The sequence below is a fragment of the Macaca nemestrina genome, chromosome X (assembly GCF_043159975.1).
Source record: "Macaca nemestrina isolate mMacNem1 chromosome X, mMacNem.hap1, whole genome shotgun sequence".
Taxonomy (NCBI): Eukaryota; Metazoa; Chordata; class Mammalia; order Primates; family Cercopithecidae; genus Macaca; species Macaca nemestrina.
The window spans coordinates 30,320,071-30,384,833 of NC_092145.1; the positions used below are offsets into that span (position 1 = coordinate 30,320,071).

General features: G+C 38.7%; 1 protein-coding gene and 1 pseudogene across 1 annotated transcript; one reads left to right on the forward strand and one right to left on the reverse strand.

The window, feature by feature from the left end:
* Window positions 1–28,413: 28,413 nt before the first annotated feature.
* Window positions 28,414–51,985, forward strand: LOC105468562 (filamin-binding LIM protein 1-like; annotated as a pseudogene).
* A 1,703-nt stretch (window positions 51,986–53,688) lies between these two features.
* LOC105468441 (TEX13 family member C) lies at window positions 53,689–58,823 on the reverse strand. The gene is made up of 2 exons (XM_011718610.3): window positions 55,805–58,823; window positions 53,689–55,169 (listed from the first exon to the last, which is right to left on the reverse strand). Exon 1 carries the CDS (start codon window positions 58,560–58,562, stop codon window positions 55,824–55,826), a length of 2,739 nt encoding a protein of 912 aa, XP_011716912.3. The 5' UTR covers window positions 58,563–58,823; the 3' UTR covers window positions 53,689–55,169; window positions 55,805–55,823.
* Between the last annotated feature and the right edge of the window lie 5,940 nt (window positions 58,824–64,763).

Genomic DNA, 64,763 nt, shown 5'->3' on the forward strand with positions numbered 1-64,763 from the left:
ATATTATAGCAAAGGGGCAGTCTATTACATAAATTTATTGCTTTTTATTCCTGATAATTACTGGAAGTTATCGAACAAGGCAGGGAGTTATAGCCAGTATGTTCCTGCTCTCGCTGAGGAAGCAAATCTACAAATATTTAGTGGATCTAAACAGTTGTAAACAACGCATCCTGTTTATCGTGTACTAGAAATTTATAATTTACAGTGCATTTGAGATGATTTTAAGAATCATACTCTCCATTCCACAAACTTACACTTGAAATATGAACTGTAGCAAAATGTCATACTAAGTATATAATCTGTTTTTTAAAACCTATTTGACAATACATATAATATGAAAAGTCAAATTGTATAAATTTGCTATTTTACTTTATTAAGAGAGATGGGTTTTATTCATTTTGACTTAAATCTTTCATTAATAGCAGACATATCACTTTTGGTCATATGCATTTTCGCACTTAAAATTACAGTTATTTATGAATCTAAATTTATCCTTGTGTTAGTAGGAAAATTCTCTAATAAAAAAAAACAAGCAAATTTTAAAATGCCAAAGTCACCAAAAGAAAATGAGGCAAGTTAAAATACCATACTTAATTGCTCTTTCTGCAAAATTCACAACAAAAAAAGGAACAAATACAAGAAATTAGAAGTTGTTAACGTTACGTGTGTGTATATATATGTAATTTGCATATATATGTAATTTGCACTATACTGTCTGATACAAGGTTATATTTGTACAACAGCCAACAAAATATGTACCATTCATGATCTTATCTAATTTATATATCATAAAATCACATAGTTTAAATGTCCCCTGCCTGAAAATGAAGCATTAACTCTTAGCAGACTAGCAACCCCACAGATAACAACTCTGGGGAAAACGTATGAAGGCATGAGAGGGCAAGCAGAAGCAGGAAGATACTTCAGAGTAACTGTACTTGGAAGAAGCAAAAGAGTAAAGGGCACTTGTTGGGTTTCCATATGTTAGTGCTTTTGCCTAAAAGTAGGCCCTAATCAGTGCTACCTGAAGTAGATAAAATTGAATAGAAAACCCAAAACTATAACGATTTGAAGAAATGGATAACGGACTGAGGGGCAAAGGCAGCAGCTAGAAAGTAAAGGCAGTATCCCATTTTAAAAAAAAGAGAACTATGGAGGGGCCCCCTAAGATCAGTGGGTAATATCTTCCTATATATGTACCTGACCCCTGAATTACACATGTGTGAGACAGGCTGTAAGTATCCGAGTTAAAGCTAAAAGAACTAAACAAATTTCAACTCCTCACCACTACAGGGGAGACACAGGAGCATGAGTCCAGCCCAGTTAACTAACTGCCATAATAAAAATAACAACAAAAATCAGTACACAGAATTCAGAATTTTTGTATTATATTTTTTATAATGTCCAGGATTTACTTCAAAACACGTCGATACATAAAAAAACAGGGTAATGCAATGAATATTCAAATTAAAAAGCAATATATTGATACTATATCAAGATCACTGAGATGTGGCAATTAACAGAAGAGAACTTTAAGACAGCTATTATAACTATGCTCAAAAACATAAATAAAAATATGCTTGTAAAATTGCATAATAGAAAATATCAGCAAAGAAACAGAAACTATAAAAAAGAGCCAAATGGATTTTGTTTGTTTGTTTGTTTGTTTGTTTGTCTGTCTGTTTGGAGACAGGGTCTCACTCTGTTGCTCAGGCTAGAGTACAGTACTGTGATCATAGCTCATTGCAGACTCAACCTCCTGGGCCCAAGTGATCCTCTCACCTCAGCCTCCCAAGTAGCTGGGACTTTAGGTGCATGCCACCATGCCTGTAAGTTTTGTATTTTTTGCAGAGACAGAGTCTCACTGCATTGCGCAGGCTAGGCAATTGAATTCCTGGGCTCAAGTTATCCTCATGTTTCAGCCTTCCAAAATGCTGGGATTACAGATTCGAGCCACTGTTCCTGGCCCCAGATGAAAATTTGAGAAAAGTAAATACACTTCTGAGAAAGAAATTTGCTGAATAAACTTAATATTAGATGGGAGATGACACAGGAAAACGTCAGTGATCATAAAGGTAGATAAATAGTGTTAAAAGACAAACTTCAGCTGAATTAAGGTTAAAGGAGCTTAATTGAGCAATGAACAATTTGCAAATCAGGCACCCTCTAGAATCACAGCAGATTCAGAGAGACTCTAGTGCAGCCACATAGTGGAATATATTTTACAGACAAAAAAAAAAAAAAAAAAAAAAGGAAAAGACGTACAGAAATCAGAAGTGAGGTACAGAAACAGCTGAATTGGTTACAGGTTGGCATTTGCCTTATTTGAAGATGGTTCAAACAGTTGGCTACATGTGATTGGCCAAAACTCAGTGATTGGCACAAGTGTAGGCTATGGTCAGTTTACACTTCCACTTGTTATAGTTCAAGATGTGCAGAAACACTTTTAGGCTGAATTTAAATATGTAAGGAGGCATCTTTAGGCTAAACTTGGTTAACAATAGAAATTATCCAATCTGAAGAAGAGAGAAAAACATTATGAGAAATAAATGTCCAGTCTTAGCAACCTGAAGAATAATATCAAAATGTTAAAATACATACTAATAATACTGGAAGAATCAATATTGTAAAAATGGCCATACTGCACAAAGTGATTTATAAATTCAATGCTACTCCTATTAAACTACCATTGACATTCTTCACAGAACTAGAAGAAACTGTTTTAAAACTCATATGGAACCAAAAGGAGCCTGAATAGTCATGGCAATCCTAAGCAAAAACAACAAAGCCAGAGGCATCATGCTACCTGACTTCAAACCCTACCACAGGGCTACTGTAACCAAAACAGCATGGTACTGGTGCAAAAACAGACACATAAACCAATGGAATTAGAGAACCTGGAAATAAGACCACACACTTACAACTAGCTGATCTTTGACAAAGCTGACACAAACAAGAAATGGGTAAAGGATTCCCTATTCAAAAAACGGTGCTGGGATAACTGGCTAGCTATATGCAGAAAATTGAAGCTGGACTCCTTCTTTACACAATATACAAAATTTAACTCAAGGTGGATTAAAGACTTAAATGTAAAACCCAAAATTATAAAAACCCTGGAAGACAACCTAGGCAATACCATTCAGGACATAGGCACAGACAAATATTTCATGACAAAGACATCAAAAGTAATTGCAATCAAAGCAAAAATTGACACAAGGCATCTAATTAAACTAAAGAGTTTCTGCACAACAAAATAAACTATCAACAGAGTAAACAGACAACCTATGGAATGAGAGAAAATTTTTGCAATCTATCCATCTGACAAAGGCTTAATATCCAGCATCTATAAGGAAGTTAAACAAATTTGCAAGAGGAAAAGAAACAACCCCATTAGTAAGTGGGTAAAGGACATGAAGAGACACTTCCCAAGAGAAAACATATATGCAGCCAACAAGCATATGAAAAAAGTCCAACATCACTGATTATTAAATAAATGCAAATCAAAATCACAATGAGCTACCATCTCACACTAGTCAAAATGGCTACTATTAAGAGGTCAAAAAATAACAGATGCTGGCAAGGTTGTGGAGAAAAAGAATGCTTGTACACTGTTGGTGGGAGTGTAAATTAGTTCAACCACTGTGGAAGACAGTGTGGATATTCCTCCAAACCTAAAGATGGAAATACCATTTGATCCAGCAATCCCATTACTCTGTATACACCCAAAGGAATATAAATCTTTCTATTATAAAGATACATGCACATATGTATGCTCATTGCAGCACTATTCACAATAGCAAATACATGGAATCAACCTAAATGCCCATTAATGATAGATTGGATATAGAAAATGTGGTATATATACACCATGGAATACTACACAGCCATAAAAAAGGACAATATATTATCCTTTGCAGGGACATGAATGGATCTGGAGGCGATTATCCTTAGCAAACTATCACAGGAAAAGAAAACCAAATACTGCATGTTCTCACTTAAGTGTGGGAGCTAAATGATGGGAACACATAGAGGGTAACAACACACACTGGGGCCTACTGTAGGATGGAGATTGGGAGGAGGGAGAGGATCGGGAAAAATAACTAATGGACACTAGGCATAATACCTAGGTGATAAAATAATCTGTATAACAAACCCCCATGACACAAGTGTTCCTATGTAACAAACCTGCACATGTATCCCTGAACTTAAAAGTTAAAATAAAATAAAATGCATGTTAATGAAATTCCAGAAAAAGAAGAGAAGAGAAAATGGGTCAGAAAAAGCAAAATATTCTAAGAGAAAAATTAGTGAAATGTTCTCATATTTGGTGTAAAACAAAAATGTGGAGACTAAAAATTCAGCAAACCCCAAGCAAATTAATATAAGGAAAACCACACATATGCACAACATGTCCTCTTACTAAAAACTAGATATAAAGAGAAAACCTTGAAAGCAACCAAAGAAAACTAGTAAGCAAAATCTCTGTGCAGCATACTACTGAGCATTGCTTAGAGAAATTAAAGGTTTCCTATATAGAAAGATATACCATATTCATGGATTTTAAAGACAACGTATGCTTAAGATGCTAATACCACCAAAGATAGATAGACAGATAACACCCAGGTCTATTTGTGAACATTAGTAAATTGATTCTAAAATGTATGTGAAATTGCAAATGACCTGGAATCTCTAAAACAACCTTGCAAAAGAAGAACAAAATTGAAAGATTTATATTACCTGATTTTAAGGCTTACTGTAAAGCTGTAGGAATCAAGACAACATGGTACTGGCTTAAAAATAGACAAATAGGTCAAGGGAACAAAATAGGGATCCTAGGATAGACCTCTATTAGGTCAATAGATCAATAGACCATGAACTATTGATGTTTGACAAGGGAACCAAAGCAAACTAATGGGGAAAAGAGAATTTTCTCAATAAATGAGGCTATAAAAATGAAATATTTTTACGGGGAAATTTTTTTTTTAACCTTTACTTCTCATCACACATAAAAATGTATTTTTACTTTGGGCCATAGCCCCAGAGTAAAAATTAAAACCATAAAACTTCTAGTAGTTTTTTTCCCAGGCAAGATGGCCAAGTAGGAATAGCTCTGGTCTGCAAATCCCAGCTAGACCAACACAGAAGGCAGGTGATTTCTGCCTTTCCAACTGACATACCCGGTTCATTTCATTGGGACTGGTTAGACTGTGGGTGCCACCCACTGCAGGCAAACAGAAGCAGGGTGGGGTGTCACCTCACCCAGGAAGCATGAGGGGTTGGAGAACTCCCTCCCCTAGCCAAGGGAGGCCATGAGGGACTGTGCCATCCCACCCAGATACTATACTTCTCCCATGGTCTTCACAACCCACAGAGCAGGAGATTCTCTCTCGTGCCTATACCACAAGGGCCCTGGGTTTCAAGTACAAAACTTGGTGACTGTTTAGGCAGATACCGAACTAGCTGCAGGGGATTTGTTTTTCATACCCCAGTGGCTCCTGGAACGCCAGTGAGGCAGAACCATTCACTGCCCTGGAAAGAGGCCTGAAGCCAGGGAGCCAAGTGGTCTAGATCAGCAGATCCCACTCCCTTGGAGCCCAGCAAGCTCAGATCCACTGGCTTAAAATTCTCACTGCCAGCACAGCAGTCTGAAGTTGACCTGGGATGCTTGAGCTTGGTGAGGGGAGGGGCGTCTGTCATTACTGAGGCTTGAGTAGGCAGTTTTTCCCCTCACAGTGTAAAAACAAAGCCACCAGAAATTCGAACTGGGCAGAGCCAACCATAGTGCCACAAAGCTGCTGTGGCCAGACTGCCTCTCTAGATTCCTCCTCTCTGGGCAGGGCATCTCTGAAAGAAAGGCAGCCACCCCAGTCAGGGCCTTATAGATAAAACTCTCATCTCTCTGGGACAGAGGACCTGGGAGAAGGGGCAGCTGTGGGTGCAGCTTCAGCAGACTTCAACATTCCTGCCTGCTGGCTCTGAAGAGAGCAGTGGATCTCCCAGCACAACACTCAAGCTCTGCTAAGGGAAAGACTGCTTTCTCAAGTGGGTCCCTCACCCCCACCCCCTACTTCCTGATGGGAAGGCACCTCCCAGCAGGGGTTGACAGATGCCTCATACAGGAGAGCTCCAGCTGGCATCTGGTGGGTGCCCCTCTGGGACAAAACTTCGATAGGAAGGAGCAGACAGCAATCTTTGCTGTTCTGCAGACCCTGCTCATGATACCTAGGCAAACAGGGTCTGGAGTGGGCCCCCAGCAAACTCCAGAAGACCTGCAGAAGAGGGGCCTGTTTGAAGGAAAACTAACAGAAAGCAATAGCATCAACATCAACAAAAGGCATGACTACACAAAAACTTCATTGAAGGTCACCCGCAGCAAAGACCAAAGGTAGATAAATCCACAAAGATAAGGGAAAAAAAGCATAAAAAGGCTGAAAATTCAAAATACCAGAATGCCTTTTCTCCTTCAAAAGATCATAACTCCTTGCCAGCAAGGGAACAAAATTGGATGGAGAATGAGTTTGACAAATTGACAGAAGTAGGCTTCAGAAGGTGGGTAATAACAAATGCCAAGCTAAAGGAGCATATTCTAACCCAATGCAAGCAAGCTAAGTACATTGATAAAAGTTAGAGGAATTGCTACCTAGAATAACCAGTTTAGAGAAGAAGATAAATGACCTGATGGAGCTGAAAAACACAGCATGAGAACTTCATGAAGCATACACAAGTATCAATAGCTGAATCAATGAAGCAGAAGAGAAGATATCAGACACTGAAGATCAACTTAATGAAATAAAGTGTGAAGACAAGAGTAGAGAAAAAAGAATGAAAAGGAATGAACAAAGCCTCCAAGAAATATGGGACTATGTGAAAAGAGAAAACCTATGTTTGATTGGTGTACCTGAAAGTGATGGGGAGAATGGAATCAAGTTGGGAAACACACTTGAAGATATTATCCAGGAGAACTTCCACAACCTAGCAAGACAGGCCAACATTCAAATTCAGGAAATAGAGAGAATACCACAAAGATACTCCTCAAGAAGAGAAACCCCAAGACACATAATCATCAGATTCATCAAGGTTGAAATTAAGGAAAAAATGTTAAGGGCAGCCAGAGAGAAATGTTGGGTTACCCACAAAGGGAGCCCATCAGACTAACAGCAGATCTCTCCACAGAAACCCTACAAGCCAGAAGAGAGTGAAGGTCAATATTCAACATTCTTGAAGAAAAGAATTTTTAACCCAGAATTTCATATCAACCAAACTAAGCTTCACAAGTGAAGAAGAAATAAAATCTTCTACAGTGAAGTGAATGCTGAGGGATTTTGTCACCACCAGGCCTGCCTTACAGGAGCTGCTGAAGGAAGCACTAAACAAGGAAAGGAAAAGCCAGTCCAGCCACTGCAAAAACATACCAAAATATAAAGACCAATGATACTATGAAGAAACTGCATCAACTAATGTGCAAAATAAACAGCTAGTATCATGATGACAGGCTCAAATTCACACATAACAATATTAACCTGAAATGTAAATAGGCTAAGTGTCCCAATTAAAAGACACAGACTGGCAAATTGGAGTCAAGACCCATCGGTGTGCTCTATTCAGGAGACCCATCTCACATGCAAAGACGTACATAGGCTCAAAATAAAGGGATGGAGGAATATTTACCAAGCAAATGGAAAGCAAAAAAGAGCATGGGTTGCAATCCTTGTCTCTGATAAAACAGACTTTAAACCAACAAAGATCAAAAAAGACAAAGAAGAGTATTACATAATGGTAAAGGGATCAATGCAACAAGAAGAACTAACTATCCTAAATATATATGCACCCAATACAGGAGCACCCAGATTCATAAAGCAAGTTCTTAGAGACTTACAAAGAGACTTAGACTCCCACACAATAATAGTGGGAGACTTTAACACTCCACTGTCAATATTAGACAGATGAAGGAGACAGAAAATTCACAGGGATATTCAGGAATTGAACTCAGCTCTGGGCCAAGCAGACCTAATAGACATCTACAGAAGTTTCCACCCCAAATCAACAGAATATACGTTCTCACCACCACATAGGACTTATTCTAAAATCGACTACATAATTGGAAGTAAAACACTTCTCAGCAACTGCAAAAGAACGAAAATCATAACAGTCTCTCAGACCACAGTGCAATCAAATTAGAATTCAGAATTAAGAAACTCACTCAAAACTGCACAACTACATGGAAACTGAACAACCTGCTCCTGAATGACTACTGGGTAAATAACAAAACTAAGGCAGAAAGAAAGAAGTTCTTTGAAACCAATGAGAACAAAGATACAATGCACCAGAATCTCTGGGACAAAGCTAAAGTAGTGTTTAGAGGGGACTTTATAGCCCTAAATGTCCACATCAGAAAGTGGGAAAGATCTGAAACTGACACCCTACCCTCACAATTAAAAGAACTAGAGAAGCAAGAGTAAACAAATTCAAAAGCTACCAGAAGACAAGGAATAATTAACATCAGACCGGAACTGAAACAGATAGAGATACGAAAAACCCTTCAAAAAATCAATGAATCCAGGAGCTGGCTTTTGAAAAGATTAACAAAATAGATAAACCACTAGCCAAACTAACAAAATAAATAAAAATATCAGTTGACTGTAAAAGCAGTAATGGAAATTTGCCATATAGATAAATAACAAGATGGCATTTCATAATGAGGGGGAAAGCATGCTACGTGGAAATTTTTGCCTGCTGCCTCATCCATTACCTAGATGATAGTCCCCACTTCCTTCTCTGTGCCCCACTATATCTGCACATATTCCTAACATAGCACTTAGATCATCCATTGTATCTCCTCATTAGAGAAGAAAACCTTTAATAGTAGATAAAATTACTTATTTGGTCTATATGTTTGATGAATGAATAAATGATCTTAATAAATTTTTATGAAAATAATAGTATAATATTTTAGCAGTTCTGAGTTGAATTTGGTAGTTCCACTTATTTGAATATTTTAGCCTCCTGCTTCACAAAGTTGTCAAGGCATGTGATTTTAGGCAAAGGGCTTGATATGGTTTGGCTGTGTCCCTTGACAAATATCATCTTGATTTGCGGTTCCCATAATCCCCACGTGCCATGGGAGAGACCCAGTGGGAAGTAATTGGATCATGGGGGCGGTTATCCCCATGCTGCTCTTCTTGTGATAGCGAGTGAGTTCTCATGACAGCTGATGATTTTATAAGGGCCTTTCTCCCCATTTTGTTTGCACTTCTCCTTGTTGCTGCCATGTGAAGAAAAATGGGTTTGCTTTCCTTTCTGCCATGATTATGTTTCCTGAAGCCTCCCCAGTCACGCTGAACTGTGAGTCAATTAAACCTCTTTCTTTTATAAATTACCCAGTCTAGAGTATGTCTTGATTAGCAGCATGAGAATGGAAATTAATACAGTAAATTGGTACTAGGTAGTGGGGTGCTGCTGTAAAGATACCCTAAAATGTGAAAGTGACTTTGGAACTGGGTAACAGGCAGAGGTTGAAATAGTTTAGAAGGCTCAGAAGAAGACAGAACGATGTAGGAAAGCCTGGAACTTCCTAGAGACTTGGTGAATGGCTTTGACCAAAATGCTGATAGTGATATGGATGATATCCAGGATGAGGTGGTCTCAGAAGGAGATCAGGAACTGGTTGAGAACTGGAGTAAAGAGACTGGTGGCATTTTGCCCCCACCCTAGAGATCTGTGGAGCTTTGAACCTGAGAGAGATGACTTAGGGTGTCTGGCAGGAAAAATTTCTAAGCAGCAAAGCATTCAAGAGGTGACCGAGTATAAAAGTTTGGAGAATGTGATGCCTAATGATATAGTAGAAAAGAAAAACCCATTTTCTGGGGAGAAATTCAAGCTGGCTGCAGAAATTTCCATAAGTAATGAAGAGTCAAAGGCCAATCACCAAGACAAAAGGGAAAATGTCTCCAGGGCATGTCAGAGACCTTTGTGGCAGCCTCTCCCATCACAAGCAGGGAGGCCTTGGAGAGAAAATTAGTTTCCTGGGCTGGGTCCAGGGCCCTCCTGCTGTGTGCAGCCTATGGACTTGGGGTCTAGCCATGGCTAAAAGAGGCCAAGGTACAACTGGGACTGTGGTTTCAGAGGGTGCAAACCCCAAGGCCTTGGCAGCTTCCACGTGGTGTTGAGCCTGCGGGTACACAGAAGTCAAGAATCGAGGTTTGGAAACGTCTGCCTAGATTTCAGAGAATGTATGGAAATGCCTGGATATTCAGGCAGAAGTTTGCCACAGGTGCGGGACCCTCATGCAGAACCTCTGCTAGGACAGGATGGAAGGGAAATGTGGGGTTGGAGCCCCCACACAGAGTCCCCACTAGGGTACTGCCTAGTGGAGCTGTGAGCAGAGTGCCACCATCCTCCAGATCCCAGAATGGTAGATCCACCGACAGCTTGCACTTTGTGCCTGGACAAACAACACACTCAGCACCACCCTGTGAAAGCAGGCAGGCAAGGGGCTGTACCCTGCAAAGCCAAAGGGGTAGAGCTGCCCAAGACCTTGGGAGTCCACCTCCTCTTGCATCAATGTGACTTGGATATGAAACATAGAGTCAAAAGATATGATTTTGGAACTTTAAAATTTAATCACTGCCCTATAGAATTTTGGACTTGCATGGGTCCCGTAACCCCTTTGTTTTGGTCAATTTCACCCATTTGGAACAGGTGTAGAGAGAACCATAGGAAAAGAGGCCTCCTTTAGAGCTTTGCCCTTGTGCTAACACTTCCTCTCTGCATTCAAAAAGAAACCATGAGTTAAAAAGCTGGAAAACTTCTATAAATGAAAATATATGTAGCAAATAATACAGTAACTAAATGGTATCATTAATTCCAATATGATAACATTAATTCTGCTATGGTAAGGAAAGATGTGAAGAAATCAGCAAGGCCTTTTGATTTTGTTTTAAAAATTAAAGCAAATAAAACACTAACAAGTGTCCTATCAACTAAGGTGAAAAAATCTCATTTTCACCTCAGTTCTCCTTGCTTGAAGAACAGACAAGATCATTTTGACATAACCAAGAGCAGAGACCCCTTTCCATCAGAACCTTGATCAAATGTTTTCATATTACATTTCCACCTGGTTAAAGACAATCATAGATATTTCCCAGTCTACTCAGCAATATCAAACCTGTAACAAGCAGACCCCTCTCTTCACAAAGATACTGAATCCATTGATTCAGCTATGCTTGATACCAAAGCCCTTGTTTTACATTATTATTAAAGAGAGAGAAAACAGTCACTCCTTAGCTCAGGAAGACTCAAGATCATTCTGATTACTTTAATTTGAGAAAAGCCCAGATGTGGCTTGCAGATGTACCAACCAAATGTGTAATTTTCACATAATTGTAAACTTCAGAAACACTGTCTGTCACTGGCAGCCATTAATGGTTCTAATAAATAAGGATATCTGTGGTGAGCAAGCAAGAATTGTTGTGGACAAAAGGAAAATAAACACAAACATGGTCAACCAATAAGTTAACTGCTCCATCTTTAATGAGAACCCCAAGTTCTTCTTTAGCTATATATCTTCTATTTTCATCTTTCTCTCTGGTGTATATAATTTACCTGCACATTTCTGCTCATTGTGAATATTTTTTCATATTGACACAATTATATTTTCATTTGAATGAGTGTTTATGCATATAGCACACATGCTTAGAATACTGAAAAAAAACCAGAAATTAATTTTGATATCTTTTTCAACTTCTTTGACTAAAATGAAAATTATTTGAACTCCTTTATTATGCATGGCAAGCGTCTTTAAAGGTTACTGGCTAAACAAATATATATGTGATTCTTATTTACATTTATTGACACATCATATTACTTTGGAGAAGATAAAGGGTTTATCTTTAGTACAAAACCATTATTGCCATAATATTTCACAAGTGACTTGCCGATTTCCTCCATTACCATAAAATCCAAATTATCACTGATACTGATGATTATCCAAGTCAGAAGTAAAGACAAAATAAAAGACACCATATGAAAGGAAAATTTAAAACCATTCATCATTGTCCCAGTTTGATTTTTTAATATAACCAACTTTAAATGAAGTATTTAGGATTGTAGTCTTCTTTTAATCTTCTTTTAAATAAAATGAACCTACAATGCCTACCTGAAGACCTCATATCCCTAAAAATCTTTTCTCCCTAAATATTTACATTTATTTTTCCTTAATCCATATTTTGTTATTTACCAGATACAGGAAATTACTGCTGCATAAGAAACTAACGTTACTGAGTCCCTGTAATGGCCAGATGTTGTTTTAAGTGTTTTACATAATAACAATAATATTAATGGTGACAGAAAACATTTATTGAGTGCTTACTATATGTCAAATACAACTTACTTTACATGTATTAATTTAATTCTGACAGTCTGATGAGATATCCCTAATCCACTCTAAATCATCATAATTTTACAGATGAGGAAATTGAGACACATCAAGATTAAGTCACACATGACACCAAAACCATAAGCAACAAGAAAATCAGTTAATTCAACTTCATCAGAATTGGTCTTCAAAGGACACCATAAAAAATTGAAAGGATAACCCAGAAAATGGGAGATATTATTTGTAAATCATGTATCTGACAAGGACCTTTTATCTGAAATATATGAAAACACTTACAATTCAATAATAAAAAGATAACTCAATTAAAAATGGGAAAAGATCTTGAATAGACATTTCTCTCAAGAAGATACACAAATGGCCAATAAGCACATGAAGAAATGCTTGACATCATTAGTCAGCACATAAATACAAATCAAAACCAACAAAAAGTATCACTTCACACACATTAGGGTGGCTAGAATTAATAAAACGTCAGATAATAACAAATATTGGACAAGGATGTGGCAAATTGCAACTTTCTTGCTCTTCAGGTGGGAATGTAAAATGTTGCAGCTGCTTTGAAAAACAGTCTGTTAGTTTCTCAAGTGATTAAACATACAGTTACCCTATAGCCCAGCAATTCCACTTATGGTTATATATCCAAGAGAAATGAAAACCTACGGCCACACAAAAACTTGTACACAGATGTTTATAGCAGCATTATTCATAATAGTCAAAAGATGGACACCCAAATGCTTATTAGCTAACAAATAGATAAATAAAATGTAGTATATCCATGTAATTGAATATTATTTGGCCATATAAATAAAGTTTTATTCATGCTAAAATATGGATGAGTCTTGAAAACATTATGCTAAATGAAAGAAACCAGTCGCAAAAAAATACTTATTGTATAATTCAATTGGTCTAAAATGTCCCGAACAGGGAAATTTACAGTGATAGAAAGTAAATCAGTGGTTGCTTAGGGCTGGGGAAGTAGGGGAGGGTAGATAACTAAATAGCTAGATAGCTGAAGGGTATAGAGCTTACTTTTTGTGGCAATGAAAATGCTCCGTGGTAAGATTTGCATATATATGTGAATATACTAAAAATAATTGAATTGCACACTTTAAATGAGTGACTTGTATGGTGTCAATTATACTTCAATGAAGTCATTTTTTAAAAAAGATAATTTGTTCAAGCTTTCACAGCTAGTAACAGAACTGGGATTAAAATTGAGGCATTTCATTCCCCGAGTTAGAACTTTTAATCACTATATCAGTGTCTCAAGTGTGTTATTTTGTTTAATCATCAGAGTAACCCATGGAAGTTGGTACTGTTATTAACTGCATATTACACAAAAACGACAAATTAAAAATAACATGATCTCTGCTTTCGGGGAACTTAAAATCTAGCATCGGGAAGACATATGCATAAGAAAAAATTAAGTATAATAGACAAGATTCAATAAATATGATAATAGAAGTAAGAAAAGTTGATGTATAGTGCAAAGAAGGGATAAAAGAGATAAAAGAAGCATTTGGTATATAAAAGTGTTGTAGAACTTTCAGAAAACTTAGTCCATAGAAGACCATAACTATTAAATGACCAATAAAAATGTGGAAAAAATATTTTTGGAAACTACTCAAAAGCCTTCACTGTTGTCCTCCTATCTCACCTATGCATCATCACTTTCCCTACAAGATAAAATCCAAACTTTCTATCAATAGTATTTAGGCAAGTTCTGAAATTGAGGCACTAATAAATAGCCTACCAACCAGAAAAAACCCAGATCCAGACGGATTCACAGCTGAATTCTACCAGAGGTAAAAAGAAGAGCTGGTATTATTCCTACTGAAACTATTCCGAAACATTGAAAAGGAGGAACTCCTTCCTAAGTCATTCTATGAGGCCAGCATCATCCTGATACCCAAATCTGGCAGAGACACAACAACAAAAAGAGAATTTGGGGCCAATATGCCTGATGAACATTAACGCAAAAATTCTCAGTAAAATATCTGGCAAACTGAATCCAGCAGCACATCAAAAAGCATATTCACCACAATCAAGTTGGCTTCATCCCTTGGATGCAAACTTGGTTCCACATATGCAAATCAATACAGGGGACTCATCATGTGAACAGAACTAAAGACAAAAACCACATGATTATCTCAATAGATGCAAAAAACAAAACAAAAAAAAAAGGCCTTCAATAAAATTCAACATCCCTTCATATTAAACACTCTCAATAAACTAGGTATTGAAGGAACATACCTCAAGATAATATAAATAATTTATGACAAACCTACAGCCAATATCATACCAAATGTGCAAAAGATGGAATCATTCCCTTTGAAAACTGGCACAAGACAAGGATGCCCTCTCTTACCATTCCTATTCAGCATAATATTGGAAGTTCTGGCCAGGGCAATCAATCAGACAAGAGAAAGAAATAACGCATATTCAAATAGGAAGAGAGGAAGTCAAATTATCTTTGTTTGCAGACATGATCCTATATCTAGAAAACCCCATAGTCTCAGCTCAAAAACCTCTTAAACTGATAAGCAACTTCAGCAATGGCTCGGGATACAAAATCAATGGGTAAAAATCGCTAGCATTTCTATACACCAATAGGCAAGCAGCGAGCCAAATCATGAATGAATTCTCATTCACAATTGCTACAAACAGAATAAAATATATGGGAATACAGCTAACTAGGTAAGTAAAGGACCTCTTCAAGGAGAACCACAAACCATTCCTCAAAGACATGAGAGAGGACACAAACAAACTGAAAAACATTCCATGTTCATAGACAGGAAGAATCAATATTGGGAAAATGGCCACACTGCCCAAAGTAATTTACAGATTCAATGCTATTCCCATTAAACTACAACTGACATTCTTCACATAATTAGAAAAATCTACTGTAAATTTCATGTGGAACCAAAAAAGAGGCTGTATAACCAAGACAATCCTAAGCAAAAAGAGCAAAGCTGGAGGCATCAGGTTACCCGACTTCAAAGTATACTACAAGGTTACAGTAATCAAAACTTATGGTACTGGTACACGAACAGACACATAGATTAATATAACAGAATAGAGAATATATATATACACACACACACACATATAAATATATATATATACACACACACACATATATATATATAGAGAGAGAGAGACGTAAATAAAGGCAATCTTCATGACTCAATGAAATTTCACCTCCCCCAAAAAACTTTTCTCATTCATTTTGTATTAATCATTCCTTCCTCTTTACTCTACATCAGCTTTTTGTACCACTATTAAAAAACTTATTTCAATTTATTTTATTCCATCTTTCATTATACTTAGTTTTTTATGCATGTGTCTCCTTCCTGACCTCCACTACATTAGACTCCCTGAAGACAGCGACTATATCATATATTCACTCATTCTTTCTAGTACTTTAAATATCATTCATGTTTGTTCCATGAATGTCTATCAGTAGTTAGTAACTATCATACAATTGTTCTTCATATTTTACCTGTTCATATTTGGATGTTATTCCCTAGCTTATACATGAAGTATAATGCCTCTAGACTGTGAATGCCTTGAGGGTTGTAACTTCATATTTCACCTCTGTGTGTCTAATACAGGGAGGCCTGGCTCACAGGTTCACAGTAACATGTTATTGAATGAGTGAACAAACATCAAGAGGAGACTATCTCTCTTAGGGACATATAACATGCACACATTTTCATTAAGATCATTTTCAAACAATACAGATAATGGTCATAGCATACACTCTTACAGCTAAAAAGTTGCATAAGTAAAGATCAGTATCTAATGGTGAAAACAGTTGTTTGTCATTCTCACTTACTTTAAGTTTTGCTGTCAGTCCTTAATTTCAGAACATTTCTTATCATAGTTGCTTCTTAACTTAAGAGTCTGATTATAAGAGAACTACTGTAAAAACACATTTAAATATGTGTCATGTCAGAAAATAAAGTGTCACCGTGAATGCTATAATTAAGGCTAAAAAGGCAATTAGACTATAAGCACATAATTTGAAGTATTTTATTTCTCACAGAAAGGTTTCTGAAGGTAAAAGTTTTCGTAGTTCTTAGCCTAACTGCCCATTTTATTTTAGAAAGTTCTGGGAAAACTGTGTCACTCTCTTGTAGTGAATTCGATCTAAAATGCATATTCTAGTCACTCAGAAATTATTTATATGCTTTTCTCACTGCTAAATGATTCAAAACAATTTGATTTTAAAATGCCAAGCTTGTCATGTGTGCAATACTGAATGGTGAAGTGTGACGTTACCATAATCAAGTTTGATTTTCAAAATTCAAAAAATATTTATGAAAATTTAAAATAGCATATTTAAAATAGTATACACTACAAAGATTTCTATTTCTTTCCCGAAGAGACAATTCTGATGAATGTGCTATTCTCTGCAGTGGGGATATTAACGGTTCAGTTAGTCAGAGAGAGAAGAGAGAGGAGAGGGAGAAAGAGAATGAAGAGTAGAATGTTCAGCCTTCTTTGTTTTAAGGAAATGTGTTCCTTTTCAAATCTTGCTTGTTGGTATTCCAAGAACATTCAAATGACAAAACATTATTCTCCTATTTGAAGAGTCAGCAAGAAATAATGCTCCATCTCAGGAATTAATCCATGCAAACCTAATGTTTTTCTACCGTGGCAAAAAAACCCCACATGACATGAGATCTACCCTCTTAACAAAGTTTTAAGTGTACAGTATAGCATTGCCAACTGTATGCACATTGTTGTACAGCAGATCTCTAGAACATTTTTATCTTGCATAACCAAAACTTTATACTAATTGAACTTTTGCCTCTTCCTCCTAAGCCCTAGAAACCACTATTCTACTTTGTGTTCCCATGAATGTGACTACTGTAGATACCGCATACAAATGCATGCAGTATTTGTCTTTCTGTGAATGGCTTATTTCACTTAGTGTAATTTCCTCAATGTTCATACATGTTGTAGCATATAACAATTTCCTTCATTTTTTGGTCATATAATATTTCATTTCATGTGTATGCCACATTTTCTTTATCTGTTCATCCACTGATGAACATTTAGGTTTTTTCTAACTCTTAGCTATTGTAAATAAAACTGCAATAAATATGGAAGTGCAAATATATCTTCACAGTCGTGATTTCAATTATTTTGAATAAATACCAGAAGTATTTAGTGTTATATCCCAGAAATCATTGCTAAAACCAATGTCATGAGGCTTTCTATGCATTTGTTTTCTTCTATGAATTTTACAATTTCAGATATTTCATTAAAATTTTTAATCCATTTTGAGTTTATTTTTGTATGTAAGGGTCAAATTTTGTTTTTCTGTATATGGATATCCAGTTTCCCCAACACCACTTGTGTTCTGATGTTGGGTATATGTATATTTATAATTACTATAGTTTTCTGATGAGTTGACTTGTTAGTCTGTTTTGTGTTGCTATAACAATACCACAGGCTGAGTAATTTATAACAAACAGAAATTTATTGACTCACAGTGCTGGAGGCTGGAAGTCCAAGATCAAGGGACTGACCCCTGGTGAGAACCTTTTTGCTGCATCACTCCATGGCAGTAGGCAGAAGGGCAAGAGAGGGTAAAAGAAAGGGGACTGAAATTGTTATTTTATAGGAAGTCACCCTCACAGTAATAAACTCACTCCCAAGATAATGGCTTTAATCTATTCATCAGGGCAGAGGCCTCATGGCCTGTTCAATTCTTAAAGGCCCCACTTCTTAATATAATCATATTAGGGATCAAGTTTCCAAAACATGAACTTTGGGGGATACATTCAAACTATAGCATAACCCATTTATTGTTATATTTAATATAATGTCCTTCTTTGTCTCTTGTGACAGTTTGGACTTAAAGTCTATTTTGTCTGATGTAAGTATAACCATTCCACTTTGACATATATATTACATGTATTAGTGTATTAGTCCATTTTCACACTGCTGATAAAGACATACCTGAGACTGGGCAATTTACAAAAGAAAGAGGTTTCATGGACTTACAGTTGCATGCAGCTGGGGTAGTCTCACAGTCATGGCAGAAGGCAAGGAGGAGCAAGTCACGTTTTAACATGGATGGCAGCAGGCAAAGAGAGATAACTTGTACCAGGAAACTCCCACTTTTAAAACCACCAGATCTCCTGAGACTATCTTGATAACAGAGCAAGAAGGACCCACCCCCATTATTCAAACACCTCCTACTGGGTTCCTTCCATGACACATAAGAATTGTGAGACTTACAAGAGTTACAATTCAAGATGAGATTTGGGTGGGGACATAGCCAAACTATATCATTCCAACCCTGGCCTCTACCAAATCTCATGTTCTCACACTTCAAAACCAATCATGCCTTTCCAGTGTGCCTTACCTCATTTTAGCATTAACTCAAAAGCCCACAGTCCAAAGTCTCATCTGAGACAAGACATGTCCCTTCCACCTAGGAGCTTGTAAAATCAAAAGCAAGTTAATTACTTCCTAGATACAATGGGGGTATAGGCATTTAATAAATACATTCCAAATGGGAAAAATTGGCCAAAAGAAAGGGGCTACTGACCCCATGCAAGTCCAAAATTCAGCAAGGCAGTCAAATCATGAAGCTCCAACCTGATCTCCTTTGACTGTATGTCTCACGTCCAGGTCATGCTAGTGATGGATGCAAGAGGTGGGTTCCTATGATCTTGGGTGGCTCTGCTCCTGTGGCTTTGTGGATACAGCTTCCCTCCTAGCTGCTTTCACAGGCTGGGATTGAGTGTCTGAAGCTTTTCCAGGTGCATGGTGCAAGCTGTCAGTGAATCTACCATTCTGGGATCTGGAGGACAATGGCCCTCTTCTCACAGCTTTACTAGGCAGTGCCTCAGTAGGGCTTCTGTATGGGGGCTCCGAACTCACATTTCCCTTCAACATTGCCCTAGGAGAGGTTCTCCAGGAGGGCCCTGCCCCTACAGCAAACTACTGCCTGGACATCCAAGCATTTCCATATATCTTCTGAAATCTAGGCGGAGGTTCCCAAACACCAATTCTTGACTTCTGTGCACTGGCAGGCTCAATACCATATGGAAGCTACCAAAGCTTGAGGCTTACATCCTCTGAAGCCATGGCCCAAGCTCTATGTTGGCCCACTTCAGCCATGGCTGGAGCAGCTTGGACACAGGGCAACAAGTCCCTAGGCTGCACACAGCATGGGGACCCTGGACCCAGCCCATGAAACCACTTTTTCCTCCTAAGCTTCTGGGCCTGTGATGGGAGGGGCTGCCATGAAGACCTCTGACATGCCCTGGAGATATTTTTCCCCATTGTCTTGGGGATTAATATTTGGCTTCTTTTCACTTATGCAAATTTCTACAGCCAGTTTGAATTTCTCCTTAGAAAATGGGATTTTTCTTTTCTATTGCATAGTCAGGTTGCAAATTTTCCAAACTTTTATGCTCTTTCCCTTATAAAATGGAATGCTTTTAACAGCACACAAGTCACCTCTTGAATGCTTTGCTGCTTAGAAATTTCTTCCTCCCGATACCCTGAATCATCTCTCTCAAGTCTGAAGTTCCACAAATGTCTAGGGCAGGGGAAAAATTCCCTATCTCTTTGCTAAAACATAACAAGAATCACCTTTGCTCCAGCTCCCACCAAGTTCCTCATATCCATCTGAGACCACCTCAACCTGGACTTCATTGTCCATATTATTATCAGCATTTTGGTCAAGGCCATTCAACAAGTCTCTAGAGAGTTCCAAACTTTCCCACATTTTCCTATCTTCTTCTGAGCCCTCCAAACTGTTCCAACCTCTGCGTGTTACCCAGTTCCAAGGACGCTTTCACATTTTTGGTTGTCTTTTCAGCAGCACCCCACTCTCGGTACCAATTTACTGTATTAGTCCATTTTCATTCTACTGATAAAAAATACCTGAGACTGGGAAATTTACAAAGGAAAGAGATTTAATGGACTTACAGTTCTACATGGCTGTGGAAGCTTCACAATCATGATGGAAGGCAAGGAAGAGCAAGTCATGTCTTACATGGATGGCATCAGGCAGAGAGAGAGAGCTTGTGCAGGGAAATTGCCATTTTTACAACCATCAGATCTCATGAAACTCATTCACTGCCATAAGAACAGTCCAGGAAGGACCCGCCCCCATAGTTGAATCACCTCCCACCAGGTTCCTCACACAATGCATGGGAATTGTGGGAGTTACAATTCAAGATGAGATTTGGGTGGGGACACAGCCAAACAATATCATTACATATTTAGCTGAAGCTATTTTTAAGCAAAGTGTAAACTGTATGGCTTGATTCCCTTTGACTGCTTATAGGAAAATGAGAAAAGAGAGAAATGATTTAAAGACAAAATTGCTCACCAAAAGGGAAGCAGAACTTAAAGATTTGAAAAATTCTCATTCCATCCATGTGATAAAGAATGAGAAAGCATGATTCAGACAGAATTCCAAGTATATGTCCAAATGACCATCTGATAAATTAATATGAATCTGCCATCTCAACAGAAACTAGGAGTTATTCATCAAGACAATGGGAAGATTAGTCAATCTTCTAAACAGAAGCTAGGACCTATTGTCCAAGACAATGGAAGAACGACCCTAAAGAATTTCAGAAATTATCATGTCTACCCTCCAACCATAGGACCAGAGTACAAGACACAAGTTCAAAGAGAGGCCACTGCTGCCCAGCACTGTCACAGGCAGGCTCTGCTCCCTGCACTCTTTCACCATGCTTCTCAGCCTCAGCAGGTGTGTCTACAGAAAACACTACACTCAGCAAAGCTTTGAGAGTGTGACTGCCTACACCTAGATTTCAAAGGATGTCCCAGAGAGCTGTGGGGCCCAGGTAGAAAACTGCTACAGGGGTGAGGCCACTGTAGAAAGTTCCTACTAGGGTAATGCTCAGCAAAGTTGTGGGGCTAATTACAGTAGAATAGTATTCCAGTGTGTATATATACCACATTTGCCTTATTCATTCATCTGTTGATGGACATTTAGGTTGATTTCATATCTTGGCTGTTGTGAATAGTGCTACAGTAAACATGGGGGTGCAAATATCTATTCAATATATTGATTTCCTTTCCTTTGGTTATATACTCAGTAGTGAAATTGCTGGACCATATGGTAGCACTATTTTAGTTTTTAGAGAAGCCTTCATACTGTTTTTCATAATGGCTGTAGTAATTTACATTCCCATTGTTGCAGGACTTTTTCCTTAGTTCATTTAAGAGCTAGGTTCTTGTCATATGGCCATGAGAGATTTGGCTCACAGACACTTTGAAGGGTGAGAAAAAATGGAATTTATTTGGCAAAAAGGGAAAAAATGGGGAACAGAGACCCTCCACAAAAACAGAGTCCTGTGAGTGCACATCCCACCTTGCAGATTGAATCCCAGTTACCACCCAGGAAGAGGAGGGGCCAGGCTCTTCCCCACTGCAAATGGCATGAACTTCCCAAGACTCCACCCCAGCATGCATTCCTCCCAGTGTGCAGGTCGGTCAGAGGATCTGCCAGGGAGCCCTTGCCACATGGCTGCCTCACCATCAACAGTATATAAGAGTACCTTTTTCTCTGCATCCTCATCTTTCTTTTTAATAATAGACTGGGCTGAGATGATATCTCATTGTGGTTTCGAGCATTTTTCATATACCTTTTAGTCATTTTAATGTCTTCAGATACTTTCCCCACTTTTTAATGGGATTATTTGGATGGTTTTGCTGTTGAGTTGTACGAGTTATTTATATATTCGCAGTATTAGTTTGATGAGTAGTTTGCATATTCATTTTTATTTATTTTTTCATTCACTTTTAGATGGTGGAATACTTGGTGTTCATGTAAATCCTAATTATGATTATTTCCTAATTTCTTGCTCTGTTTTTTAAGCTTATATTTTTTATATAACAGGTTGTTCTATAGTAAGTGCCAGTTTTGCTTTTACTTAAAATATGTTTATGCAGAATATAGTGTAGTTTATACATTGTTTTTTATGAATAACTGCAACACCTGAACTCTGTTTCCAATAGTTATATTATTTTGTTATTTTCCTTCAGAATCTTCAGAAATCTTCCTGTAGCTGTATTATGCTTTTATAATTTTCAAAAATGCCATCATTTTAAATAAAGAGCTCTTTATGAGTAATAAAACACATTTCATTTAGTCATGTGTGTATTTTAAATAGGAGAGAGAATTTCAATAACCAAACAAGATGCTGTTCAGCAACTACTTTGTTAGAAATCATTTGACATGTTTCTGTATATATTTTCTGGTTCTGTAGTTGGAAACAGGTCAGGGGGAACTGAATTCAGTATTTCTGAGAAATTACACATCATTACAGGTTTACAAAAAAAAAAAGTTCAACTTTCTGGTAACAAAGCTAATCAGCTTCTCATTTTGATTTTCGAGCAATTAGCTCATAGAGTGTCTTCACCTCCATCACTGAAAAAAATATAATTAGTATTCCAAATCAAAGATAAGTATTCCATCATCTAAAAGTAATAGTCATGATGAACAATCTCAGCTTTTGACATATACTTGTCTGGATGTCTCATTTCCAGAACATAGAACATGTAGTTTTTAATGATAAACTTATAAAATATACTTTTTTTTCCTTGAAGTATAAAACATATACTTTACAACATATTTTATGTTGCAAATTTTGAAACATATACTTTATGTTTTAAGAGTAAAAGCTTCTTTGATGATGTATTACTGACACACCAATCCACCTCTAGATGTGTGCTACTACAAAGGTTCTCTTTTTAAAGTTTTAAAATTCCAGATTATGTGCCATAACATGATCACATATATTTGATACCTTTTGCTTAAATAAGACTGGATTCTTCCAATCTTCACTTTCTTAAGTTTATCAAGCAAACTAACAGAGTAGATTCAATTGACTGTTGGAATCTTATTTTAAAAAGAAGTGTTTCTGTGTTAAAGATTCTGTGTGCTTTAGCAATGATTCTCATGGTGAGAACAAAGGCTGTCAGTAGCAATCCATTAATTTAGTGCCTACTCTGTTTTCATTGTTTCATTAATTCAGATAGAAAGTATAAGAGTTAGTCCCAACTTGAGCCTATTGAAGCTGCTTAAGTAATTGATATGAGTGTAAGGCACAAGTTGACTTATTTTTAAAGTGGTTCTCTCATCTTCTTCATTCTTCTAACAATCAAACCAGACTTAATTTGCCATAATTTAATTTGACCAATTAATAAATATTGAGAAACTACTCTGTCTACTATGTAAAAATATTGCATTGGTCATAGATAAGTAAAAAGCAATCCCTGATATCAGTGAGCTTAACCTTTAGAAAATGATAGAAAGTAAATTTCCAAATAGCTGCAATATAAGGTAAACCATACTACCTATCATTTGAGGGGTACAGGGTGCTAGAGGGATTCAGAGAAGGAAGAGAGGGCATCTGACTGAGGGATTCGGACACATTTTATGAAATAGGTAGCTTTAAGGATGATCCATATTTGATTATAATTATAACCAAATGATTACAGAAACAGACATTTAATGTCTGATTTCTTCAATAGCACTTAGGTTTCATGAGAGCTGTGACTATGTAGGTCTTATATCTGGCACAATGGTTACATAGTAGACATTTTAGTAATTGTTGAATTAATAATAAATGAGTTCAAAAGACAAATAATAAAACTGAAGTAAGTTGATACATTTGAGTAATACTGGAATGCATTAATGGAGTTTACAGAATTACTGTATGTAATTTTCTTTAAAAGAAACTGTAAAATAGAGGGAGCATAAGCTTTAGACCCAGATCACCTGGCTTTGAATCTTGACTCTGTGACTTACAAGCTGGGTTACCTCAAATTACAATTATGTAACTTCTCTGTGCCTCAGTTAATGGCAATATTAATAGTGCATATATATGTGGGTTGTGAGAATCAAATGAATAACACTATAACAGGGTCTGGCATATAGTAAGCACTCCCATACATGGGAATAGGATATTTAGATTGCCTGTTACATTGGGGTATTTTGGGATCTTGAAACACTTGGTCATTGTGTAAGGAAAATAGACAGAGAAAACCCATAATGGAAAAGAGATTTTGGTGCTCAGATATTCTATCTAGCTCTCTAAGTACAGACATTTCCCCCAATTTGGCGTGGAGTTCCCTAACTACATATTTTCAACTTTTTTTTTTACTCTTTATTTTGGAATAATTTTAGCCTTATAGAAATGTTGCAAAATCAATACAGAGTTTTGTTTTAATGCCTTCACCTAGTTTTTAACATCTGACAAAGCCATAGTGTACCTATCAAAACTAAGAAATTGACTTTGGTATGATTCTATTAGCTAAACTACAGACTTTAGATTTTACCATTTTGTCCTATAATATAAATGTTAGTTACTGTTGTTACTGCCGCTGCCATTACTAAGTACTACCACTATTGCCATATAACACAAACTGTTCTTAAGTGCCAAGGATCCAAAGATAGATAGCATTATTCTGAGGTTTTTCTGGGAAACAGATACAGAAGTATGCAATTATGATAAATTTTAGCTGTTGTTTTTTGGAATGACTGAGAATTGAATATTAAAATTAATTATTTCAACCAATATAATGTTACCATATATGCCATACAAGGTGCCCAATCTTCAAAGACTTTGGCTTCAGTCAAGTATGCTTAATGCTAAATATAAGACAATATAGCTACTTTTTCTTTCACAATTCAAAAGAACCCTTTTATTTTGCATTATTTCAGGGTCATAATTCAATGATCAGTTATTAAGTATTTACCTTTTAATACGCATTCTGGTTGGTGAAAACTAGGAGAAACCAAAGCTGAGATTTATGTAAAGATAATGTGTTGCAGACATATTTAAGATTCATCTATTATCTTATTTGAATAACTAAATAGCTAAAATTCTAGCAGTAAAAATGCCTACCCATGTTAAGTATAACCAATTTTAATCTAAAATAAACTGAATCAAAATTGATGTAAGGGATAAATATCACATCATTGTACAAAGTCAATTCTATAGAGACTTTAAAGAGAAGCATCTATAACTATTAAATTACATTTAATGAAATTATTATGAATAATTTGATATTTTATTATTAGAAATATTATAAATAATTAGCATAACTAACTAAATATATATAATTTGTAAAGTATAAATAAAATACAAAGACAATATTATAAATAAACAAGATTATTTTTTAAAGTATTATATATCCACTGCAACTTCTTCTCATTTTAGGAGGAAAGAGAGGGAATTAAACACTATATACACGTGTGTTTGTGTGTATGTGAATATAAATATATATACACACATATATATTACATAATATCAAAATAAACACATATGCTTTTTGATCTTGCTGAAAAATGCCTAATATAATTGTAGTAGATATTATATAAGTTCCTTTAAAGTTCATAAACAGAAAGCTATTCTATTATTTGACAAGAGATTAAGAACCAATTAATAATTTTAGGTAGTTGAAGATATGAATATCTCTGCCTCTTATTATGCCTTTTTTTTTAACAAAAGCTTTTTAGCTTTTCAACTTGGTAACAAAGCGTTAGCAATGTCAAGGAAAACACAGTGTTTTTTTGCATTGAAGGAAGGCTTGAAACATTGACAGGAGGAATTATCCCAGCACACCACATTACAGCGTTAGAAATATTTCCTTAAAAATGACACAAATTTCTGTATTAAATCTATTATGGGAATACAATAGAATATGAAGCCTTGTGTTGACTTTTGAACAAAAATATTGAAATGGCCAAAGGAAATGTGGGCTTTTCTTTACTGGGAGACATTTTATTACGGGTCCAATCTCATTACTTGTTATTAGTCTGTTCAGATTTTGGATTTCTTCTTGATTCAACCTTGGTAGGTTGTATGTAACTAGGAATTTATCCGTTTCTTCTATATTTTCCAATTTGTTGGCATATAGTTGCTCATATTAGCCACTAATAATCCTTTGAATTTCTGCAGAATCAATAGTAATGTCTTCCTTTTTATCTCTGATTTCATTTATATGGATCTTCTCTCTTTTTTTCTTAGCCTGGCTAAAGGTCAGTTCTTTTCATCAATTCTTTTTAACTTCCAAAAAACAAACAAACAAACAAAAAAACACAACCTTTGATTGCATTAATTCCATACTGTTTTTCCCATTTCAATTTCATTTATTTCACTCTGATTTTTATTATTTCTTTTCTTCTACTCATTTCAGGTTTGGTTTCCTCTTGCTTTCCTTTTGCTTTTCTTGTTCTTTAAGATATATTATTAGACTTTTTTCTTTTTCAAGTTTTTCCTCTTTTTTCATGTAGGCACTTATAAACTTCCCTCTGAGTATTTCTTTTGCTATATCCCATAGATTTTGGTATATTGTGTTTCTATTATCATTTGTTTCAAGAGATTTTTCAATCTCTCTGAATTTATTCATTGACCTACTGGTCATTCAGGAGTATATTATTTAATTTCCATTTATTTGTACAGTTTCCAAAATTCCTCCAGAATTATCTGTCTGAAAGGTCACATATTTCTTTTTCTGCAGAATTGGTCCCTGGCGCCTTATTTAGTGCATTTGGTGTTTCCTGTATGGTGCTGATGCTAGTAGATGTTGTACAGTGTCTGGACATTAAAGGCTTAGGTATCTATTGTAGTCTTCGCTATCTTGGTTTATTTGTAGCTGTCCTTCTAGGGAAGAATTTTCAGATCTTTGAAAGAACTTAGATGTTGTGATCTAACCTGTATTTACTTTAAGGACACCACAAGCCCAGTAACACTGTGCTTCTTGCAGACTCATATAAGTACTGCTTTGGTGGTCTGGGAGAATTCTCTGGGTTACCAAGCAGAGACAGTTGTTCTCTTCCCTTGCTTTCTCCCAAACATACAGAGTCTCTCTCTCTCTCTCTCTCTCTCTCTCTCTCTCTCTCTCTGTCTCTGTCTCTCTCTCCTTCTCTCTCTCTCTCTCTCTCTGTTTTAAGTACTCTAAAGCAATGAGTAGAGTAGCAGAAGCACCCTTGTGGCCACCACCACTATGAGTGTGCTGGGTTAGACTTGAAGCCAGCCCAGTGCTGCGTCTCACTCAAGGCATGCTGTAACAGATCCCTGGCTACTGCCTGTGTTCACTCAAGGCTCTGGGGCTCTACAATTAGCAGGTGGCAAAGACAGCCTGGCCTGTATCCTTCCCTTCAGGAAAGCGAGGTCTCTCAAAACCCAGGTGGGTCCAGAAGTGCTGTCTGGTAGTCAGAGACTAAAATAAAAAACCTTAGAAGTATACCTGGTTTTCTATTGTATTGTGGCTGAGCTGGTACTTGAACCACATGATGCAATGCTTTCCATGCTTTCCTCTCCTTTCTAAATGGAGGGGAGCCTCATCCAGTAGCCACCATCACCCCAGGCCATGAGAACTGCCAGACTACCACTAATGCTGCCTGAGGGCACAAGATCTCTTAGGTCAGCTTGTGGTGAATGCTGACTGGTCTGGGACTCACCCTTCAGGGCAGCGGGCTCCCCTCTGGCCCAGGGCAGGTCCAGAAATACCATCCAAGAGTAAAGTCCTGGAATCAGGGACCCCCAAGAGCCTACATTGTGCTCCACTCTACTGTGGCCATGCTGGTACCTGAAGCCAGCAAGTCTCAGCGGTTCACTAAAGGCCCTCGATGTAGTACCTGGGTAGCACTGCTTGTTATTCAGGGCCCAGGGGCTCTTCAGTTAGCAGGTACTATATGCTACCAGGACTGGGTTTTTCCCTTCAGGGCAGCACATTCCCTTCTGGCCCACGGTGTGTATAGAAGTGTCGTCTGGGAGCCAGGGCCTGGAACAGGGGTCTCACAACTCTGATCGGTGCCCCATCTTGCTGCAGCTGGGCTGGTATCCTACAGGCAAAACAAAGCCCTCCCCACTCTTCCCTCTCCTCTCCTCTCCTCAAGTGGAGATAAGGGGTCTCTTTTAGAGTCGTGAGCTGTGCAGCCTGGGGTTAGGGGAGGGGTGAATCCCTTGGCTGCCCCAGCTGCTGTCTCAATATGTCACATGGCCCCCAATCCACTGTCTCTGGGCCTAATTCAGCACAAGGACTCACCTAAGAATTGCAGTTCTTATGGCCTAGACTGCCTTTCAACTTTCTTAGAGACCCAGAGCACTTTAGCCCATGGTGGCAAGGTTTGTGGGAACTCAACTTTGGATGACTGGGATTGGCACTTCTCCTCTAGCTAGGGCTGGATTAAATGCTCCCACCTTGTGCAGGCATTAGCCGAGTTTGGTCTGGTTTTCTTTTCTGCTCGATGCTCTCTGCACCACGGTGCTGCTGATGGGTGTATGGGAGGGATGGCATCAGTGATTCAGACTGTTTTTTATCTCTTCAGTACCTGTTTCAGTGAAATGAAGTTTAAACCAGGTACTGTGAGTGCTCACCTGATTTTTGGTTCTTATAAAGGTGTTTTTTCTGTGTAGATAGTTGTTAACTTGTCATCCTTGTGGGTGGTGCTATCAGTGGAACCTTCTATTCTACTATCTTGCTTCACCCTCCCTGTCCTTTTTAAGGCTGAATGACATTCCATTGTATGTATATATTATATTTCGTTTATTCATTTTTCTGTTGATGGACATTTGGGTTGCTTCTGCCTTTTGGCTATTGTGAAAAATGCTGCTATGAACATAAGTGTACAACAAGTATCTCTTCTAGATTCTGTTTTCAGTTATCTTGGTTATATACCCAGAAGTAGCATTGCTGTATTTTCATTTGTGTGTGTGTGTGAAGTGTAGCATACCTTGAGAAGAGTGCAAAAATAGAAATGAATAACTCAAATGAATTTTACAAATTGAATATTCATGTAACAAGTTATTATCCAGAAGGCTCTCCAACTCCTACTCCTTCCCAACTACCACCCCTTCCCTCTTCTCCATATTCAACCACTATTTACATTTCTAAACGTTATAGTTAAGTTTGCATATTTCGGGACATTTTATAAATTGACTCAATCAAAATGTAGTTTTTTTGTGCCTGGCATATTTCATTCATACATGTATTTGTAAAATTCACCCCTATGATTGATTGCATGTAGCTGTAATTCATTTGCTTTAATTACAATATACTATCTATTGTATAAATATAGTGCACAGTTTCAAATCAATTCTATTCTTGATGGATATTTGAATTGTTTTGAGTTTAGAGATATTTCAAATGATGCTTCTATGAACATTCTTATACATGTCTCAGTGCAAATTTCTATAAGGTATGTATATATTTCTATAAGGTGTGTATATAAAAGTAAAAATCTTAAGTCACATGGGTACGTACAAATTCAGTATCAACTGTATTTTAAAGAGTGTGTACCAATTTACAGTCTAATCAGCAGAGTATTAGTTGCTCCATATTCTTGCCAATATTTGGTATTTTTCATCTTTTTCATCATAGTCATTCTGCAGTAAAATTTTATTATCGTTTTAATTTGCATTTTCCTACTTCCTAAGGCGGAAGAGCAAGTTTACATATGCTTACTGGTCATTTGAATGCCCTCTTATAGTGAAGTGTCCATTTAAATCTCCAGCAGTTTTTATTAGGTTGTCTAACTTTATTGTTTATTTGTGCAAGTTTTTACATTTTCTATATATAAGCCTTTTGTCAGTTATTTGTGTTACAAATAATTTTTGCCATGCCATGCCTTGGGTGTTCACTATATTAACCTATTTATGCCTGGGACTGAATTTTTTTGAATTTTTGCAGTCAGACCTTGGTGATGACCTTGAGCAGTAGGATGTAAATAACTCCCACATGCTTAGAGTTCCAATAATGGAACACTAGGTGTAAGTGGGTTTTAATGGTGTCTATTTTTCAAGCATTTATTTTAAATTCATGCTTTTCATTCCTTTTTAATAAATATTTTTCTATTTGAATTTCCTTAGTTCGTGCAGATAGTTTTCTATGTTATCCTGTAGACACGTTATTGATTTGCCTTTGATTTTTAGATGTGGAATTTGAGTTTGCATATGGTGAGGGGATCTAAGTTTACTTTATTTCCCATATAATGTCTACTGACCCAACAACAGTTATGGAAGAGATTGTCTTTTCCTCACTGCTCTGCAGTGTCTCCTTTGTCCATATATGTGCAAGTCTATTTTTTTCACTCTATTCTGTCCCTTTTGTTTATTCATCTGATCCAGTGTCAATAGAACATTCCCTTTATTGTTGTAGCTTTACAATGGACCTTTATATCCAGTAAATCAAGTCCTCTGAACTATATCTTCAATATTGTTTTATACTATTCTTGGCTTTTTGCGTTTCAACGTAAGTTTTAGAATTAGCTTATCAAGTTCCAACAACACAGTCTATTGATATTTCATTGAAATTGCATTGACTATTTGTTAATTGCATTTTTATTGAGACATAATTCAAATAACATGAAATTCATCATTTTAAAGTATATACTTCAGTGATTTTTTAGTTTATTCACAATGTTGTATGACCATGACCACAAATTCCAGACACTTTCATCATCCTAAACCTTATACCTGTTAGAAGTGACTTCCAATTCTCCTCTTCTTCAATATCATGGCAACAAACATACTTTTTGTATTTATGTATTGCCTATTCTTGAAATATTATATAAATGGAATAGCACACTATATATCTTTTGTATATGTCTTCTTTCACTTTGCATTATGCTTTCAAGCTTTATCCATGTTGTAACATGTATTAATACTCCATTTATTTATGGCTAACTAATATTCCATTACATGACTATACCCAGTTGTGTCTATTCATTCTTCAATTGATGAACATTTGGATTGGCTCCACATTTAACTATTATGAATAATATTGCTAAAATATTTATGTACAACTTTTTGTGTGAACATATGCTTCCATTTCTCTTGGCTTTATACCTGGTAGTGGAATTTATAGATCATAGTGTGTTAGTATATGTTCAACCATATGAGTAACTGTCAGACTTTTTCCACAGCACCTGCACCATTTTGCATCTTCATCCACAATATATGATGGCTCAAATTTCACGACATCTTTACAAAGACTTCTTATTTTCCTTTTCTTAAAAAAGATTATAGCCATTTGATATAGATTGTGTATTTGTCTCCTCCAAATCTCATGTTGAAATTTGATCCCCAATGGTAGAAGTGGGGCCTAAAGGCAGGTGTTTGGGTCATGGTGTGAATCCCTCATGAATGGTTTAGTGCCATCCTTGGGGTAATGAGTGAGTTCTCACTCCATTAGTTCCTGTGAGAACTGATTGTTACAAGGACCCTGGACCCTCCTTCTCTCTCTCTCTTCTTTCCTCTCTCACCATGTGATGCCAGGTCCCCTTCACCTTCCATCATGAGTGGAAGTACCCAGAAGCAGATGTTGATGTCATGCTTCTTTTACAGCCTGCAGAAGTATGAACCAAATAAACTTTTTCACCATAAATTACCCAGCCTCAGGTATTCCTTTATAGCATGTAAATGAATTAAGACAGAAAATTGATACTGAGAAGTGGAGCATTGCTATAAAGATATGGGAAAATGTGGAAGCAGCTTTGGAACTGAGTAATGAGAATAGGTTGGAAGAGTTTGGAGGGCTCAAAAGAAGACAGAAAAATGAGGGAAAGTTCAGAACTTACTAAAGTCTGGTTAAGTGGTTGTGTCTAAAATGCTTATACAAATAAGAACAGCAGGCTGGGTGTGGTGGCTCACACCCGTAATCCTAACTCTTTGGGAGGCCAAGTTGGAAGGATCACCTGAGCCCAGGAAGTCAAGGCCAGCCTGGACAACATAGTAAGACCCTGTCCCCCCCCCAAAAAAAAAGAAGATTAGCTGGATGCAATGGTAAACACCTGTAGCCCCAGCTACTCAGAAGGCTGAGGCAGGAGATTCATTTGTACTTGGGAGGTTGAGGCTGCAATAAGCCATGGTTGTGCCACTGCACTCCAGCCTGTGTGACAAAGTGAGAGCCTGTCTCAAATAAAAAATTTAAAAAAAAAGACAAAAGTGAAGGCCACGCTGATGAGGTCTCAAATGAAAATAAGGAAGTTATTGGGAACTTGAGCAAAGATCACCCTTGTAATGACTTGAGCAAAGACTTTGGCTGCATTGTGGCTGTGCTTTGTGGAAAGCCAAACTTAAGAGTGATGGCCTAGAGTATCGGGCAGAACAAATTTCTAAGCAGCACAAAGCTCAATAATTGGTGCGGGTGCTTCTAATGGCCTATAATTAAATATGGGAGCAAAGGAATCACCTAAAGTTGGACTCTATAATTAAAAGGGGAACAGAGTGCAAACTTTTGGAAAATTTGTAGCCAGGCCATGAGATAGAGAGGGAAAAAAGCATTCCCAAGACAGTAATCTGAGGGTGCTATGGATCAATCAATTTCTAGGGAGATAAGCATGACTAAAAGGGAGATGGTTGGTAATACTCAAGACAATGGCAAAAAGGCCCCAGACATTTCAGAAAACTTTTTCAAGGCCACCACTCTTTTCATAGGCCCAGGGGCCTAAGAAGACAGAATGGTTTCAGGGTCCAAGCCCAGGATGCTGTTCAATGCATCCCGGCTGCTCCAGCTCCAGCTCCAGTCCAGAGGGTATGAGTGGCGGCTTCCATGTGGTGATAAGGGTACAGATAGGCAGAATGCAAGAGTGATGGAGGTTTGGTAGCTTCTACCTAGATTTCAGAAGATGTAGGGGAAAATCTGGGTGCTCAGGAAGAAGCCTGTTGCAGGGGTGAGCCCTTGCAGAAAAATTCTACTAAGGCAATGCCAAGTGGAAATGTGGGATTGGAGTCCCCATGGAAAGTCCCCACTGGGATACTGTCTAGTAGAGTTGTGGGAACTGGGAATGGGGCCACAGCCCTTCAGACCCCAGAATGGTAGAGCCACCAGCAGCATGTGAAACTGCTTTTGCAAACATTATAATAGTGAGATAAACCTAGTATGGCTGACTCCTTGTTTCTAGCCTCACAGGCTGATTGCCCTCGCTCATTCCTGGGCATAGACAAAGCTAGCCATGGGAAGAATTTATAGTTTAGCTTTGAAGCAAGGATGATGACAGTCTCTCTCTAAAACTGACTCCTTCCTTGTTCAGGGGCTTAAACTGCCTTCATAAGACTAATGAAAGGTCACAGGATTATAGGAGGGCCTTGAATTCTGCTAAAATGTAGGCATAGTTAAATGATAACCAGTCATTGTTTCCTAGCTTGCCTTTCTATAATCTGTTACTGCTTAAAAGTCATAAAGCCAGAGGTCACAAGATTTGTAACTTCTTCAGTTACTCCTATAGATAATAGGTGACATCACATGAGATTGGTCTTTTGAGATGATTTTCATACTTCTGCATTCTGGCAACTTATTGACTCCACCTGGACCCTTAACACATAATTTAACTCATTCTGTGGCCCCAAAACAGAGGCTGATGTAGTGCACAAGGATTGTTTTCACATTCCTATAGTTTCATTCCCAGTCAATCAGCAGAACCCATTCCCTAGCACTCAACCTGTTAAAGTATCCATAAAACCCTAGCCCCTGAGTTCCTGGGGTAGCTTATTTGAGTAATTACTCCTGTCCGTCCACTTCACCAGCACTATGATTATTAAACTTTTCTGCAAAAAACTGCTGTTCTCAGTGCATTGGCTTTCCTAGGAAGCAGGCAAGATGAACTCATCAGGTGATCGATTACATGTGCGCTCTCAGCCTGGAAAACCCACAGTCGTTAGATTCCAACTGTGAGAGCAGCCATATGGGTTATGACCAGCAAAATGATGGGGACAGGGCTGCTTGAGGCTTTGGGTGTGCCCTGGATGCAAGATATGGAGTCATATCTTATTAATTTAAGAGAAAATTTAAAACTCTTTCTCTTGCCTGATTGCCCTGGCCAGAACTTCCAACACTATGTTGAATAGGAGTGGTGAGAGAGGGCATCCTTGTGTGTGTGTTTTTTTTTTTTTTTTTTTTGAGATGGAGTTTCACTCTTGTTGCGCAGGCTGGAGTGCAATAGCACTATCTCGGCTCACCGCAACCTCTGCCTCCCAGGTTCAAGTGAGATTCTCCTGCCTCAGCCTCCCTAGTAGCTGGGATTATAGGTATGTGCCACCACGCCCAGCCAATTTTGTGTTTTTAGTAAAGACAGGGTCTCTCCATGTTGGTCAGGCTGGTCTTGAACTCCCGAACTCAGGACATCCGCCCACCTCGGCCTCCCAAAGTGCTGGGATTACAGGCGTGAGTCACTGCGCCCAGCCACATCTCTGTCTTGTGCCAGTTTTCAAAGGGAATGCTTCCAGTTTTTGCCTATTCAGTATGATATTGGCTGTGGGTTTGTCATAAATAGCTCTTATTATTTTGAGATATGTCCCATCAATACCGAATTTATTGAGAGTTTTTAGCATGAAGGGCTGTTGAATTTTGTCAAAGGCCTTTTCTGCATCTATTGAGATAATCATGTGGTTTTTGTCTTTGATTCTGTTTATATGATGTATTACATTCATTGATTTGTGTATGTTGAACCAGCCTTGCATCCCAGGGATGAAGCCCACTTGATCATGGTGGATAAGCTTTTTGATGTGCTGCTGGATTCGGTTTGCCAGTATTTTATTAAGGATTTTTGCATCGATGTTCATCAGGGATATTGGTCTAAAATTCTCTTTTTTTGTTGTTGTTGTTGTTTTGTCTCTGCCAGTCTTTGGTATCAGGATGATGTTGGCCTCATAAAACGAGTTAGGGAGGATTCCTTCTTTTTCTATTGATTGGAATAGTTTCAGAAGGAATGGTACCAGCTCCTCTTTGTACCCCTGGTAGAATTCGGCTGTGAATCTGTCTGGTCCTGGACTTTTTTTTTTTTTTGGTTGGTAGGCTATTAATTATTGCCTCAATTTCAGAACCTGTAATTGGTCTATTCAGGGATTCAACTTCTTCCTGGATTAGTCTTGTGAGGGTGTATGTGTCCTGGAATTTATCCATTTCTTCTAGATTTGCTAGTTTATTTGTGTTGAGGTGTTTATAGTATTCTCTGATGGTAATTTGTATTTCTGTGAGATCGGTGGTGATATCCCCTTTATCATTTTTATTGTGTCTATTTGATTCTTCTCTCTTTTCTTCTTTATTAGTCTTGCTAGCGGTCTATCAATTTTGTTGATCTTTTCAAAAAACCAGCTTCTGGATTTATTGATTTTTTTGAAGGGATTTTTGTGTCTCTATCTCCTTCAGCTCTGCTCTGATCTTAGTTATTTCTTGCCTTCTGCTAGCTTTTGAATGTGTTTACTCTTGCTTCTCTAGTTCTTTTAATTGTGATGTTAGGGTGTCAATTTTAGATCTTTCCTGCTTTCTCTTGTGGGCATTTAGTGCTATAAATTTCCCTCTACACACTGCTTAAAATGTGTCCCAGAGATTCTGGTATGTTGAAATACTAACATTTTCTAATCATTTGTTTCCTTGAAGAATTTATTGTTTAATCCCTCCTTTCTTCCAATATACATGCCACTTCTGTTACATACTAATTTCTCATTTAAGTGTAGTTTTCTTCTGTTACACTATTTTCTTCTCTCTCTCCTCTCTCTCTCTCTCTTTCTCTCTCTCTCTCTCTCACACACACACACACAGACATGCCCTCCCCTCCAATATTACGTAGTTTTTGTTTATATCTTTATAATGTGTTTTGAAAACCAATGGCCAAAATGGGCCCTTTGAAAAATTGTTTTGATTGTTCTTCATCATATTTCCATGGATCCGCTAAAAATCCAGTTGTTATTTGAAGTGAAATTCCACTTAATTTAAAAGAAAATTTGCTAAGAATTGACATCTGAACCATATTGAATCCTTGCATGCCACCATTATGTACATATTTATTTTACACTATCTTTTGGCAGATAATAAAGATATAAATAGAATTTTCTTCAAATAGGTCTTACACAGTAATTAGACTTACTACTAGTTACCTTATGGGTTTTCTGAGAAAATAGTATTTTAAATTTTAATTGTTTTCTAATTACACACACACTTTGGTCTGAATATTTGCTTAGGTTATATATTTAGAAACTTAAATCATCTTTGATTAAAGACATTTTTTGTTCCTTTCTGATCCCTATTCCTTTTCTTCTTTTGTACTAGGTAGAAACTTTTATTGCAATGTTGAAAAGGTATGAGAATGACCATCTGTATCTGCTGGCTGGCTTTAAATAATGCACCTAGTATTTTACTATTAAGTGTTATGTTCATGTAAGATTTTGATAGATACCATTGATAGAGTTAAAGAAGTTTACAGTTGTTAGAATTATATATACTAATTTTATTAAAAGATTTTTCTGCATCTAATAGATGCAGAGAATATTATTTTATTTTCTTTACCTCTTTTAATTTTTTAGTAAATTTTCTAATACTAAACCATCCTTAACTTTTAGGATAAATCATCCTTGTGTTACATTTTTAAAATACATTGCTGGATTATGTTAGGTAATAAAATATTGAGTCTTTTAGACCTATGTTTCTGAGGCTGGCCTATTGTTGTCTTATAAAATAAGCAGAAGAAACACCTTCATTTTCTGCTCTCTGAAAATGTTTGAATAAAGACAGGAATTATCTATTCCTGGAGGTTTTGCAAAGCACGCCTAATGACACCTTATCGACTTCATACTTTTAGAAAGAAATAGTTTTATATTAATCCAATATATTTAATGTTTGTAAGACTATTTTGAACAATTGAGTAAGCCCTAATCCAGTTTTATTAATCCATATTTAACTTAAAACTTTTCCATTTCATTTTGGTTTTCCCATTTAGTGGCATCAAGTTGTTCATAATATGTTGTTATAAATTTAAAAGTTCCTACCAAAACAATACTATGACCCCCTTTTTACACTAATACTAATAATATTTGATTGTGCCTTCTATTTATTCAACATTGCCAGAAATTTCTATATCTTAGTATTTCAGGTTTTGAAATCCTCTCTATTGTTTCTTTGTCTTTTCTTTGAATTAGTGTCTGCTCTTCTATTTATTTTTTCTTTTTTTTTTTTTTAGTTTATATTAATGTTATTTGTCTAACTTTTCAAAGTGAATACTTGCCTCAGTAATTTTCAATCTTTCTTTTTTCCAAATACATTCATCTTAGGCTATAAAGGTCCTTCTAAATACTACTTTTTCTTCATTCTACAGGTTTTGGTTTATAGTGGTTTTACTGTTCTTCAGTTATAAGTATTTAATAATCTCCATTATGGTTTCTAATTTAGATCATTTTTTTAAAAAAATTTGTTCCTATAGGTGTTTTTAATTCCCACATACAGCAGTTGCACACATAGGCTTTATTTGGGTGACACATTGGTTGACAGGTTTGCATGCAAGGGAAGTCCCTCACAGCATGATATTGCCCAAGGCTATGGTACAGGACAACCATCCAGAAGAGGAATAGGACACAAGGACTCCCAGGGGAGAGGAGAATTAAAGATGGGGTTCATGTGATGGGGTGATGTCACTCAGCAGCACTTTGGGGAATCACTGGGTCAGAGAATTTTGAAGGGCAGCAGTGGCTTGGGGCCTGTATAGCCACAGGATTTATCTTATCTAGGGCTAACAGATGTGCAGTTTCACAGGATATGCAAAGCAGGCAGACTCTAAATGGCTAAAAATCTGCTTATTTGGGGTATGTTTAAAACAATGGGATGTGTAAAAATTTGAGTGTGGTGCCAGAGAGCATTTGAGCTAACGAGTCTCAGCCTGCTGTGAAGAAATAAACAACGTAGGGGCCAATATACAGAGGACATCTTCGGCTCATTTATGTAGCAAGTTTTAAAAAGGCATATGCATTAGTTCAATATGCCATGTTGCATGAACTGCTATGCTTAGCTCTTTACCAATGAGCATCATACTGAATCGTTTATACTTTAAGTCTGTTGCACTAATTCTTAAGCAACTCTTTTAAACTCTAGTAATAATTTCACAATGAATGATAATAAGGCAGTTCCCAGGTAGCTACGGCCAAGATCTGTTTTTTCCATATGAGGCAACATCGCTGAAATGTAAATTGTTGGAGGGGAAAGAATTACAGTGCTACATCATCTGATTTAATGTTTCATTTTAAAAATGAAGAAATTGAGTCACAGATAACCTAAACAATTTGTTTACAGTAACATAGTTAACTAGTGACACTACTCAACTAGGATCCAGGTTTCTTGGTTGTCAAACAGTTTTCCTACTCTACCATAACAGGCCAAATCTAGCATTTGTGCTAATAATTTTATAAATAGAATCTACTAATTGTCTTCCTCCAACAATGATGCATTTGCTTTTCATACATTCCTCATTTTGTCTTTATCAAAACCTCGTGTTACAGATGATGGAAAGAGACTAAAAATGTAAACAGAAATAAAACCAGGACTAGCATATAGGTGTCCATTCCCAAACCCTTCCTCTCTGTGCTACGTAATGGTGATAGTGGGGATAGAGCTATAGTTGATAGATATATAGTTAATGCTACGTTGCAATGCTGAAATTTTATAATGACCAGCATTTTTCCTTACTAAATCAAAGTGTTATTTGAAAAAAGTAACAGTGAACAATTCTATCAGTTTTAATTCATTCTTAGCAATGGGTGATAATTTCATTAGGTTTTTTTTTATGAGTATTGTGCTCTGTAACAACTTTATCCTCACAAGAAAGAGAGAGTATGTATGAGGTATGAGAGATGCACACTGTGAGCCTGTTTCTTTATGTTCATTGTTGTTTTGTTTTTCAGACAAAGAAGAATAATAGAGAGCATTTACCATGTACTTTTATCACTAACTCTTATGACCCAGTCTTTTAAACATGTCAACCTTTGTAAACATGTGTTTAACTACTATCTCAGTTATAAAATTGAAGTGGGAAATGCTTTCAGGTTACTCTGATGTTCTTTTTAGGATTGAAGCACATTTTCTTCCTCAAATGATATTATAACCAAATGCAAGTCCAGCTGCTCACTTCCTGAGAAGCCAATCACACAAGAGGTGAAGTGTGGTGAAAGGAAAGCAGCTTTATTAACTAAACACTAGCTGTTGAGAAATGCCTAAGTGCATGCCTCCAAAAGACCATTTCAAATCTTAGCTTTGGTAAGGAGTTTAAGAAAAGAAACTTGGTATGACAAACATACTTGAGGAGTGAGGGATACAGGGACTACACGTCTCATTCCAATGGCTGTCTTGAGTTATTGTCCAGCTGGAGTGCGAACTGGTGCCATTTCAACAATGACTGAGTCATAGATTTACTGCTTTGAGGTAATCTGTAGAAGGGGAGGATTCCATAGTTGAGTCTCTATGCCCGGTTCATTTGAAGATTAGCCCCTGGAATTTCTAAGCTAGCACATTAGATAAAGCAGCACAGTGAAAGGAGTGTCCAGTGGGAAGGGAGGGAAGCAAAGAGTTTCAAAAAGAAAAAGAAGTTTTAAAATTCATTTTGAAGCTAAGATACTTTAAGATAGTTATCTTTAAAGCTAATTTCAGCTCCTCAAATTAAAAAAAAAAATCTGACTATACTGTAAGCACAAAATTTACATTTATATGCAGATATGAGGAAAGCAAGAGAATCTGCTGTGAAAGGTGAATATTTCAGAAATATTTGTAGTATGCATATTTCAAAGTAAGTTATGCTGATAACATGTCAATCTTGGAACATAGATTACCTGTAACTAAAGCACTTCACTGAGTCATGTTAATTTTATAGAATAAGGTATTCTTTTCTTAGTTTATTACTCTTCATTTATTGCTTCTTGTACGAAATGTTCCACAAGAAAAATAACACTGATGACCAGGCAACAGCATTTCATAAGTGTCTCTGACATTAATCAGTGTGCTTGAATCCAAGGAGCTATTATTTTAGACACATTTAAATCCTGATTGCATTTTATTCTGCCTTGGCAATGTTCACAATGTGATCTTCATTAGAATGTATTTTAAGCTTTCACATGCTGGCATGGCCATTATTTGTATTCTGCACCATGAGCAGTAAATCATGTGGAAGGTGCCTAGATGCAGAGTTCCAGGGTCCAAAATTTGCCTTCTTTTGGTTTTCATTTTGTTCCTTAATATTTCTCTTGAACTGAAAGGAGGTTCAGAATATAACTGTCTCTGAGAACTAAGCACAGTAATGAGAATCTCAGATTCCTACCATTTTTAAATGAATTTGAAGATGTCCACTCTGCTCCTCTAGTACCTTCACTTTAGTGAGCCAACAAAAGGTAGTTTGAATATATCCACATATCTTGGTTCATGTCAGAGCTTTGCAGAATTACTTCTATTGCTTTGAGTATTTTGAGAAAATGCTAAAGGGCCTGATGTCTTGCAGTTCTTACTACCACCTGCACATGTGTGTCCCTGACCAGGAAGTTCTTTTAACTAACTTCAGAAAAGGGCCTGGAGCCCTCACACTTATTCATTCCCCTTAGTATTATGGAACTCTAATACAAGGAGCCAATTATGGTGAGTTTTCCATTTAAAAACATGTGAATTAGGTCAACTTTGGCATCCAGACCTAAGTTCCCATAGCAGGTACCCTTTTTTTCTGCTTACCTTATTTTTTTGTGCCTTATATATGGCACATTCTACTGTGTCACATAATGTTGAAAATCATGGCATTTAGAATCAAATACTTCAGTTAGTATTTGAGGCCATAGGTTCTTGGACCCCCAAAAGTTTACTAAAAGTCACTTGTGTGAAAGAAAAATATCTTGGGGCTCCAAAATCACTAAGCTAAAGAGAAAAGTCAGGCTGGAAACTGCTTAGGGCAACCCTGCCTCCCATTCTATTCAAAGTTACCCCTCTGCTCACTGCCATAAATGCATATCTGATTGCCTCCTTTGGAGAGGCTAGTCAGAAACTCACAAGAATGCAACCATTTACCTGTTATCTGCCTATGACCTGGAAGCCTCCTCCTTGCTTTGAGTTGTCCTGCCTTTCCAGACCGAACCAATGTTCATCTTACATATGTTGATCGATGTCTCATGTCTCCCTAAAATGCATAAAAACAAACTGTGTTCTGACCTCCTTGGGCACATGTCCTCAAGACCTCCTGTGGCTGTGTCACAGGCACGTGTCTTTAACCTTGGTAAAATAAACTTTCTAAATTAACTGAGACCTGTCTCAGATTTTCGGGGTTCACACTTGCACGAGGCATGTTAATAGGAGAAAAGAAATGTAAATGTATTTAATGTGTAGACATGAGAGACTTCAGAATGAAGATCCAACTTTCCAATAAGTAACAGAAACTTGTATACCATCTTGAAATTACAGAAAGAGTGTAAACTAAAAGTATGTCAAAAAACAGATTTTAGTGGCAAGGCAGGTTATAGGAGGAAGAAAGGAAGAGGCTTGGCTAGATGAAGATGAAGTCTCTCTCAAAGGGAATAGATAGTAAATGTTTCTTTTCAGGTTTCTTAAGGTGTGAGACTCTCAGTCTTTCCTGGATCTAGGAAAGATGTGGAAAGCAGAGGTATGGCTTCATTAATGGAAACGCTCTACAAATACAAATTTTTCCCACCAGAAAACAGCTTTCCCAGGCCACTTCTGTTCGCTGGCCAATTGGTAGCCATTTCAAAATATGTCAAAAAATATATCTGGGGGTAAAATTTTTTAATTTCCTTCAAATTTGAATACTAGCTCCCCACTTACAAGCTTATGACCTGAAGCAGTGGTTTTTAATGGGGTAATTTTGTACCTTGCCTGACTCCTCAGTGGGGCTACGAGTATATTTGGCATTATCATGTGTATTCGTCAGGGTTCTCTAGAGGGACAGAACTAATAGGATAGATGTATGTATGAAAGCGAGTTTATGAAGGAGTATTGACTCACACACTCACAAGGTGAAGTCCCACAATAGGCCACCTGCAAGCTGAGGAGCAAGGAAGTCCGTCTGAGTCCCAAAACCTCAAAAGTAGGGAAGCCGACAGTGCACACTTCAGTCTGTGACCTAAGGCCCGAGAGCCTCTGGCAAACCACTGGTGTAGGTCTAAGAGTCCAAAAGCTGAAGAACTTGGATTCCGATATTTGAGGGCAGAAGCATCCAGCATGGGAGAAAGATGAAGGCTGGAACACTCAGCAAGTCTGCTCTTCCAGCTTCTCCTGCCTGCTTTACTGTAGCCATGCTGGCAGCTGATTAGATGGTGCCCACGTAGATTGAGGGTGAGTCTGCCATTCCCAGTCCACTGACTCAAATGTTTATCTCCTTTGTCAACACCCTCACATACACACCCAGGAACAACACTTTGCCTTCTTCAATTCAACCTAGTTGACACTCAATATTAAGCATCACATCTGGAGATATTTTTGATTGTCATAAATATACATGAGTTTTGAAGTCAGAAAGACTTTGGACCTCAGTCCAGATTTCTTGGATAAAGGAGTGTGGTGACCTTGGGCAGATTACTCTAGTCTCTGATCCTCATAGTTTTTGAAGGTCAAACTAACCAAATTTTAAAAACACCTTAATCAATGTCTGGTACATGATAGGCACTTGATAAATGTTCACTTCCGTTCTTGTCTCCAAACATCTACCCACATCTATCCTGTTCCAAGGGAGACTAGACAAATAAATATTGTTTTCTAGAGTGCCATACTCTACAAAAAGAATCATAATAGATCACACAGGGGAAATGGTGACCTAGATAATACAGAGGGCTGCAAATCCTCATTGTACTTAGACTGGGAAAATATCTCTGCTACCTTTGAGTATATGTCTCCCTATATTAAGTATAAGGATGATGTGGTAAACTGACAATCATTAGAGATTCCACCTTAGAACAGTCACAGAATGAAGATCAGAAAAGCAATGTAGTGATTACAAACAAAAATTTTAAATAGAATAAACAGGTTTAGAAAATTTGGCAATGGGGAAAACATTATTGTGAAATATCTGATTTTGTTTTCTGTATTATGTACACACATATACAGATACAATTACAGGTTGAGCACTCTGAGTCTAAAAATCCCAAATCCAAAACTTTTTGCATGCTCATGTAACACTTAAAGGAAATGCTCTTTGGAGCATTTCAGATTTCAGATTTCTGGATCAGGTATACCAAACCTTTAAGTATAATGCAAATGTTCCAAACTCTGGGACAGTCTTAAATTTGAACACTTCCGTTCCAAGCATTTTAAATAAGGGATACTCAACTTGTATATACATATGCATACATACACACATATACATGTATCTACATATGTATACATTGTGTGTGTGTGTGTGTTTGTAAAGCCATAATGTAAAATTCACTTCTTTTGTGGTAGAAAAATTTCGAAAAACACTACATTATATTTGGATTTTAGGATTTGGTTTTTATTTCTAACAGGATGTATTCACAATACGCTACTCATAATGTCTTACCCAGTCAGTCCCCTTTGTGATCACTGCCATCAAATTCTAGGGTGACTAGGCAACATTGGAGTAGGGCAGTCTGTGAGCATAAAACACAATGTAAGTGTTTCAGTGAAAAGGATCATATATTTATTTTTGGTGCTCTACTTTCCTATGACAATATTCTAAATAAAGTAGACCGTCAATAAATAAATAACTGTTTATTTTATTTCAGGAAGTAGTATAATAACAGGTGAAACACCACTCTGATGCCTTCAGAACCATGTCCTACCACCTGCAGAAAAACTTATGTGCTGGCTTAACAGATTTTGAAAAAAGCAATCCTCATTTTAATTTTCATTTTCTCTTCTAGAAGGGTTAATAATTGGTAGACCAGGGATATAACCCAAAATAGTGCCTGTAGATATCAGATATTTTTTTGAAACAAGTTCTCACTCTGTCTCCGAGGCTGGAGTACAGTGGCATGATCATGGCTTACTGCAGCCTTGACCTCCCTGGGCTCAGGTGATCCTCCCACCTCAGCCTCCCACATAGTTGGGACCACAGGCATGCACCACCACACCTGGCTAATTTTTTTCTATTTTTTTGTAGAGACTGGGTTTCATCATGTTGCCCACACTGGTCTCAAACACTTGAGCTCATGCGATCCACCAGCCTCATCCTCCCAAAGTGCTGGGATTACAGGCATAAGCCATCATGCGCAGCCTAGATATCAGATTTTAACAGGATAGAGAAATGTGACCCAGATGATAGTATACATAACTAAAACAAAGGATGTAATGACTAAATTCGAATGACTAGAATGTGAATGACTAAAACAACAAAAAAATGCTATTTAATGGGATAATGTCAACTTGAAATGGAGTAATGTTAACCTAAAAGGAGATCTCCAGCGACATGCCAGTATGAATGATATAAATAGCAAGTTGGTAGATACCACAAATCTGGGTTGGGGGGTGATGGTTTGGCTTTGTGTCCCCACCCAAATGTCATCTCGAATTGTAATCCCCACATGTCAAGGAAGGGTCCTGGTGGGAGATCATTGGATAAAGGGGGCAGTTCCCCCATGCTCTTCTTGTGACAGTAAGGGAGTTCTCATGAGATCTGATGTGTTTTAAAAGTAGCAGTTTCCCCTGTATCCTCTCTCTTTTCTGCTGCCATGTAAGACATGATTTGCTTCCCTTTCACCTTCCTCCATGGTTGTAAGTTTCCTGATGCCTCCCCAGCCATATGGAACTGTGGGTCAATTAAACTTCCTTTCTTTATAAATTACTCAGTCTCAGGTAATATCTTTATAGCAGTGTGAAAACAGACTAATACTGGGAGAAAATGTTTTAAATGATAAAATCAGAATCCCTATGAGTTATCACAGACTGGTAAATGACAAGTGAAATCTAACAAGATAAATTATAATAGGGATAAGTATAAGGTCTGGTATTTGGATCCAAAAAGCCAACTATACAAATACAGCAAGTGAAAGACATGACTTAGCAACAATGCATATATTTAAAAAAGGAAAAAAGAAAAAGTGAAAAAAAGAAAAGAAAAAGACTTGAATATTTTAGCTTAAAATGAATTCAAAATGAGTCCACACTTAAAATTTGAATTATAATTAGGTTATAATTAATACTGGGTTATAGTTTATGTTAATTACAACTATAGTATTTTAAATAAAGGAGCTGACAATCTTTCACAGACCATAACTGAGTATAGTACTCAGTTCTGTGAGCCATTAAAAGTTTGTTTATATGAAAGCAGTCAACTGATGAAAGAATTTGAAACCATTTTATATGAAGAACAGGTAAAGGAACTAGAAATGTTCAATCTGAAAAAGAAGAGCTAATGGATGAATACTTAAATTCCTTATGTTAAACTCCCAAAGAAGAAATTGGAGCTGTTGGGTGAAAGTTACCACATGTCAGCTTTCACCCTGGTGAAGGTTACCAAATATAGGGAAAAGTTTTGCTGTCTCTGGAAGTTGTAAGTTCCTGGGTAAAAAGAAAGAGTGAAGTATTCACTTGGAATCCAAAAAATCACTTTGCAGGAATGTCGCAAATTGGATTAAAGTGTCGGAATGTTTTACTATACAATGACCTTCAAGGTCCTTTTCAACCTTCGAAGTAAATAATTTTAAAAATAATTACTGTATATACTATACATCATTTTGTGACTTTAGGATTGTCCTTAAATTTTTTTTTTAAGGGAGAACGTAAAAACTCCACAGGATTACAAATCCTTACATTAAACATTTTAAATTATATATATTAGTTGACACTGTTTTGGCATCAAGCAAACTTAAAACTCATAGTAGTATAAATGTGTATTTTAAAGGAATAAGTATAACAAACCCCAAGATAAACGTCAAGTACTCACATGAATACTAATATGTCTCTGATCCCTAAGAGATTTAAAGGGACAAAATTCAGTATGAGTATTTTCAAAATATCTGTATAGTTTTTTTCACACATATAAAAAACTAAAGGTATAGCAGATTATTTTTTCACTTTTTATTTTGGTTTTGGCTAAATGCAACCTGAATCCTCAACTTCAGACTGATCTACTGGGAGCAAATTTGAGATGGCTGCAGATATCCAGATGTTCTATTTGTTTGGTGGCTGGCAAACAGCCCTTTTACTTCAAATACTGCCCACTTTGGCAGACTAGTTTGTTGATTACAAAGAAAAATCCCATTAGGACCACTCCTAATAAGATGATAGTCTTTAGATTATTCATCATTAAAACAACGAAAACAATACGTAAATCACCAAAAAGTTGAATTACCAAAGTACTGCTGAATTTTTGTCATTTATTTACAAATTCCCCTGTGAACAGGCTCTTTGTTGTCATTTGTTTGCTTTGGCAGGCCACTTATCAAAACAGAGAGTCTAAAAAAGCATCCCAAATAAAATGACTGGTTCCACTAATCACGTCCTCAACAGTATTGTTCATTCTTACATTTCTAACCACCTTTATCACTGCTTCTGGGAAAGTGACTATATAGTATCTAGGCAGTAAGGGATCCTTTAATGTATCATAGCACAGTTTGGCACACCAAACCCTAGTGTAACATCCAATCATCATGAAACATTAATCCTTAAAATATTAGGTCGTCAAAATAAAACATTTATCCACAACGGTGTACATACAAATACATGAATTAACGATTTCCAGAAGCTATGTGTTTGGTGCAGTTTAAAAGTCACAGCTATAAATATCAAAAGGCAACAGAAAATGGTAGCAATAAGTGAACACAAATGCCCCAATATATTGCTTTTATTTTGGTAATTTCATGCACATTTGCGTTTAAATAATTTTTTTAAGGTAAAAAGAGATAATCCGGCCAGGTGCGGTGGCTCACTCCTATAATCCCAGCACTTTAGGAGGCCGAGACGGGTCGATCATGAGGTCAGGAGATCGAGACCATCCTGGCTAACACGGTGAAACCTCGTCTCTACTAAAAATACAAAAAAAATTAGCCGAGCATGGTGGCGGGCGCCTGTAGTCCCAGCTACTCGGGAGGCTGAGGCAGGAGAATGGTGTGAACCCGGGAGGCGGAGCTTGAAGTGAGTCGAGATCGCCTCACTGCACTCCAGCCTGGGTGAGGGAGCGAGACTCTGCCTCAAAAAAAAAAAAAAATCCTGCAACATCATATGTTGTCTGTTACGCTATAGAAGACAATCATATTTTCAAATATTCCTTCAGTCACTTTCTCATCATTATTAGTGGACAGTATTAGTTCTATTTTGATCATATAATGTATCACAGAATATCACAAGTGCAAACAAGGATGAAGAGAAAATGAACGTTATGTGCATTTGTAAAATGCCACAGCAACTATTCATTTGTTACTTGGTCACCTTTTCTCTGGCCAGGAGAAGCTAGGGCCTTAAGCTTCACAGAAAAGTTGGTCTGTCTTCCGTTTTACACATATGAGAGACCCTATGCACACACAGGCACACATAAACACATTCATAAATTATTTTAATCAAACATAAAGCATTTAACCTGTAAAAGCAAACTGTAGGAAAAACAAAAGGTGAGTTACTCATTTCAATCTAGGAAAGAATGTCATATCTTTCTTTGAAAAGTGAGGAATATAACAAAGGGCCATAGAGTGAGTTTTTTTCCAAATAAAAATACGCTTGTGGGTTCTTTAAATATTATCTTAGCTCAAAGTAGCTCTATAAAGCATTCAAGTATTCCTAGGGGTGGAATATGATAATATGTGAATTCTTTAACAGTGTTTTAGCTGGTCATGTAATTCGTTATTATGATGAGGAAATTAAATCAACATATTCATGCTGTTTTTCTTATAAAGATAAAAGGATGTCCAGTTTGAATCATTGTCAAGTTGTCATTTTTGAGGAGAAATCGCATTACATAATCCTCACTTTCAGTGCTCAAAATCAATCTTTTACTTATAACAAATTAGGGGAGAAGTAAGTGGCTTTTCTCAGTTGAGACTTGTTTCTACATGTCTAAATATTGAGCTATTCAGGGTGATGATAAACTCCACGAAAAAGAGCTGAAGGCCTTAGACACATGTAAGACCTTTGTGTACATGGTTTTCAAGAATCAGCTTATTTAATTTAAAGTTCTGTTTCTGTGTCTCTGATAAGAGGTTAGGAGAGATTTCTGTATTTTGTAATAATCTTTATAATTTGTTTTAAGTCCTTTAGTTACTTTTCCTATGGAATTTGTGATCAATTTAATTCTGCAATGAAAAATATTAGGGTATGTGGTTCACTGAACACAGGATATGACCTGCAGTCGACACAAAGTAAGTTAAGAATTCAATGCCCCTATCAAAATGAGTACAGAACATTCATACGTGTATGAATATCTTTCTCATATTGCATCACTCTCACACTGACTGCTCTCCTGCCTCTCACTTCCACCTTTTATACGCCTTATGATGACATTGCACCAACACAGATTATCCAGGATAATCTCCCTATTTTAAGGTTAGTTGATTAGCAATCTTAATTCTTCTTTGCCATGTGAAATAATATATTCATGTTTTCTAGGGATTAGGACACGTACATCTTCAGTGACCATTATTCTGTCTACCACACCTGCCAATAGCTACATGGGTGAGCTTGGAAATGGATCCTTTCACAGTGGTGACTTCAGATGAGCTCCCAGCGCTGGCTTACGTCTTTAGTGCAGCTTTGTGAGAGACCCTAAAGCAGAGGTCCCAGCTGAGCTGTACCCAGATTCCTGACCCACAGAAACTATGAGATAATAAATGTGCATTACTTTAACTGCTAAATTCTGGTAATTTGTTACACAGCAATAGATAACCAATACAGTACTTAAAACTAAATTATTGTTTTTATTTGCACATTTTACCTAGGTTTTATTTTTGCATCCATTTAATTAAAAATAAATGTACCTTATTGATTTCAGGTTGTGGAAATTACAGGTTACATTTAAGTTATTCAAACCAATAGTTGGAATGATCAATTACCATAGTGTTTATAATGAAAAGCTCCAATGTACTACCCTCACATAGTAATTATATGAAATCAACAATAAAAATCACTCTTATTTTAGCTACAGACTGATTCTCAGAATATGATTACAGTATAGGAAGATGATCAGCCAGAAAAAAAGGCATGGTAACCTAGCCACACCACAATGCTTATAATTATAAAGAAATTATAGTGCATTCAACTGAAATTTTAGCTGCTGGAATCAAATTAATGTGTTGCTAGTTACATTTTCACTTCCTTCAAAATCAAGGATGTTTTCTCTTTTTTATAAAACAGGGAGCACCAAGAGATGAAATTACCATAAAAACTAAAAAGCTGATTTATCTTGCAGTGTTTTTTGGTATATTCAATGGGTGATATGTATACCAACTGATCTGTAACTGACTCACTTAACTGGTTAAACCATAGAAATAATGAGTGAAGTTAATTTCCCTAGATAGAACAGAAACTCAAGACTCTTTAGCACTATGTTCCTCTCTGCCAAATGAATACTGTTTTTTTAAAATAAATAATGGATATTAACAAGCTTTGCCATTCACTAGTGAGAAGCTATAAATTTGTATATGTCCATATGTATGTATTTTGTGTTAACTATTCAGAGAGACTGCCTGTTTAATGCCAATCAGTTGGGTTTCACTGTTACTTCCGGGTAATGAAGAATAATCATATAAATGGTTTTATAAATTGAAACTAGTACGTGCTAAGCATGTTTTCATATATTAATTAACACCCCTATTCAGTAGGTATAATTATTCCCATTTTATAGATGGGGAAATTGAGGCAGAGAAAGACTAAGCAACTTGCTTAATATCACATAGCTAGCAATTGCCGGTGCTAGGATTCAAATTCTGTTTATCCCCTATACTACACAAGAGTTCCAAGAGTTTTAATAGTCTTAATTGTTCTAAAATTCAGATGTCTAAGTAGAAAAACTATATTTATTAGTGTTATGAATTGTGTCCCCCACCCCAAAATTCATATGTTGAATATCTAAACTCCAGTACTTCTGAATGTGACCTTATTTAATTAGTTGAAATGAGCTCACTAGGTAGGCCCCTGATCCAATATGATTGCTCTTATAAACAGCAGAAATTTGGACAAAGGCAGACACACACAGAGGGGATACAATGTGAAGAGACACAGGGACAAGACAGCTATCCACATGCCCAGGAGAAAGGCCTAGAACAGATTATTGCCCCATAGCCCTCAGAAAGAACCAACCCTGCCAATATCTTTCTTTCGGGCTTCTAGCCTTCAGAACTGTGAAGCTAAATTTCTGTTGTGTAAGCTATCCAGTCTGTGGTACTTTGTTAAGGTAGCCCTAGCAAACTAATATGACGAGTATCACTTTCTTCTAGGTGGTAATAGAAATAAGGAAATTTCTCTGAGAAGACTCTATGACTGTCAAATGCTGAGCCTACACTGTTTTCTAGTGAATTTTTAAGTTTTATTTCAGTTGGTGGTTTCATGCATTACTTTATCGAAGCACGTGAGGCAGTGGTTCAAGTAAGCAAACTCCAGTTACCAAGTCAAGGTGGTCGAAGTAAGCAAACTCCAGTTACCAAGTCAAGGTGGTCGAATCCTATGGATGGGAGTACGGCATCACAGCCACCGGGGCGCGGGCTGACAAGAGGAGCTGGCCTGAACTTCCGGACCTTTGGGCCTTCCAGGAGAATTGGATTCCAGCCTCACCAGGAGCTGAAGTCATAGCCTCAAAGCCTGAGAAGAGTGTGGCATCATCTGTCTTTATCACCATGGCACTCCCGCGCCGTGATGTAGCTGTGGTTGAGGAAGGGAGGCAGATGGTTTGTGAGGCCTGGTGTGGCCTCCCCTGGGAGGCTCCTGTTCCCATGAAGGCACCCAGAGCTGGCTTACAGGGGAAGCCCAGCCCCTGGGCACCCCCTGGCAGGGCTGCAGCGACAGTGCCAGCTGCACCTCTGCAGCTCTCCAATGAAGGATGCTCACTCCCTCCTCCTGACCTGGACCTCGTCCCACCCCCACCACCGCCCCCTCCGGTGCTCCTGCGTTCTGAAGAAGAGACTCCTGTTCCAATGGGGGCCTCACTCATTGCAGACTTAGAGCAGCTGCACCTGCCCCTGTCCCCACTCCGACCACAGGCCCCGGCAGAAGGACCTTCAGTCCAGCCTGGACCCCTTCCCCTCATGCCTGGGGAGGAAGAGTTTTCGCCTCCCCGAGCAGAGCCTGTTGAGAGATAGTTGTCCACAGACATCTGTGCCTTCTGCCACAAAACGTGTCCCCCTAGGAGCTGACTGTGGAGGCCATGAAGAGGCCGTACCATGCCCAGTGCTTCACGTGGCACACCTGCCTCCGCCAGCTGGCTGGGCAGAGCTTCTACCAGGATGGGCGACCCCTCTGTGAACTCTGCTACCAGGACACGCTGGAGAAGTGCGGCAAGTGTGGTGAGATGGTCTGGGAGCACATCATCAGGGCCCTGGGCCAGGCCTTCCACCCCTCCTGCTTCATGTGTGTGACCTGCACCCGGTGCATCGAAGATGAGCTTTGCCCTGGGCAGCCAAAACGAGGTGTACTGCCTGGACGACTTCTACAAGAAATTCTCCCCCGTATGCAGCATCTGTGAGAATCCCATCATTCCTTGGGATGGGAAAGATGCCTTCAAAATCAAGTGCATGGGAAGAAACTTCCGTGAAAATTGCTACAGGTGTGAGGACTGTAGGATCCTCCTGTCTGTGGAGTCCAGGGACAAAGGCTGTTTATCCCCTGGACAACCGTCTCTTCTGCAAGCAGTGCCACAAGAAACAGAGTGCTGCTGGGTGCTGCTGAGAGCGCCGCTGGGTGTTGGGCAGTGAGGGGACCACTAACCTTGGCTGGGGCCCATTCCTGACTTGGTTTCCCTTCCTGACCTGCTCTTGCACTCTTTCCTTCTGAGCTTCCATGGGGACCAGCCTGTCCAGGACACAGTGGGGCTGAGCGCCCCCAGAACTTCCACTGTACCCTCTGGGCACCAGAAGGCTCCTGGACCATGAGTGTCACCCCCAGAATTCCCTGCTGGCCCCACCCCTCTTCCAGGGGAAAGGTGGGGGGAGTCTGGCCAGGGGAACTTAGACCCCTAGTATTGACTGTAGCTGTCTGGTAGGGGTGCCAGGAACAGTCCAGCTTGCAGGGTTGAGCCATTTGAGGAAAAACTCCAAGATCCCTTAAAAAGTGCTTTTTAGGCTGTCCACGGTGGCTCATATCTGTAATCCCGGCACTTTGGGAGTCCGAGGCGGGCGGAGAAGCATTTTCCACATTCAACCCTGCCAACCGATGTCCCACAGGACATGCCCTTATTCGAGCTGCTTCTTTTGATTCCGCTTTTATATTAAAGGGTAGAAATGGAAATGGGAGTGTGAAGGCAATGCTGCTCCTGCCTAGGCTCCACTAGCGGGGTATGAAGAAGTGAAGGAATGGGTGAGCAGTAAGAGGAAATATTGCTTCTCTTGTTCTGAGGCCTTCAAAGATTCTAATAGGCCTCTTCCCACTTCCCCTGCATTCCCTTGCTCAGAGCAATACCCATGTTCCTCATCTATCACCACCACCCCCATAAGTGCTTGCAAGGCCACGACACCAGGCCCACTCCGACCATCACTACTGGCAGCACCTGGAATCCTTCCCCTCTTCCTCCACCACTACAATTTCTACTCTTCCTCCTCTATCATACCAGCTCTAAATTTAAACCCAGTAGGAAAAAAAAAAAAAGACCTGCACATACCCATATTTCCAAACATACAGGGGCCATTAGGATATACAAAATATTATAGTATCTGTCCCTCTCCCCAACAAAAGTTAAGGTGTTTGCTCCTCAACAACCCCCCTCTTTTTTTGTACTCTTGTCCCAGGTAAACCAAGTCCTTACTGTTTGTCACATCTCTGAGAAAAATTTCTGATATGGTAAGATTATTTTTGTTGTTCACCCCTTATCTCACCATACTCATTCCAAGAAGATGTCCAGATCTTTCCCCTGCCTTATCTTAGGGGAGGTTTATGCTTCCAGCCTGTATTTGGTTTTCTTTAATCCTGGACATCTTGACAGAATTATGCTGACAGAAGAGTGACTTAGAAAACAGAAAGAAAAGGAGATTTCTGCTCATGATACCTAAGCACCCCTTACTCTATGCAAAGACCCCAGAAGAAGGCAGGGACCCACAGGAGAATGGCTACATGGTGCATGTAAGGAGGCTGGACCCTAGGCATCAAGGCTTCCACCATCAGCAGACATTTCCATCTCCCACTGGCCCCAGAGCAGCAGAAATGCCCACCTTCAAGGTACTATGTGGACTTGGACAATGAGTGTAGGGGGAACTCATTGTCTAAGTCCACACAGCACCTTGCCCCCATTCTTGGGTAACTCCTTAGAAGAGGAGGGGCCCTCCCATAGTGAATGAGATTGAACTTTTCTTCACTTCAGTGGGATGAAGGGCAGATGCGGATTTAAGCTGCCACCTCTGAGCAAACCTGCCCTGAGATACACACTACACAGAAGGCACAACAGTCAAATGAACATTCTTTATTACTAGTTAGGACCAGAAAGTCCCTGACAAACATTGATTTTGGTGAGCTGGGTGGGATTTCATTGGGAAACTCAAGGACATCTTTAGCTTGGACTGAAGGCAGATCTAACCAACCACCCCTGGGTTCCACCCTGGCTCCTTCCTTGCCTTGCAGCAGTTGCCTTGGGCAAGCCTGCAGAGAACACACCAAAGAGGGAGAGGAGGGGGTCCTGGGGTGTTCCCAAGAGTGCTTGCCCCATTCTAACTCTATTTTTAACTCAATTTATCCTCCCAAGAGAGACACCATCCATAACCTGGTACCCCCAATGTTTGTCCTTGGAATCCATTTTGTTCTTCATCCACTGTTGACTGAAAAGGGACTTGGGATGGGGGCAGCCTGAGGCTGAAAGCTAGCATGTGCAGTGAACACTCCCCAAAGCACTGTTTTTCTTCAAGACACCCCAGGTCTTTCAGGCAGGCTGGTAGGCAACCAGGAAAATAACTATCCCTCTCAAAGGAAGAAGTCAGCAGAGGAAATCAGAAAAGCTCTCCCTGCATTTCTGTGAGGACACTTTCCCAAACTTTGTCACTGCTCATTTATCTCACCTGAGACCAATGAGACAAGCAGTTTGGTTACTCAAGACCTTTCGTAAGGGCTGGGCATGGTGGCTCACAGCCACTGGGGAGGCTGAAGCAGAGGATCACTTGAGCCCAGGAGTTTGAGGCTGCAGTGAGCTATGATGATAATGCCACTGCCCTCCAGCCTGGGCGACAAAATGAGACCTCATCTCTCAAAAAAATAAAAAACAAAAACAAAACAAAAAACTTTTCATGAGTCTCTTTTGCATTGGCCCCAGAACCACAGAAATGGATCTGGATGTTACTTCAATTGGTTTTATCCAAGGTCACGCTATATGCAAGGCAAAGAAGACATCCCTGATCTGATTTGTATGCCAAATTACGCTCTTTCCTATCTTCTAACCAAACTCACAATAAAAGATTATGCTGTGTGTACCAGATAATAACATATAAGTCTAGCTCCCAAAATGTATTAGACAATAACTATTTCTTTAATGAATTAAATGAAATTAATTAAAGTTGCTATCACCTACAGAATTTAACACTACAACCCCCTAAACTCTTTCCCTAAACTTTCATTTAATGAATTAAGTGGAATTCATCAAAGATGCTGTCATCTATAGAATTTAACACTACAACTCCCCAAACTTTTCTAAGTTAATTCCCATACCAATGAAAAAATTCAACTCTACAAAAAAGATTTTCTTCTTCCCTTTTCCCCTAACGAGTGTCAAATTATCTCTTCTTCCCGGACTTCCTTTCACCCTTCTTGGCTGCAGCCAGTTGGGGTCTCAGTGAGGTGTGGGTCCATCAGAATTGAGGTGTTACTTCTTTCGGCTTTGGCAGATCTTCTAATGTCACAGGTTCAGCTTCTTCAGAAACAAGCAACTTTGGTGGGGCTAAGACACAAAAACAGGACCTCACTGTAAAACTAATACAACAAAAAGAAGCAAAAATCAACACTGCAGGAGTTTCAAAAGGAATGATAGCACTTGCAAGGAAAAGCGGTGTTTCTAAAATACAACATAGCCTGTAACTCTAAAATCACATGGCTGCTCCCACCCAAATACATAGCATTTTCAGGAAAAGGAGGTTAAGGAAAAAAAAAAACAAAAAACAAACAAACAAAAAAAATCCAGAAAATGGTTGATTTAAAACAGGCTTTATAACTTCAGCTTCTCCAGGGTGTCAACCAATTAGTATCAGCCAACCAGAATCTACCACCTGAAAAAGTTGACTGCAATTAGGAGAAATCCCCTAATTAAAGACTGAATGTTATACTCAGAAGTAGTCTCTCTTTATTCAAATAAATGAATAAAATAAGAAAATAAATACATACATATTTATATGTATGTATACTCACAATGATAAAAAGTACTTAATTTGGGTAATAGAATAATGGATTATTTTATCTAATTTTCTCTACAATTTTGGTTTCAAATTTTCTGTTAAGTAAATCAGTTACTTTTTTTTTTTTATCAGAATGGGGTCCTGGGAAATTGATTTCTCTTTGGAGTGCTTCTATCTTACTTACCTTCCTGAAATCAATGAGTTTATGCTGGGTCAGTGCTGCCATTCTCAACTGGCATACGGACTCTCTTGCATTTATAGCAGGCCTTGTGCCGTGGAAAATTCAAGGCATTACACCATGGGCAGGCCCAATTCACTGGGCTGGAGCATGAGGCAGGCTTCTGTTGCTGGGATTCTGAGGCCTTTTTCCTTTTTCGTTGCTTGACCTTCTGCCCCTGAGGCTGGTGTTTCCATGGGCTACTTTTCACACCATGGCTCTTGCTATCCTCCAGAGGTGTTGCCTGGGGCCTCTCCTGATCTTCCATCTGGCTGTGGCTCTTGCTAAACCTCAGCAAGGCTGTGCCCTGGGGAATCACTGGATGTTTCTTCAGGCTGTGGCTGTTGCTGTCCCCCAGGGGGACCATCTCCTGGTGTACCACTGGATCTTTCTTCAGGCTGTGACTGTTGCTGTCCCCTAGGGGGACCATCTCCTTGGGCATCAGTGGATCTTTCTTCAGGCTGTGGCTGTTGCTGTCCCCCAGGGGGAACATCTCCTGGTGCACCACTGGATCTTTCTTCAGGCTGTGGCTGTTGCTGTCCCCCAGGGGGAACATCTCCTCGTGCACCACTAGATCTTTCTTCAGGCTATGGCTGTCGCTGTGCCCTAGGGGGACCATCTCCTTGGGTGTCACTATATCGTTATTCAGGCTGTGACTCTTGCTGTCCCCCAAGGGGACCATCTCCTGGTGCACCACTGGATCTTTCTTCAGGCTGTGACTGTTGCTGTCCCCTAGGGGGACCATCTCCTTGGGCATCACTGGATCTTTCTTCAGGCTATGGTTGTTGCTGTCCCCCAGGGGGACCATCTCCTTGGACATCACTAAGTCTTTCTTCAGGCTGTGGCTCCCGCTAAATCCCAGGGAGGCTGTCCCCTGGGGCACCACTGGATCTTTCTTCAGGCTTTGGTTGTTACTGTCCCCCAGGGAGACCATCTCCTTGAGCATCACTGGCTCTTTCTTCAGGCTGTGTCTCCTGCTTAAGATCAGGGGAGCTGTGCCCTGGGGCACCACTGGATCTTTCTTCAGGCTATGGCTATTGCTGTCCCCCAGGGGGACCACCTTCTGGGGCATCACTGGATCTTTCTTCATGCTGTGACTGTTGCTGTCCCCCAGGGGGACCATCTCCTTGGGCATCACTGGCTCTTTCTTCAGGCTGTGTCTCCTGCTAAACGTCAGGGGAGCTGTGCCCTGGGGCACCACTGGATCTTTCTTCAGGCTATGGCTGTTGCTGTCTCCCAGGGGGACCATCTCCTTGGGCATCACTGGCTCTTTCTTCAGGCTGCGCCTCCTGCTAAACATCAGGGGAGCTGTGCCCTGGGGCACCACTGGATCTTTCTTCAGGCTATGACTGTTGTCCCCCAGGGGGACCATCTCCTGGCACATCATTGGATCTTTCTTCAGACTGTGGCTGTTGCTGTCCTCCAGGGGGACCATCTTCTGGGGCATCACTGGATCTTTCTTCAGGTGGTGGCTGCTGCTATCTCCCAGGGGGACCATCTCCTTGGGCACAACTGGATTTTTCTTCAGGCTGTGGCTGTTGCTGTCCCCTAGGGGGACAATCTCCTTGGGCATCACTTGATCTTTCTTCATGCTGTGGCTGTTGCTGTCCCCCAGGGAGATCATCTCCTTGGGCACAACTGGATCTTTCTTCAGGCTGTGGCTGTTGCTGAACTCTGGAGGAGCTGTGCCCTGCTGCATCACTGGATCTTTCTTCAGGCTGTGGCTGCTGCTGTCCCCTTGGGAGGTCATTCCTTGGGGACACTCAGAACCTTCCTTTTGGCTGCAGCTTCTGTTATCCCCTGGGTGATATACCCCCTGGAAATTCTCAGGATATCCATCCTGGCCATGGCACCTCTGGTCCCACAGAGGGGCAGTCTCCTCCTGGGACCCCACTGTGGCCCAAAGACCAGGTGGATAGATCCCCACAGGAGGCATCTGTGGTGCAACTGCTGCTGCTGATTCCATTACTACCGGAGGTGGTAGAGGTGTTGAGTATGGCAGTCCCATTGGTGAAGGCACATGGAATGGGACTGGATGAGGCACCTGCATTGGCAGAAGGGGTTGCATGCCCTGGACCCAGCCACTCTGGGGTTCAGGCATGTAAAACATAGCTGTTGGGGCTGCTATCTGGGCTTCCGAATGTGGCATTCCCAGTGCCTCTGTGGCCACCGCCTCACTCTGTTCTGCATTTAAAGTCCCGGCCACAGGCCCATACTGGCCGGCTTCTGGACCAGGTACAAAATCCTGCGGCATCGGATAGACCTGCATGGATCTCTCAACTTCGCGCAGCCTCCCACATAACCCATCACGCTCATTCAGCGCCTGCTGCAGGGCAGCCTGCGTGAGGTGCAGCTGTGTTGCCGCCTCCTCATGCTCCAGGCGCAGCTGCTGCAGCTGGGAGGTTAGAGCCCAGGAGGTCGCCTGGCGCTCCTCCACATGCCCTTGCAGCCGCCGAACCTGGTACAGCAGCTGCTCCCGCTGCCTCGCGGCCACTCGCACGCTCAAAGCCAATGCGCTCCAGGTGCAGGCCCTCTTGATGGCGCGCGGCACCCGCGGGTCGGCCACAATGGCCCGAAGCCGGTCCTCTACCTCGTTCCATGGCCGCGAGCGGAAGGCCACGTAAAAGGCTGGGCCGCCGCCGTTCCTGAGGACTTCATTGTTGATGAACCTGATCACATCATTGTGGCGGAAACCGCTGGCATGGTCCCCAAAATTCATCGCCATGGCGGCTGCGGCCTAGTAAAGCAGCTGCCTCACGGTGTGTCGCCTCGGCTGCCGCCGGCGCTTCCGGTACAGGCTGCTGCCACCAACCAGTCCGCCCCTCACCTCCCCTTTCAGTCTTACTTTAGTCTTTGCTCAGTCCTTGCCTCCTCCTCAGCCTCCTTCCTCCCTCACTCCCTTGTTCTCACAAAGAGAGAAGCAGGTCTCGCCTCGCCACACCGAACCCTACCGGCGACTCTGCGACACATCACAGAGAAAAGCCGAGTCGTGCCGCAAGGCCGGCTGGGACCAGCTTCCTTTGGGAAGGCACGTCCTGAATGGAGAATCGCCATGTGGCTGAGCTGGGAACTGCAGTGCCCCCAGAGAAGGAGAGGGTAGGGCAGGTTTTTTGGAGATGATAGAGTGGCTATTTGCACACTCGGAGTGGAATGGACCCCCAAACACACACACACACACACACACACTCTCTCTCTCTCTCTCTTCTGCTCTGAAAGGGAAGGTGGGTTAAAGGAGCTCAAACACCTTCTGGGTGGTGTTGGGGGACTGGAAGAGTAGGGGGATGTAGGTGTAGATGGAAGAGAATAAAGTTGCAAGACTCCCAGTTCAGGGAAATGAATAGGGTACAAGCTGGTGGAGTAGATGCCCTTGTTGGGCCAACAGTGGGAACCAGGCTCAGTTGTATACCCTGTACCTGAGTGAAGTGAGAGGCTGGCAGCTGTTAGAGGGATTACAAGATTCAAACCACTGGTGAAGCTAACCAGGGACACTAGAAAAAGCACCACTACCATGGCTGAGTGGATAAGGCAGGAAGGGAAGACAGACCAAGATGTTCTGGGAAGACAGGGAGCTATCAAAAAACAGGAGGCCACTACTAGGATGCATGACCTGATTCCGTGAAAAGGAGAAGACATTTCAGAACTTAGCCTGGTCAACCTAAAAGGAAGAAACTGAAGCAAAGTTAATATAAGTAGTGAGTTTATTTGGGCCAAATTTGAGGACTGTAATGTCAGAGTATAAATTTAAGTTGTCCTAATATATATACTCCAATTGACAGTTACAAGTATTTTTTAAGAGAGAGTTCCTGAGTTATTTATTCAAAATTTACCTTAAAATAGCATAAACTGTTAATTGACTATACATTATTATTTGTGTTACAAATTTTAAAAACATAAAGATAATGGGTAAGACAACTTGTCAAAAACAAAATGACTTTAAATAATTGCCCACAGACATGGATACAGAGGATATGATTAAAGTCCCATACTCATGTCTCTCTGGGACTATGTACTTCACCTAGCTCAGACTGCTGTAAGATATTTTTGTTTCCTCAGCATCCTGAAATGGAATGCTCTGATGAATGATGAGAAAATGTGTGTGAACATGTGTGAGAAAAGTGAATACTAGCAAAGATGTTGGATCTCAGATGTTTCTGAGGGCTTTCAAGAGGATACCAAAAGCCATATGAAGAAATTTTCTATTATGGTGTGGGGGAAGGAAGGCTGCTGTTTGCTCAGTTCCTTCTCTTATACCTCTCTGTAGCCATACTGTCCTGAAGCCTCCCGCATAGTTCCTGCCTCACTCACTCTAACAGGAAGGATTTTTCTCTTCTCAACTTTAAAACTAAATTCTTTACCTGTGGTTTGGATACCAGCCTCTCCCATCTCCTCAGGGAGTTTGATCCATTCATAGCGCTCCATTTTCTTCTCTGTTTCAGTCTCTTCCTCTTCACTGGCTCCTTCCCATCACAGTATGAGTATGTTCAAATTTCTTTCCCCACCTGGTAGTACAAGTTTCTTTTAACTTGACCTTTCTGTAGACTTTGACTCTTCTAACCAATCCCTTTTTGAAATTCAGTCCTCTCTTTTCTTCTGTGACACCAAACTCTACTGATTTTTTTTCCCCCTCTAGCTGCTCCTTCTTAGTTTCTTTATGCTGCTTGCTGTGCTTTCATTCACCTTTTAAATACCGGTGTCTTCCTGAGTTTTGTCCTAAGATCCCTCAGACCTCAGACACCCTCCCTTATTCCAGAGACTCTCTCTGTGTGATCTCATCTGTTCTCTTGTTATAAGCTATCATATTAATTGCTAAAGATTTCCAAATTTTTATGTATAGTCGTGCTTTGCCCCTCCAACTTGAGACTCACCTAGCCAAAAACCTCCTACAAAGTTTCACATGGATCTTGCATAAGAGCCGTTTTCTCCACAAGTCCTAAACTCATCAATACTACTTTGGACAAATAGCTTGCCAAATTTCTTAACATTTCTGAGGATCCACTTCCTTAAAGAGTTGTTGCAAAGATGAAATAAGAACATATATGTTAATACTATTTTCGTTATCACCCATATTACTATTAAATAAAATGAGACTTAAACTGGAATTTGAACAATGGGTAGGATTTAGATGAGGACAGTGAGGAGGAAAATTAACCTGAAATTGATAAAAGATGTTTTTCTATTATTTACCAATTGGCTGGTTGGCCAAGATTTGTACCAGGTCACCCTGTTCTGCCATATCCAGTTGAATTGTATTTCTCAATTCATTGGACAACTGCCCCTTGTGGTTTCATTCCATTATGATTTTAGAAGCTGGTATCTGGTCCCCCACCTACCTGCCTTCTATTTTTCAGCTATTTCCATGAATGCTCTTTGCTAGAGCTGCACATCTGACACCACCAAGGAGACACCACGTGTGTGCTGGCATTTGTGATTATTTCCAGGATCTATGTTGGCTTCTCGGTACTGAAGGCATCATCTGCCTCTGATTAGAAATGAAATATAATTTCTATATTTGGAATATACAGAAATACGAAAACACATATTAGGAGGATATAATTATGAGGGTAAATGATTTTGTATATAATAATAATATCGTCTTAGTTTAGCAATGGAAAAATTTAATGTAACTCAGAAATTTGTTTAAAAACTTAATGTATTTATCACTCTATATAGATAAACAGATAACAACTTTCCCTGAAAATAATATTTTCATACTTGGATGGTTCAACTTGCCAAGTGTTGAGTAAATATAAGGAGCAGAACTGTTTTTCTAGACATATAAAAAGGCACTCAGGTGTAAGAGAAGCAGTTATCAATATTGCCAGCTCTAATTTTCAAATTGGCACTAATCATTGTTGCATATTAAGTGAAGGTAGAAATGATTTCCTATAAACTAACACTAAAGTTGCTCACCAATTCTTTTCTATAGTCTTTTGCATATTCATCTTATAAGCAATAATAATGGTGCTAATAAAAAGTTTTTCTTCCAAGTTTTTTATACAGTAATAAATAATGAACACCTTCTTAGCGCTTACAATGTGCTAGGCCCTGTGGATATTTTGTATGCATTATCTTATGCAATCATCACCACAACCGTGTGAGTTAAGTAACAGTATTACTTCCATTTTTGAAATAAGTAAATTGGGGCTTAAGAGAGTGAAATAACATTTACAAGGACCCACAGCTAGCGTTTTAATTCTAGGAAGCCAGAATTAAATACCTGTGAGATGCCCATTTTTGTTACTTGTCTACTCAGAGAAATGCATGCCTAGCATCAGTGTGTCTTCATAGTTCCCTTTTCCTCCTGTGCTTAGGACCTCCCTCAGAAGTCATAAAACTTATGGGGTTTTTTCATGGAAAAAAAAATTACCCCGAAAGATCCAACTGCTAGTGCTTGTGATGGCAATGAAAAGAAAGTGGGAAGATGCAAGAACGTGATGGTTCTTAACCAGCAAAGTAGAACTTGTACATGGGAAACTATAGTGATTGTAGTAGTATTTGCAATATTGAGAATATCTGTCTCTAGATATGTACTTTGTGACTTTTAAGAGTCTACAGTAGTATTTCCTAAAATTGCCTAATCGTGAGAATCCCCTAAGACACATGCAAAAAATATAGATTATCAGTCTGTCTCCTTTGGAAACTATCATTCAGGAGAGAGGCTGAGGGCAGAGAATTTGCATTTTTAACAATTGTCCCAAATGAATATAAAGACCTGACAAGTTTGGGAAACACTGGTTTATATAATTTTGTTCACAGAATATAGTACATGTGAAAATGGATTGTAAAGGTTTTCACAAATAATAAGTACTCAATAAATGTTTTTTATCCCTTTCCCTTTACTCCTCCTTTTTCTGACCCTTTTATGAAATTGTGATATCTAAGAGGTTTATGTATCTCACTGCTAAAGCCCTGCTTCCTAAGTGAAAGGGGAATCAAAATTTTACCTATTATTATGGTCTTCTCCCTCAAATTTGTCATATAATAATAAAACTTACGCTCTTCCAAGTGCCATATTACCTATTGTGTCAAACATTCCTGGTAGCTGAATTTTATTTAGGCATTTGTCTTTAGGCCATTCATCAGTGTTATTTTGCGTTTATCATTTTTTTCCATTTAATTGGCTTGCAAATCTCAATATTTTTCTTAGGCTTAGAGTAATGGTGATTTTATCCAGTTTGTTATGCCTTGGGAAAAAAATAGATGGCTATTACCACAACAGCATTTTAATCAGGAAAATCATAGAACTAATTAGGGACAGAAGTAAAATTAAAGGAAAAGATTAATTCTCAGTCCATTACGCTTTCCACCACTCTACACTGCCTCTTAGCTCGCATACATGTAAACAATTATAAATGCTTATTTTAGAAGAGTAAACACATTGTAGGTATTACATATTCTAGAACATCTTTGTTCTGTTGAATCTATAAACCTTTTGTGCTCAAACTGAATAATGTTTGGAATAAATGTTAATTTAATTCTTCAATTTTCAAATAAAATTTGTGGCATTGTTATTCATTTCTAACCCTTTTACCCTTTAACATAGCAGAACTAGGTATGTCAGGTTTAATTGTCCATTCTAAAATGCATTCATTTCTGTTGACCTGAGTTTCTCAGAAATGACATCATTAGGGAAACTTCCAGTAACACACTGATTTTTAAATGTAGTTTATAAGTTAATATACCTCAACAGAAGTTTATAGACTAATCGCAAGTTATGTTTGAATTTACATTATCTCTTATATTGTTAGTTTCCCATCCATATGTTTTATATTCCTAAAGTAAATGGTCAACTCCTAGAGAGCATAAACTACACATTAAATCTCTTTGTATTTTACCCAGCACATAGTAAATTGTCATTAAATATATGTTACTTGGTTGATCACCTTCTCAGAGAAAGACAAGGCACAACAGGGTTTCATAGGAGCACCTAACTTGTTCAGACCCCTTCCTAAAACCAAGTGAATGAGTAAACCACAGATTGAGGAAGCTGGCAGCCCTCAATCTGAATCTAGCCTTCATATGAAAATAGTTAAGCCATCAGATTTTTAAAAGAAATTATCTCTCATGACAATTTTGTCACGTTAAAAAGAAAATTAATTAATTAATTAATCTCAGCAGCCTTACATCCATATCTCTCTGACATTTGTTAAGTTGTTATCTATCTGTGGTAATGCAACCACTATCATTCTCCTCGTGAAAATCTCTGGAGATAAAGATTTTAAATATACCACTCATCATCCTGGTGATCAAGAGAGTTTGCTTGGTAACCAGCTTAAACTTCTCCATTTTTATCATTTTCTTTCCTCTTTTCCTTTTTTTTTTTTTTTTTTTTTTTTGGTGATCAGAGACTAGAAAAAAATCTTTCATATTATAAACTTTATGTTGGAAAATTGTGACTAAGTCACCCCTTAGCCATTCATTCTCCAGAAGAAATAAGCCTAGTTTATTTAACTTACCTTCACGAATTTTCTGTATCTTTATTTCTATCTCCCTGCCTTTGGTTTTACCCACTCCAAACCACACCACCAGTGACTTAAGACAAATGAAAACAAGCATGTTAATTCCACTACCTTAGCCCTATCCCTGCCTCCCCAATGACTTTAGGATAAAATTGAATTTCATTTGTATGCAAAGCCCTGACAACATAATGTCTACCAAATTTTTTCATCTAAATTCCTGCTACTTCCTGTCTTGCACTCCATGCTCCAGCAACTTTACTTGTGTTTTCCCACCATTAATATAAATACCTTCGCTCCAGACGCCCTCCTTGCTTGGAATACCCATGCCAAGCTGTCTCCACCACTCGGCTACTCGTCCTTTAAGATTCCAAGGTCTCATTGTTATTCCTAATCTCCACTGATTTTCATAGAAAGGTGTCCACTTCCCCATAAAAAGTCATAGACTCCAGATATGTGAACGTATGTAT

Bases quoted from the DNA above. Each gene is read 5' to 3' on its own strand.
- LOC105468441 (XM_011718610.3), bottom strand. From the start codon at position 58,562: ATGGCGATGAATTTTGGGGACCATGCCAGCGGTTTCCGCCACAATGAT.